Source organism: Castanea sativa, chromosome 3 (genome assembly GCF_040712315.1).
Source record: "Castanea sativa cultivar Marrone di Chiusa Pesio chromosome 3, ASM4071231v1".
NCBI lineage: Eukaryota > Viridiplantae > Streptophyta > Magnoliopsida > Fagales > Fagaceae > Castanea > Castanea sativa.
Genome location: NC_134015.1, coordinates 6594910 through 6666998, shown reverse-complemented (window position 1 = coordinate 6666998; position 72089 = coordinate 6594910). Strand labels below are relative to the sequence as shown.

Here is a 72089-nt window from a genome sequence, read left to right as displayed (position 1 = left end):
CCTTAAGCCGTCAAACCATCTCATGGCTACGGGCCCTAGGCTAGAAGGAAAAATCTTGCATAACAAAGTTTCATTCTGGAATGCCTTCGCCATTCTACGGCTGAAGTGGCTTACGTGCTCTACGGGATCCGTCCGACCATTGTAAAGAGTGAAGGCCGGTTGTGTGAAGCGCCGAGGCAACCTTCCTTCTTCCAATCTGCGCGCGAAGGGTGACTGGAGATTTGGTGCAATGCTCTTCCCATTGCGTCATTTCCTAAGCCCCTAGGGGGGTAGTCTCTGCCACGTCTCCCATGCAGATTGTCTTCTTCGGAAGAGGCATATTCACCTGGGGGAGTTCTGGATCTTTGCCCGTAATTGTCATCCTCGGATCCTTCCGAAGAGGGGTCAGAGGTCGGAGGAGTTCTCCTTCGCCTCTCGTGGCGCAATCTCCTCTTTAGGCCGTCAATCTCCTTCTCGCAGGGCCCTGGCATTTCTTTCATAAGGAGCTCTGCTTCCTCCTTGCGAATGACTTGCACTTCTGATGGTATGTGTAGTATGTACACTTCCCTCTCGGTTCTCTCCGTGATCAGGATGCAAGGAGAGATCTTCACGCTGAGAGCCCACGGACTCCGCACTGCGTTGTGGTCCTGATCCTACCATGATGTCCTAAACTTCCTTAAAGACTAAATTCCCACAGACGGCGCCAATTGTAAGGACACAATTCAAGTTCCCAAACTACGACTGGGAGAAAAATGGGCTTGAAAGACCTTTCTTTACAATGAATTTGTAGAGGATGGGCTTGTAATTTAGATTTCAAGGATGGTTTAGACAATTACAAAAAGAACGGGCTTTGGGCCCAATAGAACAGAACAAAGAATCGTTTGCAAAGAGTAAGACTGAGAAATCGTCCTCGGATTGTGTCCGAGGATGGTTTCTAATGATATTTCTCAAGTTTTGATACAAGTGTTGATTATCATTTACTATTGGCTCTATCTCTTTTACTCAGAAAAGTCCCTCCCCTTCTTCGTATGCCTTTCCTCCTATTTATATCCTTTCCTTTCCCTTCATCACCTTCCACTTTTCTGGTTGCAATCCCCCTTTTTGGATACTTGTCCCATCCATTCTTCCCTAAAGCCCGCTGGGATTAGGGACCAAGTTCCAAGCTCGATGTTCAGGTCCCATCCTTCCATCTATACAGTCAGTGTATCAATTTACAGAGCTTTTAATGTATGGGCGGTGGTAGCAGCTTTATTTTTAGACATTCCACCGTTCTTTCTCTCGCCCTCCACGTATACCGTGCATCCCCATAATTGTAGGACTCATTATAATATAACCCAGGGATACCAAACTTCTCTTTCTATGTCCTCGGCCTTGAAATCCGAGGACAAATCTACTCCTCGGACGTGTTTGGATATGTAAATAGTCCACGACCATTTTGATGTCTTCGGATTTTGGGTTTCCAGCCCAAAATACTTCGTTGGGCCATCCTTCATATGCTATTGGGCCCAATACCCCTACACCTACTATCTTATGAAGCAATAATATCACCAAGTTATATATTCCACAGTGCACGCTATATGAATTTTTTTTAATAGTTTAAACAACATGTGAATATATATGTATAAAAGGAAAAATTATAGGTAATGTGTTTTATTTTTATTTTTATTGAGAATCAAGGTAATGTGTTAAAGGAACCTGTTGCATGATTGTATTATGCATGGCATGTTATATCACATTTAATGCGTTTAATATAACCCTTTCTTCCCAAGGTACTTGACAATTAAAATTGTACTCTCTATATCAATTAGGAATCTGCTCACTTATGATACATAGAAATAATTTCCCATCCCTCACATATATGATGTGCCAATAACTTAAAAGATAAGAATTAAAGGTGTGTATGCTAAGAGAGTGCCTTCATGTGCCTACATCGACTTCTGGCATGTATAAGGTGCACATACGTTTATCTCAACACCAAAACTTTGGTTTAGATTCATTTGAAAATGGGTAATCTTGAGAGTTAAGAAACTTCCAAGGAAAAGAAAACGGAAAATTTAAGAAGCAATCATATGCAAAAGAAATGCAGATTGCTACCTCTAATTTCCTGGATAGAGGGCTCCTAATAAATGATGAGTATTGATTTTAAATTTTAAAATATGTCACACCACTTATTTCTTTATGTCTTCAGTTTGAGATTATCTTTCTGTCAGTTTTATAAACAAATATAGCAGATTCATGGAGAGTACTAAAATGACGAAAATGTTAAGCAGGTATTATAATTTTATTATAAAAATATTGAAACATTAATTATAAAGATAATATAGTTAATTTTGTGATACCATACTCTTGTCTTGAAAAACATTATGGTTGGACTCCCTTATGCTTATAAATGAAGCAAGTCCATGATTATTTAGGGGAAATTGTATAGGAATTGGCTTTGTTTTGGCTCAAATTAATCTTACGAACGTTTCAAAAATTAAAATTAAAATCTTGTGAAAACTAAAAAGTGGGGTGGCCTTGTACATTTTTAATTATTGAATATATTACATGTCATTGTAGCTTCATTTTAGGCAAGATACAACTTACTGTATAATTACAAGCACATGATATTCATATAAATCCCCTTGAATCTAGCGAAAACCTTTGTGGTTAATAGTATTTCATAATCTCTTTCTTATAAGGAATGTTGAAAATGATAATTTAATGATAACGATATTCTTTGTAGTACTACATGCATATGGTTCGAATCGCACCTCATCCTTTTCCCTCACTATTTACCTATTCAAAAGGCATAAAATTTTGAAGTGGAAAAAACGCATATTCTTTTCCAACTTCTCTTGTAAAAATCAGATTTATATTGAAGAAATGTCATTTGACTAAACATCTTAAGAGATAAAAATAATGTCAGGATTATAAACCTTTGGAGCACATTTTCTATTTTTTCTATTCTTGTGTTTATAGGATTCTTCTTGGCGATTGTTTTCATTGGCTTCGTTTCAAGGCAACTGCTCTATTTTGTACGATATAATTCTTGATGCATTGGAGCCCAAAGGTGAAAGCCCAATATTTTTCATAATTATATTGTGAAGTGGGGATAATGGTCTAAATACAACATTGCAGGCCCAACGGTCCATGTCCATTTTCAGTGGAAAAACTAGGTCCATGCCTATTCTTTTAACTATAGTGTGAAAGTGATGGTAGTATGGATATAAAAATAAAAAAATAAAGCCCAAATAAAACTTCTTCTTTTTTATAATCAAGCCCAAATAAAACCTGGTTACTAGTTTGCAAGGTTTTCTATGTCCTTTTTTTTATAAAAAAAAAAAAAAAAATCTAGTCCTTTGGAGGATATACGACCTTGAGTATTTGATTCATGGCCAGCTATTGTAGACGAAGATATATATAGTTTTGGAACTCATTATTCTTGAATTTTTTGTGGAAAAAAAAAAAGTAATATCAAGAATCATCTTAAAGACAAATATCTCATTAAATACTATGGCTTGTTTGAATTAAGGGAGAGTAGAAAAGAGTTGACTGAAATTATCTTAATTTTCGGTCAACTCTAATCTACTTCTTCTCTTTTCCCTTCAATCCAAACAAACCATTAAGTTCCGGAATCAATATTTTCTCAAAAAAAAGTTCCCAAATCAATATGCTCTACTATTCCCAATAATATCTTAATAATGAAGGAAGGAAATATCTATATCTAGAGCATCTTGAATATACTTACTCATTTGCGTTACCTTAAAATAAAGAAAGACAACATTTTCCTCTATTTCAATGGTCTTTTTGTGTGCCTTATGACACTATTCATTGATAATTTGACACCAATCTTCATTTTCATTGACATGGTAATACGAGCCACTGCCTTCTGGTAGATGTTAGTATATTGATCCCCTCCCCCAAAATCTTAGCATTTATCTAGAGATGTTGTATTCAGGACAAGACATTAATTTAAGGAACATGTATCATAGAAAGAATATTTCATTGTGTTTGACATTGGTGTAACTCTCACTACAAAAAAATTGGACTATTGCAGTGGTTTTTTTGTTGCGGGTTCAAAAACCGTTGTTATATGTTGCATATTGCAGCGTTTTTTAGTACTGCCATTATAGGTATAATATTTTGCGGTGTCCTACAGCAGCGGGACATAAAACCACCACAATATATATGTTTTAGTGGTGGTAAATTAGATATAGTGGCACTCCAAAAACCCGGCACAATAAATATATCATTTTGCGCAGATGCTATAGCGGTAGTAGAGAAAAATACCGCAATACACAATCTGTAGCGCCGTTTGTATGACCGCCGCAATAGGGACTCCTTTTGCGGCGCTATAGACCTTCTAACTCCTTGTCTCTCCCCAAATCTTCCAACTATTTTTTTTGGCTTTTCATTTTTAGCGCCTTTTCATTTTTGCCAAAAACACTGTATCTCTCTATCTCATTTCACTCTATCTCTCTAACTCTTTAGTGTCCCAAAAATCCTATTCACTGTATCTCTCTCTAACTCTTTAGAGACCCAAACACCTAGCTCAAACACTATTTATCTTTTAAACTCTAGCTCTCTCTCTCTCTCTTTCTCTCACTCTCTCTCAATCTCTAAATCATAGACCCAAAATCCCACCACCGCCGCCGCCTTCACAACAACCCCACCACCACCACCAAACGACATCAACTTAGTGGCCACCTAGCAACCCCAATCCATCTCGTCGCCGCCACCTCATTTCACTTCCAAAAACCAAACGCTCTCTCTATAAGTTGTCTCGAACACTCTTTTTGTTTTTTTTTTTTTTAATTTTTTTTTATCTCTACGTTGGTTTGTGATTTTCAAATGTGCGTTGGTTTGTTAATGAAAATTTTACATTAGATTATGGGTATCGCTGTGATTAGGGTTTTTCTCCATTTTTGGTTTGAGTTGCTAGATGTGTCCAAATGCATTATTATTGTCTTGGTTTGTGTTTCATTGCTGACAATGTAGTGGAAAATAAAGGAAAATGGAGAGCTTGAAATTGATTTTTTTTTTTTTTTTTGGTCTTGGTTTGTGTTTGGTTCATGAGAAAATGGTAGAAAGGAAAGGAAAATTAGAGGGAAATTAGCTCAGTTCAAAAGTCTGATTTTCACCCTCATTTCTTTGCATTTCCTTTTCTTCACTTTCTTTAGCTTCAACCAGGCAACCAATTCCTCATAGTCCTTGAACTGTTTGTTTCACTATATATTTTCTTTACAAAAAAAATTTGGTGTTTGATAGTTTATTTAATTTTTATTAAATTCTATTGGATTTATCTTAAAGGACTAAAATGAGATTTGGGTTTTGAATTTGATTAGCTTGGTTGAAGGGATATTATACTAATCAGTCTGTTACCTAAATACTTTGTGAAAATAGTGGTTCAATGGTGGTTTTTTATAATTTATTTACATGTCTCAGAATAAAGATTATAAAGTTGATTGCTCCATAAACTGTTCTTCCAAAACCAAAACTACTATTTTCTTTATCAAAACTCTAACAGAAGAATGAATTATTAGTGGAGGGCTATTTTTGTTGTTGTTTCCCTCTTTCTTTTTCTTTTTTTTTTTTTCTTTTTCTTTTCTTGTTACAAGTATTGTTGTTGTTAATAATAATTAGTTACATGCAGCATTATATTTCATTCATATTACATCTTTCTACTTTTGTTTTTGTTTTTGTTTCTTTTTTGTTATGTTATGTAATGTGTCCAGCATTATGTTTCATTCATATCAACTTGTTTTGCACTTGTCGTTGTGCTTATATACTTGTTTTTATTTTACACTTTGACAGTTGAAATGGCAAGGTGAAAATCAAATTTACACACGTGTTCCAAGAGAACAAAGGGAAGGAGCTTCTACAGAACATGTGGATGAAGAAATGAACCAAGACATGCATGAAACTTCTACGCAAGGTATGGGCTTACAACTTGATATCAAATTTGCTATTAGTTTGCTTAAAAATTCTATTGAAAAATAAATAAATAAAGGAGCAACCTCTATGTCTCAACCCCTGCCCTATATGTCTCATGATGGTTGTTGTCTATTTTTATATATTTTTTTAATGTAACAGTTTTATTTGTTATGCCTGTATGCATGTCGAAACTCTCAAGTTCTATAGTTAGGTTCATGTTAATCATTTAATTTCTAATCAATACAATCATGCTCAAGTATGATATTCAAACAATAATAGTATCAATCATAGTTTCAAATTTAATAAGCAAAACACATATCCATGCCTTCTCTCTAATCCACCTAGATAGTTGAATTTTATTTAAAAATTCTTAAGTTTGTATTTAAACTGAAATTTCGATTCCACTTTATTTAAACTAATGCTAATTTCTTAAGTTGAATTTTCTAATAGTATGCCCCACCATCTACTAACTAGTAAACAAGAGGATAGAGAAACAAAAGACCTTTGTTTACAATTTGTTTTTTATTTTTGTTGGGTTCTCATTGTTTATCTTTGTATTTGTGTGTTTTTAGATATATTAGCCATCTTTAATGAGAAATTCTCTATATATAGCAAATATGAGGATCTTTCTGGGTTGGTTTGCTTTTACTTAATCTTTGTTGGGTTCTGATTGTTTAAAGAGATATTTATTCAACTGTAAGTTGGTATAAGGTATTGAGATTCCTTTATTTGTAATTGCTTGTTTTGATAATAGTGGATTCTCGAGAGTGGTGACCTTAAAATCACCCGTTGGGGTTTTTGCTTTTGGAGGTTTTTCCCATTCATAAATAAATCATTGTGTCAAATTTAATTTCCTTTGCATTTAGTTGTTTGGTGATTTGCTTGTGCAACCACGCGTTTGCATGTTAAATTGATTAATCAATTCAACTTGGCTAATTAATCAATTAATCCATCACAATGGGTCAACACGTTTTTAACCTATCAGGTGTAAATGGAGTTGTAGGTACCGTATTTTGTCCACCTTCTATTTTCGTGCCAGACCCCAAAAATTTCAAAAATATTAATTTTTCACTGGAGGACCGTGGGAACATATAGATTGATGTGGTTTAACACATTTGAGCATCACAGAACTTAAAATGTCTTTTTAGGTCAAATTGACCAAAATGCTCTTGATCAACCCTGCGTTAACCAAAAGTCAAAGATAGTCAATGCCCTCTCACCCATTGACTCATCCGCACAAAGAACCCTTCATCATCTCATAAGCCCCATAAACATTGATCCAATCTCATTTTCAAGATCACAAACACTACACTTAAAGTTTACATAATTCTGGCTTAGTAATACTTGTTTTGTCTTTTTCTTTACATTTTTGTCAAGTGGAGTGCGCGTACGTTTTTTTTTTTTTTTTTTTTTTTTTTTTTTTTTTCTTCTTGTTGTTGATGTTATTTAGTGATCGTTGCTCTTTGAAACAGGGTTCACATGAGGCTAATATTTAAACCCATCCCCAGCTATCAAAGGAGACATTTACGATAAAAATTCCTCCCATTTAACTATCAAATTATATAAAAATAAAAAATAAATATTCTCCAATTTTTCTAAAATCTAAACAGTAAACTTGATCCCCCAATAACACACAATTTCTCATCTCTGTGTTTATTGATAATTCTTTTTTTTTTTTTTTTTCTCTTTGTAACCAAGGAAAAGAAGAAACACAATGTTGACAACTAATGAAGAAATTGCCTGAAGACTTGGTGATACAAATTTTACTATGGCTGCCAGTGATGTCACTATTGCTATTCAAGTGTCTGTAAATCATGGCATGTTCTGATTAGTGGCCAAAACTTCATCACCAAACATCTTCTCCACAACCAGACCACCTCTAACAAGAATATTAATGTCGGTCTCCTTCTTCTCCGGCGTGAGAAAACTTCCCATAATTATGTTTTCTCCAAGCTTCCATAACCATATGAAACTCTTGCAATATCTTCGACAGAAGCTGTTCCTTCATCGTATTTTGGTATTGATAAGACGGAAACGTTTGACATCGTTGGCTCATCCAATGGTCTTGTTTGTTTGCGTGTTCATGGCTCCTTGAATATTATTCTGTGGTACCCAGCAACAAAAGAAACAAAAGTTGTTCCACAGTCCCAAATATCCTATCCACAAGGCAAAGTTGGGTTTGGTTTCGACATCAAATCTACTGACTACAAGGTGGTCATGATCTTAGAAAGCTATGACCATCTTGAATTAATAATAATAACAATAAAGAAGAAGAAGAAGCAGCAGCAGCAGCAGCAGCTTATTGATGATGGTGAGTGTGGCAGTAGAGATGGAGGCTAAAAACGAGAAAACAAAAGCACAGCCCAACAGAACTATTTTTCATCATTGGGCATGACCATCTTGAATTACCCTTTTATGAAAGAAAGAAAAAAAAAAAAAGTGTTGCTGAGGTATATTTTTTGAGTACTAATCAGTGACAGCTTCAGAAATTTTTTTGAGTGTGGTCATTAAAAAACTTAAATTATACCAAATTGAATAAAAAGAGAGTTTCATATATTGACAAAATAAAAAATAAATATACACACATACAAACACATAAAATCTTATAATTTTCTTCTACGGATTTTTTTATTTTGAAATTGTTACATGATAGTCTCATTATTAATGTTACAAGCTACATCTCTTCAAAAGTTTAGTTAAATAAAATTTTTCTTAGAATTTTTCTTTTTATTTGTAAGGATCTAATATATTGTTAAGGGAGCCAAAGTTTAAGGACAGAGTTTGGCAACAAACTTAATTGTAGCCTAAGGCTACAACTCTCACTGAACAAATTAACATCACTACATATTTTAAAAATCTAACTGTTAAATTGCATGTTTTCTATGTTTTTAAAACATATGCCAAATTTCATACCAATTGGATGTTATTTACTATTCGATTCATAAACTTTTTTTTTATGTATAATTTAGACTATAAAAACTCGAAATTTAAATATTTTATTGACAACATAGTTATTAATCTTTAATCTTTTTAAAATTTTGCATGTATGAAAAATATAAGAAGAAAACGTAATTAAATAGTGGATTTGTAAAAATTCACATCTAATAAAAAAATATTGAATAAAGTTGTCACCTTAGATTACAACAAAATTTATTGAGCCTAAAAAAATTTAGAGTGATCACAATTTTTTTTAAAGATAAAAAAAAAATCATAAATTTTAAAATTTATACAAAACAATTTTTTTTTTTCTTTTCTGGTCAGGGTGGTCCCGTGACCGCACCCTGGGTTCTATGTCATGGAGAAAGGTTCATGTATGCGTGCTGCCAGGTAATATTTTAAACTATCTTGTTAATAGGACATGCACGAAAGGGATGCTTTCATGGTGGGCACTTCATAGTGATAAATACAATCAGTGCATTTTATCATTTGATATGAGCAGTGAGTTATTTCTAACAACAACTCTACCAGATAATAGTGCTATTGGGTATCACCATTATAGTCAAAGAAGGTTTTTCTTGTTAAATGAATTTGTTTCTCTAGTTATTTTTATAGAAGATATAGAAGGGTCGGAGAGTTTTTTTCATATATGGTCGTTGCTAGAATTTGGTGTTAGGGAGTCATGGGAAATGAAAAACCATTAGGATTTTTGAAGAATGATAGCATGTTTTGGAAAATAATGATGGGAAATTACTCTTGTATAACCTCTCTACCCAAGAAATGACTAATCTTCAAATTGGTGAACCGAAATCGTTGTAAATGATTTCTGTCAAAGGAGAAAATGACTATGAGGACCAGGACAACTCATAAAAAAAGGTTCAAGACTCATCTATCATCACTCATCTTCCCTTAAAGTTAGTTTAGTTTCCATTGTAATATGCATAATCTGCCTACTCCAATCCCGTAGGCTTGTTGCCTCGTAGGTCAGATTATTGTTTTGTTTTTGTTCTTTAAAGAGGTTGCAATTATCTAAAATATGTGTCGGCTGTCGGCTACCATGCAGTGATTTTTTTTTTTACCATGTTTTCTGCTAAAATTTGAATGTTTCTTGATATTTTATATCCTTACTAGTTTGAGACGCACCTGCCATGCACGTGCTTGCCAATTTAAAAAATAGTGATTAAGTTCAATTTAGAATTTATTGATAATATTCAAAAGTGACTGAAAATTTTACTATTATTTAAAAAAAGAGACATTACTTTTGGTAAAATCCTCTCCTTGCTTTTTTAACTAAGGAGTATTAGGATGGTTTCTCACACAATGTAATAATTCTTTCAGCTTTCCAAGCACAAAAACAACGCAATATACACTCAGAATGAGGGGACAGCCAATATGTTAGATCATAAAATCTTGACAGCGTACAATCTTTTTTTTTTTCCTAATTATATTACTTGCTCAAGACGGATAACAAAGCACTTTAATTACAATTCTAAGATTATAAAAAATTCCACCTAAACATATATAATTTTTTTTTTTTGAATAGACCGAAACATATATAGTTTGAAGGAGACAGTCCCCTTATTTGTACAATTAGTCACTAACTTATACTATGCATGGGAAAGTTCAACAATTTTATTTTGATAATGTTCATCAATCCATGGTTGAATTTTGTAAGAATCCATATGATCTTTCCCATATATAAGATATAAAGATATGAGCATGAGGCTTGAAAATCATATGGTTCGCAATTTCAATTTTGCTACATCGGTATGTGAGTTGTGTACTAACTAGAAAAGAATTGCCTACCATAATATTGACTATTGCTAGAACGACTCCTTGCTACAATATACAACCTATATGTAAAGAAAGGATAATATAGATATATATCTATATATATATATATATATATATATATATATATAACTACGATATATCCATATGCTCTCCACCAATAAAAGTTCTGAGGTTGATTTTCAGGAACAACTCACTTTTCTTCATTCTTTGCTTCCTAGAGCCAAATTGGTGCATTCAATATATATTTGACTACATTTTTTTTTCTTTTTAATTTTTGGGTTTAATTAAGATATCTTAAAAGAAATATTTATCCAATTTTTTTTTTTTTAAATTCATGGGTTTACTAAAACTTCCTAACTAGTGTGGATATATTTTATTTTTTGTTTCTTGCTTTCTTTGTGTTTGTGAAATTGTTTCTAAAACTTGGTTAGTTTGCAAGGTCTTCTATGCCCATTTGATTAGCTTTATTTATTTATCTAATCCTTTAGAGGATATACAGCCCCTGAGTATCAATTCATGGCCAGCTATTGGAGATGATAGATACATGTAGTTTTGGTTTCGGACCTTTGGTCATTATTCTTGAAATTATTTGTGGACTAAAGAACAGTAATATCAGTAATGATCTTGAAGAATATACCTCCTTGAATAATAATGTGGGAAGGAAATATCTATATTCCAATAATATCTTAATAATAATGTGGGAAGGAAATATCTATATCCAGTGCATCTTGAAAATACTTATTTATGTTACCTTCAATAAAAGAAAAACATCTTCCTCTATCTCAATGGTCTGTTTGTGTGCCTAATCAATCTGCATTTTCTTTTTATTATATCCTATGAATAGATAATAAATTATCTTACATGGTACTATGAACCATTCAATGGAATTTTTGTAAATATTTAGAACTCTCTCTCTCTCTCTCTCACGTGGAACAACAACCTTCTCTCTCCTCTAAAAAATATTAATAAAATAATTGTAATGTTAGCAAGTTACCACTTAAAAAAAAAAAATACATACTTAAAAACTATTACCAAACACTCAATTATGTTTTTTCACATTTTAAAATATTTTGTTTGAAATATGGTACCAAACACATCTTTTTTCATTATGAATACTTTTTTTTTTGAAGTCTTATTATGAATACTTTAAATATGTATTTTCACAACACTTTTTAAACTATAGTTTTCAGATAGTTTTGAATAACAATACTTAAAAACTATTACCAAACAAGCTCTTAGTGTTTGAAACACACGCACTCCACCACCTTTTCCATTATTATAGATGGAGATTATGAAGTAATCTTCAAGTCTTTGATATGTGAAGATTCTTGTCTTGCTTCCTTTGGTCATCTCATCGACGAAATGAAACTGATGTGAAGATCCTTTGATAAAGTTATTTTTTCCCATACTAGGAGCCAAGTGAATTTTGTTGCTCACATAGTAATTATTTTTTGGTGAGGATGGAGAATGTTAAGTTCCACCACACATTCAAGCTATAATTTTAGTCGATTTTGCTAGCATACCTTAATAAAATTTGCAAGATTCTTCTATTTAAAAAAAAGCAAAAATATAAAACTAGCCCCTTAAGTTTCATAATTTTTCATTTCAATCCTCTAAATTTGCATTTGTTCATTTCAGTTTCTTACATTTCAAAACTCTTCAACTTAATACTCCGTTAGGGTGCCATTTACTACTACCATTATGTCCCTAAAACCATGTTGTTTCTACCTGATTTAAATATTTAATATTTACCACCGCTTCCTCTTGGTACGGTGGTTACTCTACAAATATAAATGCTTGTGGAGTGTGGGGGGCAAGGGCCGAGGTTCAAGTCTCTAGGAAGAAGCTTCATACACATATACACTTAGATTATGCTAGAGTAAAAATTCTAGCTTGTATAAAAAAAAATATTTAATATTTATTTATTTCTTAATTAAAGAAACGTAAATTGAAGAAAAAAAAAAAAAAAACCCAAACTTGTGCCATGTGACCCTCGTCTAATGAACAAAAAAAAAAAAAAAAACCCCACACACCAAAATCCCTAACTCATATATCAACATCAAATCCACTTCAATCACAGACTTCTCACACAAAATCTCTTGGTTCTTACCCATATCAACATCAATTCAGATGCACTGCAAATAGATTACAGGGCCTTCAACTTGAACACGATCTTGATCATAATTTCATCACTATAAGGAATAACTTGAAGGCAACCTTGGTGCTATTTAGAAGCACGTCGTAAAGTTCTAAACTTTTTGTTTGGAGAGACTGCATAGTATCGTTCTCCTCCAGTAAAAATCCAATCCTAAAGTTTGGGTCTGTTGATCTCACTCTAAGTTGCTTACTGTGTGCAGTGTAGGGTACTTAGTACTTTATCTTTCTACTAATATCTTGGTCTACTCTTTGATTGAACTGGTGCCACCTAGTATTAGCCGAAACACCACCTTTCTCTCCTGATCTTTCGCTCATTTTCTCTGATCTCTCAATCTCTTTCTCTTTCTTTGATCTTAGTTATCGAGTAAGAGATTTTGGTGGGTTGGGTTTGTTTTTTGTTCCTAAAATAAGGGTCAAGTCATGCGTTGGATTTTTTTATTAAAAAAAAAATTTGGTTTTTTTTTTTTTTCAATTAACATTTTGAAATAAAAAATTAAATATTAACATCTGAGGGACTTAACTGATAGGACCAATGAACCTTCTTGCTCAGACGATCACATCAGATACCTTCGTACATCTGGCCACGTCGTAGACGAAGGAAGACAGGCCATTAATAGAGGATTCAATACCTCGGATGGTTACCAACTAGCTATCAAACTGTTGGAGGCTCATGAAGACCCACATTTATGAACCTAGAGGTGTTACAAAAGAAGCACTAAAGCCACAATAAAGGCTACAACGGCTAGAAGCAATGGAGCCATATATAAACACCCCTCAAAACTAGACAAGGTACATACACATACCCTAAATATACTAATACATCGTAGCCCTGATATTCTAAAACTCTCATACTTTCTTAAAAACTTCTATACGCTGACTTTATTATCTGAGACTCTGTGGCAGGTATCACACTGGTGACCACCTAAGAAGGGCTTTTCACGACAATTGCAGGCACAGGGACGAGGTTGCTACCTCATCTAGACGAACCTACTTGACTGACGATTTCCACATCATCAGTTTGATGCTATCTGTAGGAATAACATTTTCGTATTTAGATTTTAAAGCATAGTTCCATTCAACTCACGAGTCCAAGTGGAGTTTAACCCTTCCCAAGATTCGCAGCATTAGCTCTGAAAATCCAGAAACTCACAACTAGTGTGGAAGAGCTTACCAGATAGAACCAAGAGATGAGGCTACGACTGCAGCAAGAGGAAAATCGATCTGGGACCAACCAAGATGATGATGGAGATAGTTAAAGAAGGAATGACCGTCGAAGGCCCACCACTCCAGAAGGACTAAGCTCAGACCTTCTCAAGGAAATGAGAAAGGAGATTGATGAGCTGAGGAGCACAATTAAGGAAAAAAATAGACTGGAGCCTAGATAGGATGGTCAGGAGGACGAATTCACCCTTCATGATGGTGGTCCTAGAATGCCCAATGCCGTCAAAGTTTCGCCTACCTCAGCTCGAGCTTTTTGATGGACTGAAAGACCTTCTGGATCACCTCAACACTTTCAAGACAGCTCTAGGTCTTCAACAGTCCCCTGACGAAATACTGTGCCATTTTTTCCCTACCACCCTCAAAGAAGTTATGAGGGAGTGGTTCACGAAGTTACCAACGTCGTCCATCGACAACTTTGATCAGTTAGGCAATTCCTTCTTGTACCACTTCGTCAGGGGATAACACCCGAGAAGACGAGTAGACCACTTGCTTACTATTAGACAAGGAGATAAGGAGACCCTAAGGTCATACGTGAAGCATTTCACTTGAGAAAATCTAGAGGTGGACAAGCGGATGACAAAGTATAGCTAACAACCTTTAAGGCTGGTTTGAAGTCCAGGGAGTTTATGGTCTCACTCATGAAGAATCCCTCTACGACGATGGCAGAGATGCTCTTGAAGGCGTAGAAGTACATGAACTCCAAAGATGCCCTCGCAGCAATAGAAGATGTAGAGAAGTCCAATAAGAGGATAAGAAAGGATGACAATCGGAAAGGATGAAAAAGGGAGGGACAGATCGTTAGAATAATGACAGGAACAAATGGAAAGATGATAAAAACCCTTGTACAGTAAAATTCACTCCTTTAGTTATGTAGTAAAATTACCTCAAATGGCCAAGGCCATTGCACTTATCACTCAATGTTCGTGACAAGAATAAATATTGCTATATCCACAAGGATCTTGGCCACTACACAGAAGATTGCAGAGACTTGAAGGAGCAAATAGAGGAACTCATCCAGAAAGGGAAGTTGCAGATTTATGTCAAGAAAGGAGATTTATGTCTAGAGATAATAACAAGGACAAGCATGAAGCCTCTTCGAAGGACGAGGACCACACGTCCCATCGTCCACAGAGTGTGATCTAGGAGAAAAAGACAATCACAAGAGTGCCATCCACAGGAGGGTTGTTCAAATCCCTTAAGAAATCACAACAGAGGCAATTGAACTGCATCCATAGGATATCACCCCTTAAGCAGAGATGAACGGATAGGGATATCCTTTTCTTGAAAGAAGACGCCAGAGGAGTGAAGCAGTTGCATGACGACCCCTTGGTTATAATACTTATGACAGAAGGGTTTAACACCAAGAGAATCCTTATGGACAGTGGTAGCTCTGCAGATATCATCTACCTTTCTGCTTTTCAACAGTTGAAGTTGGATCCAGGTAGACTAAGACCCTTCGAGTTCCCTCTTATCAGTTCAGTGGGGATAGAGTGTATCCCAAAGGCATGGTGATACTGATGGTCATAGTGGGGTTTTACCCTCGACAACTGACTCGTCGGCTAGACTTCTTGGTGGTAGACTGTCCTTCTTTATACAACGTGATCATTGGGACGCCTACACTCAATTGTTGGAAGGCGGTCATGTCCACCTATTGCCTGAAGGTAAAATTTCCAACAGAAAATGGTGTTAGCGAGGTAAAAGGAGACCAGGTGTTAGCTAGGGAATGCTACCAAGCAGTGTTAGCTGCAAAGGAAATCCATACGTGGATGATAGAGGAGAAAGAGGAAGAGAAGGTGGAAGCCCTAGAATTGTGGAGCTAGTAAGCAAAGAGCCAAAGAAGACTACAAGGGTAAGGATGACCTTGAGTATAGAGATGAAGAAGAAATTAGTCCATTTTCTCAAGGAGAACCTGGACGTCTTCACATGGAGCCACGAGGATATGCCAGACATATCCACAAAGACCATCCAACACAAGCTAAATGTTGATCTCGAGAAAAAGCTTGTCCAGTAGAGACAACGGGTGTTTGCTCTAGAAATGAACTAGGTAATCATGGACGAAGTGAATAAACTGCTAGCGGCGGACTTCATTTGCAAAGTCTATCACCTGGACTGGTTGGTCAACGTTGTCCTTGTAAAAAAGGCAAATGGAAAATAGAGGATGTATGTAGAATTTTCGAACCTAAACAAGGCCTACCCAAATGACAGATTCCCCTTGCCAAGGATTGATCAACTGGTGGATTCTACAGAAGGACATAAACTCCTTACATTCATGGACGCATTCTCGGAATACAATTAGATAAAGATGGCAGAAGAGGACCAAGAGAAGATTGCCTTCATTACAAGCCAAAGGCTCTACTACTACAACGTAATGCCCTTCGGACTAAACAACGTAAGAGCAATCTACCAGAGGTTAGTAAAAAAGATGTTCAGCAAACAGATCGAAAGAAACATGGAAATGTCTGTGGATGACATGCTCGTCAAGAGCAAGGAAGAGTCTACTCACTTGGACAACCTCCAAGAGACGTTCACTACTCTCAAGCAGTATTAGATAAGGTTAAACCCCATCAAGTGTGCCTTTGGGGTAGCATTAGGGAAGTTCTTAGGGTTCATGTTGTCCCAAAGAGAGATAGAAGCAAACCCAGAGAAGGTACGAGTCATCCTAGAGATGACGTCACCCAAGACTATGAAGGAAGTCCAGAAGCTCATAGGAAGAATGGTAGCACTCAACAGGTTTGGCTCTAATGCAACGGACAAGTGCCTGCCCTTATTGAAGACATGAAGCAAGCTTTCACCTGGACAGAAGAGTGCAAAAAATCCTTCTAGCAGCTCAAACACTATCTGAGCAACTCACCCCTTTTGAGCCCATCTAAAGAGGGAGAAGATTTGTATTTATGCTTAGCAGTGTCAGCTACAGCCGTGAGTGCAGTCTTGATTCGGGAGGAAGATGGAATGCAACTCCCAGTCTACTATGTCAGTTGAGCCTTCCAAAGAGCTGAAGCAAAATACCCACGGATCGAAAAGATAACAGTCACCTTGATTGTAGCCTCACGAAAGCTGCACCCATAATTCCAAGTGAATCCCATCCTAGTGATAACAGACCAACCCATAAAGAAGTCAATGAACAAACCTGAGGCTGTAGAAAGGATGATTCAGTGAGCAATCGAGCTTCGTCAGGTCAACATTGGGTACCACCTCGAAACAGCTATCAAGGAGCAGGCACTAGCAGACTTCATCACCAAGTTTACAGTCCTGGACGAGGACTGGGCATTGGACGATGCAGAAAGATGGACAGTTCAGACTGACGGGTTGTCAACCCGAAAGAGGGGGGGAGTAAGGGTTATTATCATCACCTCAGAATGAGAGACACTCAAGTACGGAGTTCAAATGATGTTCCCTACCACCAACAACGAAGCTGAATACGAGGCAATATTGATGAGACTAATGGTTGGAAAGGCGTTGGGCGCCAAAAACCTATTTCTCTAGAGCAATTCAAAGCTGGTTGTGGGACAAATAAATGAGGAATATAAAGCAAAGGAGGAAAGGATGCAAAAGTACCTGAGACTGACGAGGTATTTGGTCCAAGAATTTGATCAGGTAAAGGTCATGCAAGTCCTTAGAAGCCAGAATATAGGGGCAGACGAGATAGCAAAACATGCGTTGTTAGGAGCAGGAACGACGAGCATGGATTTAAATATGGAAGTCCAGAAGCGTCCTAGCATTGAAGAAATCCTCGCCTTTGCATCCAGAGTTAAAACAGCTGGATAACCTTAATTCTATCCTTCCTCCAAGATGGACGACTTCCACAAGACGTCGAGGAAGCTAGGAAAGTCAAGAATAGGGCAACCAGGTTCACTATCATAAACGACTCCCTATAAAAAAAAGAGGCTTTTCCATGCCCTACCCAAAGTGTGTCGACGAAAACGAGACCAAATACATCTTGGAAGAAGTCCATGAAAGAATCTGCGGAGATCATGCAAGCCCGAGGTCCCTGGTAAGTAAAATCATCAAAGCAGGTTACTTTTAGTCTACTATGCAGAAGGATGCAAGAGAGTTCATCAAGAGATGCAATAAATATCAAAGATTTGGAAATGTTCAAAGCATCCCAGCAGAGAGATTGATGCCAACAACCTCCCTGGGGCCATTTGCCCAATGGGGAATTGACATTGTAGGCCCACTACCTCAAGGTAAGAGACATGTAAAGTTCTTACTAGTCGCTATTGACTATTTTACAAAATGGGTTGAAGTAGAAGAACTAGCAACCATCAAAGAGGCAAAGATCTAGAACTTTGTGTGGAAAAACATAGTTTATAGATTCTAGAAACCACGGACAATCATATCGAACAACGGGCGGCAATTTGACAGTCAAAGCTTCAAAGACTTTTGCTTAGGACTGGGGATTAAGAACCAATTTTCGTCTCCAGGTCACCCCTAGGCCAACAGATAGATGGAAGTGACAAACCGGATGCTACTTAAGATCATCAAAGCTTGGGTGGAGGAAGCAAAGGGCGCTTGGCCAGAAGAGTTGCCTAACGTCTTGTGGGCATACAGGACTATAGCAAGAACCTTGACAGGTGAAACTCCCTTTAGGCTTTCCTATGGCATTGAGGCAGTAATTCCAATCAAAATGGGAATCACTTGCACGAGAAGAGAAGTCTTTAGTGAAGGCAGCAATGATGATCAGCTGAGAGTCAACTTGGATAGCCTGGATGAAGTAAGAGACGGAGCATCCCAGAAGATGACAATATACTAGCAGAAGATGGCCAAGTACTACAACAAAAGAGTGAAAATCAAGCAACTAAACATAGGGGACCTCGTTTTACATAAAGTCATACCTACTTCTAAGGATCCAACCCAGGGGAAGCTTGGTCCAACCTGGGAAGGACCCTACAAGGTCATCCATTACTCAAGATAAGGCAGCTATCATCTAGAAACGATGGACGGGAAGAAACTATCACGACCATGCAATATTGAGCATTTGAAGAAGTACCACTAATAAATGTAACAGAAGATTGTATTCATATTTGAAAGAAAGCGATAAAAGTAATTTTTAGCCAACATCTCAATGTATTGTATGCAAGCCCAGAAGTATATAAAAAAAAAGGCTAAGTAATAAGATTCCGCTTATTATTGACGAAGCCAAATGACAAGATCCCTTAAATAGGTGTAAGTCACCTAAGAATTGGCTAAATAATAAGATTCCGCCTAGACGGATGTAAATTACTGATGAAGCCAAATGACAAGATCCCTTAAATGGGTGTAAGTCACCTAAATATCGGTAAGTGATAATATTCTGCCTAGATGGATGTAAATTATTGACGAAGCCAAATGACAAGCCCTTAAATGGGTATAAGTCACCTAAAAATTGCCTAAGTAATAAGATACCACCTAGATGGATGTAAATTATTGACGAAGGCAAATGGCAAAATCCCTTAAATGGGTGTGAGTCACCTAAAAATTGGCTAAGTGATAAAAGTCTACCTAGACGGATATAACCCACTGACGAAGCCTAATCAGCCAGACTCCTAGTTTAGAATTGACCAAGCCCCCACAAATGAGGGCAAACAAAAGAGGATTCTAATGAAAGCACAAGTTATAGGCAGACAAAATGAAGATCAAATCAATGAAGGCATAAAAATAAACAATAAGCATAAATACATTCTACCTGAAGCAGAAGCCAAAAACACTAGGCAAGAAACATTATTCTGGAATTAGAATAAAAATATTGTTTTGAAAGTGGAATAAAAATCCCAAAAACATACTGAGCACCCAAAAAAAAAAAAAAAAAGGAGAGGAAAGCAGGAAAATGAAAAAGACTTGCAAAAGGATGACGCACCTAGACTCGGGGCTCCCCAACGATGAAGCAACCTAGAAACTTCACCCCTGAGCTCATCAGAATAAGTCTCCCACTCGTCCCTGGACTCAAAAAAGAACCTCGACTTCCAATAATAGAAGGACGATGGTAGATCTGTGATGATCCTAGCCTTCCTGACCCAAGGCACCAGTTCATAGTACTCCCTCTCTTTTGACTCCTTCAGATGGTACAAATATGTAAGCTCATCCATCCTAATCATGTCCCCTTTAGTGACAGCCATCCAAATCTCCGTACAACTAATCACGATCCTCCACGAGTTTGGCATAAGTTGCCGAGAAGCAATGTTGAAATGGTTCAGGAGCTCCATAATGAATGGATGGATGGGAAACTTGAGACCACACAAGAAGGTGGCCTTATAGAAACACACCTCCCTAGGTGAAAAATGACATGTCCATTCCTCTTCATGAGGAAGACGAACCCTAACCCTATCCCTAAACTTGGAGAGTGTCTCAGCGTCCAAGCCACATGCCTCCCCGAGGGCATGAAAAACCCTAATCTCCCTCGGGCTAGAAGCTGCATTATCCTCCTTCACATCCACAAGGTCGCCGCTAGACGACAACCTCGTCTCGAGCTTACTCGAGCTTACTAAGTCCTCAATCCAATCAACTGACTGACGAAGTAAGGGAAGCAGATCAGCCAGCATTATGCTTAAGCTACTACCCTCAAATACAAAACCTTCAACTACAAGGAAAATAGCACGGGAAACACCTAGAGAAGCCCCCAAACGTGCAAAGAGGAATGAAATAGAGGGGCAAAGTATCCTAACTTCAGAGCTACCAACCATGGAACCCCAGAAACGAAAAAAGAGGGACAAAATTTTAAAAGCCCAAAACAAAAAAGAAAAATAAAAAACCCTTACAAATTACTGATACTACAAAGATTAAAGAAGGTGAGAAAAAGCTGTACCTCAAGAAAGCAACCACAGGAAGAGAAAATGCAAGAAATTGCAGGGGAGAATAGCTCGGAGAAGAAGAAGTACAAAGCAGCAATGACAAAAGAAAGGGCAAAGTGAAGAAGAAAGAGAAAAGAAAGGAATTTTAAAAACTTAGCACAAAAAATTGAAAACCAACGGGAAATCCAAGATTCACACGAGTGGGGCATGAACTCCACCAGTCATAACATGCCACATGGTCATAATGTGTATGGCGTTGCCACTAGGCATTAAATGCAGAATGAAACTCCAAGAGTCATGTTTGAGCAAGGAACCTTACACCTTCTGGTGGTCGTTGCTAATGTGTGTTAATCTATCAAGATTATCCCTCTCTCAACAGACAAATTAAATGCTATAAAAAACCCATACCAACCAAAGGCAAATAGTACATGACTCTCATCAACTGAGGACTTTTGGAATAATCAAAAAGTAATGAAACATAGATGATAAATTTTGCATTTTGACCCACACACACACAAAAAAAAAAAAAAAAAAAAAAATTTCCAACAACAAACTAAGCTCGTGCCTGGCATGGAGCCACCAATACTAGCATTCTTATATTTTATTGGAGTGGCATTTAATGTCGTGGCATGCTGTTTCCTTTGTTGCCCGTGACTGTGAATTCAAAACTTGCATGCAGTGCAAAGCGAAGAAGCGTGATAAGACAAAAAATTGAAGTGAGGGAAATTAAATGCCTAGCCAAAAGTTAAAATAAATGGGTGCGTGCAAGAGTGCACCGCCGAGTTTATTTGTTGCCTTCTTCGGCAAAACCAGCCAGGCCTTCCAACATTCCACCACTCCAAAAAATTCTATCATCCTTTTTTGGTTTTCACTTCAAGAACTCAAAGAATCCTCTTATACTTTCTCATTTTAAGACCACAAAGGCTCTCTCACCCATTGACTCATGCGCACAAAGAACCCTCCATCATCTCATAACTCCATAAACACTGATCCAAGCTCATTTTCAGGATCACAAACACTACACTCTACATCATTTTGGCTTAGGTAATACTTGTTTTGCCTTTTCCATTACATTTTTGATATTTAAATAGAAAAACTATGATAAAGGCAAACTAGGAAAGAAATCAATTTGAAATTTAAATGGAAAACTAGGAAGAAATATAAGATTAGCATATATCAAGTAGGAAAGAAATCAATTTGAAATTTAAATAGAAAACTAGGAAGAAATATAAGATTAGCATATATCAAGGAACATAAAAAATCATTAGAATATTTTTTCTTCCTGGTGTTTTTGTCACCCCCCCCCCCCCCTTTTTTTTCTTTAAACTTTGATACATGACATAGATTTTTGAATTTTTTGGATATGTATGCGTTACGTACCCATTATTTCAAAAAAAGAAAAGAAAAAAAAAAAAAGGAGCTTTGTTTTTGCCACTTGTTATACAAATAAATACAACAAAAAATAACATATAGATCTCAATTTCAATTTTGTTACATAGGTGTGTGAGTTGTGTACTTACTAGAAAAGAATTATCAACCATGATATTAATTATTGCCAGAACTTACATGACTCACATACAACTTAAGAACTTATTTGTAAAGAAAAGATAATTATACCATATCACCATAATATGTTTTAATTTTATTCCTTTATGGCCAAAAATTTGGTTACTCAATTGGTTGGTACCTTCTATTTTTTTTCAAATGAGACATCCAATATTCAAATTCCCTCACCCTTATCTATCAAATTATAAAAATTAAAAAAAAAAAAAAAAATTCTGCAATTTTTGCAATCTATATACAAAAAAACTCAATACCCCAAGAACACACAATTTCTCATCTTTGTGTTTATTAATCATTCATTTTTCTCTTTGTAACCAACGAAACAAAGGTACACAATGCTGACAACTAATGAAGAATTGCCTGAAGACTTGGTGATACAAATTTTGCTATGGCTGCCAGTGATTTCACTATTGCGATTCAAGTGTGTCTGTAAATCTTGGTGTGTTCTCATTAGTAGCCAAAACTTCATCACTAGACATCTTCTCCACAATCAGACCACCTCTAACAAGAATAAGAATGGCAGTTTGCTTCTTCTCCAGAAAACTTCCCATTATAATGTTTTCGCCAAGCTTCCTTATGAAACTCTTGAAATATCTTCAACACAAGTTCTTCCGTCACTGTATTTTGGTTTTGATATGAAGGTAGGAGTTGAAATCATTGGCTCATCCAATGGTCTTGTTTGTTTGCATGTTGAGTGGGGTAATATTATTCTGTGGAACCCTGCAACAAAAGAAACAAAAGTTGTTCCCAAGTCCCGCATATCCTATCCACAAAGCAAATCCGGGCTTCGTGATCTTGGGTTTGGTTTCGACATTAAAACTAATGACTACAAGGTGGTCATGATCTTAAATGCCGTTGACTACTCTAATCCTGAATTAACCTTTTTAGAAAGAAAAAAATTTAATATAGCTGAGGTATATTGTTTAAGTACTAATTCATGGAAAAAAGTTCATTCTTGGGTGCCGGATAAATTTGTAAGCGATAATCGTCATAGGACGTACACAAAAGGGATGTTTTCTTGGTGCGGGTATTATAGTGATGATTATCTTCCGTGCATTTTATCATTTGATATGAGCAATGAGTTATTTCTAAGAACAACTATACCAGATGATAGTGCTGTTGGGTATTGCAATTATGATTGGAGAAGTTTTTTTGTGCTTAATGAATTGGTTTCTCTAGTTATTTTGATTGAAGATATGGAACGGTCGGAGAGTTGTATTCATATTTGGTCGTTGCTTGAATTTGGTGTTAGGGACTCTTGGACTAAGCTATTCACAATTGGACCTCTTATGAGAATTGACAGATCATTTGGATTTTTGAAGAATAACAGCATGCTCTTGAAAAATAATGAAGGGCAATTGCTCTTGTATAACCTCTTTACCCAAGAAATGACTGATCTTCGATTTGGTGGAGTATCATCAAAATGGTTGCAAGTAATTCCTTACATGGAGAGTCTAATTTCTGTCAAAGGAGAAAATGACCTTGAAGACCAGGATAGCTCGTAAAAAAGGTTCAAGACTCATCTATATCATGACTCATCTTCTCTTAAAGTTAGTTTAGTTTCCATTGTAATATGTATAATCTGCCTACTCCTATCCTCAAGGCTTGTAGCCTAGTAGTTCAGATTATTGTTTTGTTTTTTGTTCTTTAAAAAAGTTTCAATTACAGAAAATACGTGTCGAGTACCATGCAAAGATTTTTTACCATATTTTCTACTAAAATTTGAATGTTGCTTGATATTTTAAATCCTTAATTGTAGTATGTATAAGGCACGAGCTTGCCATTATAAAGAAATAGTGATTAAGGTCACTTTAAAATTTATTGATAAAATTTAAAAATGCTTAAAAAGTTTACCATTAATATATATATATATATATATATATATATATATATATATATATAAAAGAGGCGTTAATTTTGGTAAATTCGTCTCCTTTCTTTTTTAACTAAGCAGTATTAAGAGCATCTCCAATAGGCTCTCTAAAGCCTAATTTGGAGAGCAACCACACAAAAAAACCCCTCCAACAGCCTCTTCATCTCCAAATTTTTTTAGATTTGCTGCAATAGCTCTCTTAATATGGAGAGCACTGTGGCAAATACTATAGTAGTTCCAAACATTTTCCTCAATTAAAATAATCACCAGTTGAATAAAAGATTATTATTTGTCCTTTTTCCTCCCTTTCTCTTTCATTCTTTAGTCTCTCTTCTCATTAGAAAACAAAGAGGATGCAATTCTTTCTCACAAAATCAACACAACTTTCTCTCACAAAAACGATCCAGCAAATCCTTCAACCCCAAAAAAAAATTAGAAAAAAAAAGATATATATATATATATATATAGAGAGAGAGAGAGAGAGAGAGAGAGAGAGAGAGAGAGAGAGAGAGAAGCTGACCTAACCTAATCCGGTGATCTGTGTAGAACGCCGATCTCCACTTCTCTACCGGTGATCTATGTGTGTATGAGAGAGATTTTGTTTGTGTGAGATAGATGGAGAGAAATCTTTGTGTGCGTGTAAGAGAAAGAGAAATAAAGAGAGGGAGAACTGGAGATATGTTCTAAAGGAGTCTGGAGACCAAAGAACTAGAAAAACACAAAGTCAAAAAAAAAGAGTGAAGATAGATATAGGGGTTGGTGTACATGTGTGGAGGAGAAAAAAACAAGAGGAAAAAAAAAACATATGGATGAAAAAAAAAAAAAAAAAGAAAGAAAGGAAAAATAATATAAGAAATAAGAAATCAAAATTGAGTAACATTACTACGATATTTTTACAATACTTTCATAATAAATTTTTAGTGACAAATTGTTATTAGTTGATATATTGGTGAGTAAAAAAATAATTTAAATGGTGGGTTCAAATTAGAACTAGTAACAACTTACCATATAAGATTTTGTTGTGAAAGAATTGCGAAAAAATGTCATAGACGCAACATTTCTCATTAAAAAAAATATAATTGTTAATGTTGTTTGGAATTTGAAAAATATAGATGAATTAAGAAATATTGAAAAAAAGAATAAAAAATAATGAAGAAATAATATTTTATTGAAATAGAGAAAATGATAGAGAGTCTATTAGAAAGTGTATTTGAAAAAGTGAGCAGGTAAAAGAAAAAAGTCATTATTCATTCTCCAAACAATACAAAAATTTAGAGAGAGTGTTGGAGATGCCCTAATGTATTAGGATGGTTTCTCATACAGTGTAGTGTAATAATTCTTTTAGCTTTCCAAGGGAAGAAACAACACAATATACACTCAGAATGAGGGGATATCCCATATATTAGATCATACAATCTAGACAATGTACAACCTTTTTTATTTTCATTTTCCAATCATATTACTTGCACAAAACAGATAAAGAACACTTTAATTAGAATTCTAAGATTATAGAAAATTCCACCTAAAAATAGTTGGAAGGAAATCATGAAATTTAAGGGGTAATTGCACTCTCCACTTTTGAGATACGAGGGGATGACACTCCACCTTAAACTTGAAGAGGAAAAAAAAAAAACACTTTTGAGTGCTTGATAAATTTGTATTTTTATTTTAAATTTATCAATTATGGTTTTATTAACCAAGGATAAATGTTAGTAAAGAAATTCTTATAAAATTTAAAATATTTCATTACTAATGTAAACACAATGGGAGTATGTTAATTTTTTTAAACCTCAAAGGTAATAAGTATTTTTTTCCTTCAAATTTTGAGTGAAGTCAACATTTTATGTCTATGTCTAAATTATCCGAAGTCATGCCCAAGCCCATTTGGTTACCTCATATATTTTATTTTATTTTTAAGAAACCCAATATAAAAAAAAAAAAAAAAAAGTTAAGAGAGATATTTCCCATGAATTAAAAAAAAAAAAAAACCAAAAAAAAAAAAGCTTGAACAAAGGCCGCCATTAAATTTTCTTGTAAGACCCAATAAAAAGGTTAAGAGCTCTGACTCATTGGGCCACTCCCCATGAAATTGTATATAAAAATAAAAATTAAAAAAAAACAAAACAAAAGCTAGAGCGCCTAGAAGAGAGGAATATTCGTTTTCCGCCCCATTTAAAAACAAAGCCGAAAAATATATGTTGTGGTTGACTGTTAGGCATAGAGCAAACTTGGGGGCAAAAAGCCCAAAATGCATAATAAACAAGGGAGAGAGTGAGAAGAATATATATATATATATATATATATATATATATATATATATATATATATATATATATATAGAGAGAGAGAGAGAGAGAGAGAGAGAGAGAGAGAGAGAGAATCACGCCATTGTGCCATTGTTATAGTGGCAAAGCCATATTGAGACCGAAGGAGACCTTGCCCCCCTCCCCCCCCCCCCCAAATTTGAAAAAAAAATTGTGTGTGTATATATATTAGAGTTATTTTAATAAAGAAATGATACGTGCACAATATTTTTACAACAAATTTTAACTGGCAGGTTATTATTGGTTGTTATGAGTGCGCAAAAAAAATTATATAAGTTGATAATTAAAATTAGAACTAGTAACAACTTACTACTTAGGATTCATTGTGAAATTGTTGTAAAAATTATTGTGGATGTAACATTTCTTAAGTAATTATCCTCCTCCACTAGATAACCACACGTGTGGTTAAAATCCTTTCTACAAAAGCAAGTGTGTCGCTATGCAGGCAACTCCCACTTTACCACGTACTTTTATTTTATTTTTCATTTTGTTTGATTTGACTTTTATCATATGTTTTATTTTTCATATAATATTAAAATAATCAACATTATAAATGTATATGATTAAAATATATTATTTTTTTCATTTAATTTATATATAAAATAATATAACATGTATTTGGTTGTAGTTATAGATTTATATATATATATATATATATATATTGAAATTTGAATAATTATTTGTCTTTTATTTAAAAATCTTTAAATTATTAGTATTTTTTAAATTTTAGTCATTATATTTAATGGGTGATAATTTAATTTGAAAAACCTAGGTTCATGGACAAGTTTAGGAGATGGTAATTCAGAAATAATACACTTTTGGGTTTTGATTATTAAATTGTATGTGCATTACTATGAGTATGGATATAATTAATATATACACAGAGAAAATAATTAATTGTCTAATTTTATGTTTGGCCCCCTCAAATATAAATTTTTGGCTCTGCCACTGTGTTGTTGAAACTTCAACGGTGTTAAGGTGCTCTAAGCATGTAAATACCTATAAATATATATATATATATATATATATATATATATATATATATATATATATATATGTGTTAGGTTCTAAGTACTTAAGAACTAATGTATTAAAACTCTAATATGTATTATTGACAAACCATGATTAAAAACAGGTGTCTAGTAGTGTTTTAGACTTGCTCAAAGTATGTGATTTATGTAAAGTTGGAATCGAGTTAACTGCAGAAGTTACTGTGCATTTCTGCCTGACTCGATCGATTGAGAATTAGACTCGATCGATCGAAAGTTGTGCAGATTATTTCTTCTACAGATTTTCCAACTCAGCCCTAAACCCATATAACGTGTAAGGTTTTATGTTTTTCCCTAGGTATAAAAGGCAAACCCTAGCCACGTTTTTGATGTTGCTCATATTGCTGTTTGTGTGAGTCTCTTGTCAGATCAGAGAGGTGCTTGCCTTCACACAAGTTTAGGATTATCAAGAAGGAGATTGCTTTAAGAACTTGATGATCGTTCAGTTGCTGCCATAAGAGCTTAAAAATACACAAGCAGGAGTGCTTGTACTTGTTGGAGAATCCAAGAAAGAAGGAGTCCATGGTCTTGGAGTTTGCACGTGGTCATGTTAGTAAGTTCTACTGTTGGGTAGCAATAGGATGTTAGTGGTCTAAGTCGTTATTGTACAACTTCGATTCTTTCATAGTGGATTTAGGTTTACCTTGAGGATAGTGAGGATAGCTAGGTTAAATCCTCCCCAAGTTTTTTACCGGTTTGGTTTTCCTAGGTCATCATATCTTTGTATTTTTATATTCCGCACTTTACATTGATATGATTATATGATTGTGATAACCTAGATCTAGAATTTGGACTAAGTAATAACTTGGCTTGTTAACTAGGTTAATCCAATTATGGTTTAACGGGTCTAAACAAACTCTACAATATATATATATATATATATATATATATATATATATATATATATATATATATATATATATATAACAACTTTGACCTAAATCGTGAAAACCAACCATGGTTTTCAAACACTTGTTGTTCAACTACGGTTCAAACGGGTCCTTGCCTTTTTCTTTTCTCTCTTTCTCTTTTTTTTTTTTTTTTTTTTTTTTTTTTTTTGGTATAGAACAATTCTTAGGGTTAAAAGAACAGTATTAATGAGAGATTCTGAATTAACCAAGTCAAACCATACAGTCTAGTCCAAGTCCAAAAACCATGTATACTGATTAATTACATCATACATATGGACATGATTTTTATTAGGGAAGTTGGGTTAAAGAGATTTTTCAACCCAATCCAAGCTCTTTAGGTTGAAAAAATCACAATCTAGCCCAATTCATGACATGTTTAGAAATCAATCTAACCTCAACTACATGGGTTTGGTTGGTTTCATGAGTTGATCTATGGGATAGACTTACATGTTTCATGCATTACAAAAAAATTAGACTTTTATTAATCATTTAATTATTTTTTTAATATTGCCCAAATCCTCTGCAATTCAACAATGCCAAGAAATTGCCCACGAGTCTAGACCTAATATTCTTTTCTTAATGGAGACTCGGCTTGTGAAGGACAGAGACAAGAAGATCTGGGAAAAATGTGGCTTCTCTGAGGGATAGGAATTACCTAGGACCGGTTTAAGTGGTGGACTGCTACTTGCTTGGATGTCAAAAAAATGCCTCAATATCAAATATGAGTCAAATCACCTTGTCCGCATTGATCTCCTTGACAATAAAGGCAACCCACTCTCTATTACTTTTGTTTATGGTAAGCCTGTTCAATTTCAAAGATATGAAGTGTGGAATAAAATTAGAAGTTCTAAATCTACCTCTCACCCAAATTGGTTATGCATTGGTGATTTCAACCAAATATTAAGCTAAGAGGATAAATTTTCCTTCCATTTGAACCCAATCATAAGGGCAGAATCCTTCCAAGTTTACATAATTTTGGCTTAGTAATACTTGTTTTGTCTATTTCTTTACATTTTTGTCAAGTGGAGTGTGTGTACGTTTTTTTTTTTTCTCTCTCTCTCTCTCTTGTGGTTGATTTTCTTTAGTGATCGTTGCTCTTTGAAACAGGGTTCACATGAGGCTAATATTTAAACCCATCCCCAACTATCAAGGAGACATTTACGATAAAAATTCCTCCCCCTTTAACAATCAAATTATAAAAAAATAAAAAATAAAAAAATAAATATTCTCCAATTTTCCTAAAATCTAAACAATAAAACTTGATCCCCCAATAACACACAATTTCTCATCTCTGTGTTTATTGATCATTCATTTTTTTTTTTTTTTTTTCTCTTCGTAACCAAGGAAAAGAAGAAACACAATATTGACAACTAATGAAGAAATCGCCTGAAGACTTGGTGATACAAATTTTGCTATGGCTGCCAGTGATGTCACTATTGCTATTCAAGTGTGTCTGTAAATCATGTTATGTTCTGATTAGTGGCCAAAACTTCATCACTAAACATCTTCTCCACAACCAGACCACCACTAACAAGAATATTAATGTCGGTTTCCTTCTTCTCCGGCGTGAGAAAACTTCCCATAATTATGTTTTCTCCAAGCTTCCATAACCATATGAAACTCTTGCAATATCTTCGACAGAAGCTATTCCTTCATCGTATTTTGGTATTGATAAGACGGAAACGTTCGTTGGCTCATCCAATGGTCTTGTTTATTTGCGTGCTCATGGCTCCTTGAATATTATTCTGTGGAACCCAGCAACAAAAGAAACAAAAGTTGTTCCACAGTCCCAAATATCCTATCCACAAGGCAAAGTTGGGTTTGGTTTCGACATCAAATCTACTGACTACAAGGTGGTCATGATCTTAGAAAGCTATGACCATCTTGAATTAATAATAATAACAATAAAGAAGAAGAAGAAGCAGCAGCAGCAGCTTGTTGATGATGGTGAGTGTGGCAGTAGAGATGGAGGCTAAAAACGAGAAAACAAAAGCACAGCCCAACAGAATTATTTTTCATCATTGGGCATGACCATCTTGAATTACCCTTCTACGAAAGAAAACAAAAATTAGTGTTGCTGAGGTATATTTTTTGAGTACAAGTCAGTGATAGCTTCAGAAATTTTTTTTGAGTGTGGTCATTATAAAACTTAAATTATACAAAATCGAATAAAAAGAGAGTTTCATATATTGATCTTATAATTTTATAAATATACACACATGCAAACACATAATATATATATATATATATATATATATATACACACACACACATACAAACACATAAAATCTTATAATTTCCTTTTACGAATTTTTTTTATTTTGAAATTGTTACATGATAGTCTAATTATCAATGTTATAAGCTACATCTCTTCAAAAGTTTAGTTAAATAAAATTTTTCTTAAAATTTTTCTTTTTATTTGTAAGGATCTAATATATTGTTAAGGGAGCCAAAGTTTAAGGATAAATTTTGGCAACAAACTTAATTGTAGCCTAAGGCTACAACTCTCACTGAACAAATTAACATTACTACATATTTTAAAAATTTAACTATTAAATTGCATGTTCTCTATGTTTTTAAAACATATGCCAAATTTCATACCAATCGGATGTTATTTACTATTCGATTCATAAACTTTTTTTTTAATGTATAATTTAGACTATAAAAACTCGAAATTTAAATATTTTATTGACAACATAGTTATTGATCTTTAATCTTTCTAAAATTTTGCAAGTATGAAAAAATATAAGAAGAAAACATAATTAAATAGTGGATTTGTTAAAATTCACATTTAATAAAAAAATATTAAATAAAGTTGTAACCTTAGTTTACAATCAAATTTATTGGGCCTAAAAAAATTTAGAGTGATCACAATTTTTTTAAAAGATAAAAAAAAAAATCATAAATTTTAAAATTTATACATAATAATTTTTTTTTTCTTTTCTGGTCAGGGTGGTCCCGTGACCGCACCTTGGATTCTATGTCATGGAGAAAGGTTCATTTATGCGTGCTGCCGGGTAATATTTTAAACTATCTTGTTAATAGGACATGCACGAAAGGGATGCTTTCATGGTGGGCACTTCATAGTGATAAATACAATCAGTGCATTTTATCATTTGATTTGAGCAGTGAGTTATTTCTAATAACAACTCTACCATATAATAGTGCCATTGGGTATCTCCATTATAGTCAAAGAAGGTTTTTCTTGTTAAATGAATTGGTTTCTCAAGTTATTTTTATAGAAGATATAATATGGTCGGAGAGTGTTTTTCATATATGGTCGTTGCTAGAATTTGGTGTTAGGGAGTCATGTACTAAGCTATTCATTGTTGGACCTCTTATGGGAAATGAAAAACCATTAGGATTTTTGAAGAATGATAGCATGTTTTTGGAAAATAATGATGGGAAATTACTCTTGTATAACCTCTCTACCCAAGAAATGACTAATCTTCAAATTGGTGAACTGAAATCGTTGCAAATGATTTCTGTCAAAGGAGAAAATGACTATGAGGACCAGGACAACTCATAAAAAAAGGTTCAAGACTCGTCTATTATCACTCATCTTCTCTTAAAGTTAGTTTAGTTTCCATTGTAATATGCATAATCTGCCTACTCCAATCCCGTAGGCTTGTTGCCTCGTAGGTCAGATTATTGTTCTGTTTTTATTCTTTAGAGAGGTTGCAATTATCTAAAATATGTGTCGACTGTCGACTACCATGCAATGATTTTTTTTTCCCAAATTTTCTGCTAAAATTTGAAGGTTTCTTGATATTTTGTATCCTTACTAGTTTGAGACGCACCTGCGCATGCCAATTTTAAAAATAGTGATTAAGTTCAATTTAGAATTTATTGATAACATTCAAAAGTGCCTAAAATTTTTACTATTATTTTAAAAAAGAGACATTAATTTTGGTAAAATCCTCTCCTTTCTTTTTTAACTAAGGAGTATTAGGATGGTTTCTTACACAATGTAATAATTCTTTCTGCTTTCCAAGCACAAAAACAACGCAATATACACTCAGAATGAGGGAACGGCCAATATGTTAGATCATAAAATCTTGACAGTGTACAATCTTTTTTTTTTTTCCTAATCATATTACTTGCTCAAGACGGATAACAAAACACTTTAATTACAATTTTAAGATTATAAAAATTCCACCTAAACATATATAGTTTGAAAGAGACAGTCCCCTTATCTGTATAATTAGTCGCTAATGTATACTATGCATGGGAAAGTTCAACAATTTTATTTTGATAATGTTCATCAATCCATGGTTGAATTTTGTAAGAATCCACATAATCTTTCCCATATATAAGATATAAAGATATGAGCATGTGGCTTGAAAATCAACACATAAGAATTGAAATGCTCTTTTTCAAAAATAATTTTTTGAGTATGAACTTAAGAACTCTGCGTCATAATTACCAAAAAAATAATAAAATCACAACAAAACATAAATTAAAATTTTTTACTATAAACGTTCCTATATAAACTAGGACTGTGTAGTGTTTTGAAACTTAAACCGAGCCAAAAGATCCAACTGGGTTAATTGGGAACCGGCCCTTGGGCTGGTTTTATATTTCATGGTTCAATCATTTTAGTATTTTGGTAAAATTTAATGAAAATATGCTACTGGCAAGACTAGGACCTACTCTAACTAGGTAAGATAACATCTTAGCACACAAACCATTGGGCCACATGCATCTTGATGGTCAAGAATGAAACATAATTAATTATAAAAACAGTTTATATACCAAATATATTAATAAATTATATGATACTATGCATTACTTCAAAAAAATAATAAGCTTATGTTTTTTTTATTATTATAAATTGTTTTATTTATATAAATACAATAATATATAACATATGGTTCGCAATTTCAATTTTGCTACATTGGTATGTGAGTTGTGTACTAACTAGAAAAGAATTGCCTACCATAATATATATTGACTATTGCCAGAACGACTCCTTGCTACAATATACAACCTATATGTAAAGAAAGGATAATGTATAACTATGATATATCGATATGCTCTCCACCGATAAAAGTTCTGAGGTTGATTTTCAGGAACAACTCACTTTTCTTCATTCTCTGCTTCCTAGAGCCAAATTGGTGCGTTCAATATATATTTGACTACATTTGTTTTTCTTTTTAATTTTTGGGTTTAATTAAGATATCTTAAAAAAAAATTATTGGGTTATTAATTAATAACCCAATAAATTTTTTTTATTATAAATTCATGGGTTTACTAAAACTTCCTAACTAGTGTTGATATATTTATTTTTTATTTCTTGCTTTCTTTGTGTTTGTGAAATTGTTTCTAAAACTTGGTTAGTTTGCAAGGTCTTCTATGCCCATTTGATTAGCTTTATTTATTTATTTATTTATCTAATCCTTTAGAGGATATACAGCCCCTGAGTTTCAATTCATGGCCAGCTATTGGAGATGATAGATACATGTAGTTTTGGTTTCGGACCTTTGGTCATTATTCTTGAAATTATTTGTGGACTAAAGAACAGTGATATCAGTAATGATCTTGAAGAATTAATATACCTCCTTGAATAATAATGTGGGAAGGAAATATCTTAATAATATCCAGTGCATAATGTGGGAAGGAAATATCTATATTCCAATAATTTCTTAATAATAATGTGGGAAGGAAATATCTATATCCAGTGCATCTTAAAAATACTTATTTAAGTTACCTTCAAATCTTCCTCTATTTTTTTTTTTTTTTTGAGAAACAAGACATTGAATTTTATTAAATAGTAGGCAAATTTGCCTGATAAGTAGCAATGGTGTACGATGGGACATCTTCCATCCACACTTGAAAACCAGTGACATGTCGTGCATGTCGAGCTAGGTTGTGAACTATACTATTTCCTTCTCTACGAACATGTGAAAACCTAATACAATGAAATAAACTTGCAAAACATTTAACATCTCGACTAAGTAAACCAAACTATTCCAAAGAGTGCAAATCTGCATTCAAAGCGTTTATAGCAATCTCTGAATCTCCTTTTGGGATGACATCTTTCAAACTCAGATCAGCATCAAACTGTAAAGCCTTTGATGTAGCCAAAGTTTCAAGCTCCATGATAGTTAGGGGGAGAGGGATGATTCCGACCATGTGTGCCAAGCCCTTTCCTTGGCAATCTCGGATGATCACTCCAATCCCTACCCTATCTTCTTCTTGAAACAATGTATCGATATAATTTGTGCCCCTTAACACATTTTTTAGCCTAGCTTTATCTGCCCATGTTTCGGCGAAAAACACAACAGGAGGATCCTTTGCCCGCACCAAATCTGCAAGCTCATTCTCTGTACATGGGTTCCCAAGCCCACAATAGTTCCTCACTAGGCAACTCATGGCGATTGGCGAGGCTGATGCACAGCCTCCACCATTAAATTTGATTAGCTTTCAGCTTCTTTTGAAACCATTCTTCGCTTTTCCGGTAACTCCAAATGATCAATACAACCTCTCTTCACACCCAAGAGTTTACTCACAATCTTACTACCCTTACCTCTAGTTCGTGTTTGTTTTTTCCGATTTCTTTTGATGCTCATGAGAGTTGGGTTGCGTGTGTATTGTGAAGTTGAAATTTTCAGGGCTGTGTGAATAAATTCCATGATGGTTGACTCAGCTGGCTTGCACGTGCTCCTGGTATTATGATGAGCATTCTGTTTTTGGGCTGAATCAAAATACTCATTAAGACCATTAGTTGTATTTCCTTTCATAGACGGAAGCTCATTAAATCGGTTGAGGTCAGCATCAATTTCATTTATTTGAATATCAAATAAATTTTCCGTTGGTACCTGAATAGGAAATAAATCCTCCACCAAATCCGTTACACCCTTATAAATACACGGTTTCCTTGAATTATGGGACTCAACTGGAGGCAGCTGGCTCGGCAAAGAATTCTGATTCGAATGAATGACTTGAACCGTGTGTAACGCCTCTCTCAATTCACTAACTGCTATAATGTGCCCAATGGTTACATTAATTGCTCGGTCTCTTTCAGTTTCCCTGCTCGCCTGAACCTTCTCCGGTCCACCGTCCACTGCTTCTTCGCCCGTCACATCCGAGGCCATTCTTGCCGTGTGAAACGCTTTCCTTGTCCAATGATGCTTATTCTCATAGAAACCTGGCACATAAATAACCGTTTTTTCATGCGCCGGGGCTGGAATTACCTTTAATGAGGAGTTGAATTGCTGGTGTTCCGGAGTCAGAGTGCCTTTGCTCTGTATCCATAGCTTGTAGATGTCCGCCTGAAACTCTGCTACCTGACCGACCTCCATACCTGGTTCCCTTGCTGCCGATTTCCACCTTGCATCACGAAAGGCTTTCCGTGTGAGTGGAAAATTCCTTTCGTAAAAACCTGGCACAATAATCTCAGGCGTAAAAACCGTATCCAATCGCATGGTTGAATTCCTCCATATTAGTCGACGTAGAAAATGTAGTAGACTCCTCACAAAAGGAACAATGTTTCCCCTGCCCCACAACAAGTAAATCCCACAAGCTCCACGGATACACTTGATATTCATAGAGAGACAAAAGGATAAACAAGACAAATCCAAAAAAGAACTCTCCTTCGTGTAGAAGGGACAACCAACTTCTACTGTTGAAGAGGAGGAAAATCTCACTTCTCTAAACAACAGAGAGACCAATGAGTTGTCATCTTCCTCTAATTTCAATGGTATTTTTGTGTGCCTAATCAATCTGCATTTTTCCTTTTATTATATCCTATGAATAGATAACAAATTATCTTACATGGTACTATGAACCATTCAATGGAATTTTTGTAAATATTTAGAACTCTCTCTCTCTCTCACACACACACGTGGACCAACAACCTTCTCTCTCCTCTAAGAAATATTAATAAAATAATTGTAATGTTAGCAAGTTACTACTTTTGAAAAAAAAAATACATACACATACCAAACACTCAATTATGTTTTTTCACATTTTAAAATATTTTGTTTGAAATATGGTACCAAACACATTTTTTTCATGATGAATACTTTAAATATGTATTTTCACAACACTTTTTAAACTATAGTTTTCACATAATTTTGAATAACAATACTTAAAAACTATTACCAAACAGGCTCTTAGTGTTTGAAACACACCCACTCCACCACCTTTTTCATTATTGTAGAAGGAGATTATGAAGTAATCTTCAAGTCTTTGGTATGTGAAGATACTTGTCTTGCTTCCTTTGGTCATCTCATTGACGAAACGAAACTGATGTCAAGATCCTTTGATAAAGTTATTTTTTCCCATACTAGGAGCCAAGTGAATTTTGTTGCTCACATATTAATTATTTTTTGGTGAGGATGGAGAATGTTAAGCTGCACCACACATTCAAGCTATAATTTTAGTCGATTTGGCTAGTATACCTTAATAAAATTTGCAAGATTCTTCTATTAAAAAATATATATATATATATATATATATATATATATATATATATAAAACTAACCCTTTAAGTTTCATAATTTTTCATTTCAATCCTCTAAATTGCATTTGTTCATTTCAGTCTCCTACGTTTCAAAACTCTTCAACTTAATACTCCATTAGGGTGCCATTTACTGCTACCATTAAGTCCCCAAAACCATGTTGTTTCTGCCTAATTTAAATATTTAATATTTATTTATTTCTTAATTAAAGAAACGAAAATTGAAGGGAAAAAAAAAAAAAAAAAACCCCAAACTTGTGCCCTGTGACCCTCGTCTAATGAACAAAAAAACAAACCCCACACACCAAAACCCCTAACCCATATATCAACATCAAATCCACTTCAATCTCAAACTTCTCACACAAAATCTCTTGGTTCTTATCCATATCAACATCAATTCAGATGCACTGCAAATAGATTACAGGGCCTTCAACTTGAACACGATCTCACTACAAAAAAAGGGTCTATAGCCGCGTTTTAAAAACGCGGCTATAGACCCCGAAAACGTAGCTATAGGCTATAGCCGCGTTTACAACCCAGGCCTAAGCGGCGCAGCAACAGCCCCTGCGGGTCTATAGCCGCGTTTTTATAACCGCGGCTAAAAGTCAAGTCTAAAGCCGCGTTTTTAAAAAACGTGGCTATAGACCCACTTTGAGCTGCGTTTATAACCGCGGCTATAGGTTTTATTAAAAAAAAAAAATTTTGGGTTTTTTTTTCCCCAAAAAATTCAAAATTAAGGTTTTTTTTAAAACAAAAAAACAAATTCTGGGTTTTTTTTCCTCCAAAAAATTCAAAATCAAACACAAACCCAAAAAATTTAAAATCAAACACAACATATTCACAATACAAACACGCCCAAAAAATTCAAAATCAAACACAACATACTATCAATACAAATACAACGTGCTCTAAAATATAACAATACAAACCCATGAATCTCCTCTCATTCAACAAAACCAACCCAAATTTAACACTAAATCCATTCAAAGAACACAAAAGCACAAGCTCAGAAACACAAGAACAAGCTCAAGAACACAAACCCATTTAAACATAAACACAATATCAGCAACAAAATAGCAAAAATAACCTCTAGCAAAAGTATAATACCCATAAAAAGATTAGAAAATTTTTACCTTGAATAGTAGAGATGAGTGAGCCTTTAGTTTTTCTTATGAAGTTTCCCGGTGACCCTTGCCTGAAAAATGAAGTACATGGTGGTGTGGAGTGTACCGGTGAGACACTGAGGGAGAGGAGTGTGTGCGTTGTGTTGAAAGAAAAAAAAAAGAAGGAAAGAAAGAAAAATAGAAAAGAAGAAGTAGCAGCAGCAAAGAAACAAAGGAAAAAAAAAAAAAAGTGTTGTGCTAAAGTGAAGAAGGAAGAAAGAAAAAGGAAAAAAAAGAAGAAGAAAGAAGACCTTGGCATGATTTGCAGAGAAGAAAGAGAGAAACCCAGGAAATTAAGAAGCCCAGGAAAGAAAGCACGCGTGCTGAAGAAGGACCAAAGAAAGAAAAGATAAGAGTAGGGGTAGGTGGGAAAGTGGGGTTCTTTTCTTTCTTTTTTATTGGTATTACCTATAGCCGCGTTTTTCAAAACGCGGCTATAGCCCCTCCCTTATATAAAAAAATAAATTATTAGGATGCACAGACCATCTTTTTAAAAAGTACATATTATTTGGCTAAACCTATAGCCGCATTTTTGAAAACACGGCTATAGGCCCTCTGTAGGGGAATTTTTTTTAAAAAAAAAAAATGCACAGGCCATCTTTTTAAAAATATATATATTATTTGGCTGGACCTATAACTGCGTTTTCAAAATGCGGCTATAGGCCAGACGTAGAAACGCAGCTAAAGGCACTTACAAACGCGGCTTAGACCTAACCTATGGCTGTGTTTTAAAAAACGCAACTATAGCCCCGCCTTTATAAAAAATATATTTGTTCGACTGTACATGCTAGCTTGTTAAAAAAATATTATTTGGTTGGACCTATAGCCACGTTTTTGAAAACGCGGCTATAGGCCTAACATAAAATGCAGCTCAAGTAACTTACAAATGCGGCTTTAGACCTACCCTATGGCCGCGTTTAAAAAACGCGACTATAGGTTAGGTCTATTGCCGCATTTCCTAGAAACGCGGCTATAGGTTTGGTCTATAGCCGCGTTTCTTTTAAACGCAACTATAGGTCAGGTATAGTCGCATTTTTTTGTAAACGCGGCTATAGCCCGCGTTTTTTGTAGTGTCTTGATCATAATTTCATCACTATAAAGAATAACTTGAAGGCAACCTTGGTGCTATTTAGAAGCACGTCGTAAAGTTCTAAACTTTTTGTTTTGAGAGATTGCATAGTAACATTCTCCTTCAGTAAAAATCCAATCCTAAAGTTTGGGTCTATTGATCTCACTATGAGTTGCTTGTTGTGGGCAGTGTAGGGTACTTAGTACTTTATTTTTCTGCTAATATCTTAGTCTACTCTTTGATTGAACTGGAGCCACCGAGTATTAGCCGAAACACCACCTCTCTCTCATGATCTCTCGCTCACTTTCTTTGATCTCTCAATCACTTTCTCTTTCTTTGATCTTAGCTATTGAGTAAGAGATTTTGGCGGGTTGGGTTTGTTTTTTGTTCCTAAGATAAGGGTCAAGTCACGCGTTGGATTTTTTTTATTAAAAAAAAAAAAGGTTTTTTTTTTTTTTTTTTTCAATTAACGTTTTGAAATAAAATTTAAATATTAAAATCTGGGGAACTTAACTAATAGGACCAATGAACCTTCTTGCCCAAACGATCTTATCAGATACCTCCGTCCATCTGGCCACGTCATGGACGTAGGAAGACAAGCCATTAATAGAGGATTCAATACCTCGGATAGTTACCAACTAGCTATCAAACTGTTGGAGGCTCATCAAGAGGCGTTACAAAAGAAGCACTAAAGCCACAATAAAGAGTACAACGACTAGAAGCAATGGAGCAATATATAAACACCCTTCAAAACCAGACAAGGTACATACACATACCCTAAATATACAAATACATAGTAGCTCTAATATTCTAAAGCTCTCATACTTTCTTAAAAACTTCTATACATTGACTTTATCATCGGAGACTCTGTGGCAGGTACCACACTAGTGACCACCTAAGAAGGGTTTTTCACGACAATTGCAGGTATAGGGACAAGGTTGCTGCCTCATCTGGACGAACCTACTTGATTGACGACTTCCACATCATCAGTTTGGTGCCGTTTGTAGGCACAACATTTTCGTACTTAGATTTTAAAGCGTAGTTCCATTCAACTCACGAGTCCAGATGGAGTCTAACCCTTCCCAAGATTCGCAGCATTAGCTCTGCAAATCCAAAAACTCATAGCCAGTGTGGAGGAGCTTACCAGACAGAACCAAGAGATGAGGCTACGACTGCAGCAAGAGGAAAATCGGTTTGGGACCAACCAAGATGACGATGGAGATAGTCAAAGAAGGAATGACCGTCAAAGGACCAAGCTCAAACCTTCTCAAGGAAATGAGAAAGGAGATTGATGAATTAAGGAGCACAATTAAGGAAAAAAATAGATTGGAACCTAGATAGGATGGTTAGGAGGGCGAATTCACCCTTCAATATGGTTGTCTTGAAATGCCCAATGCCGTTGAAGTTTTGCCTACCTCAGCTCGAGCCATTCGACGAACTGAAAGACCGCCTAGATCACCTCAACACTTTCAAGACAGCTTTAGGTCTTCAACGGCCCCCTGACGAAACATTGTGCTGTTCTTTCCCCACCACCCTCAAAGGAGCTACGAGGGAGTGGTTCACGAAGTTACCAACGTCGTCCATCGACAACTTTGAACAATTGGGAAATTCCTTCTTGTGCCACTTCGTTGGGGGACAACACCCGAGAAGGTGAGCAGACCATCTGCTTACCATTAGACAAGGAGATAAGGAGACCCTAAGGTCATACATGAAGCGTTTCACTGGAGAAACTTTAGAGGTGGACAAAGCGGATGGCAAAGTACAGCTAACAACCTTTAAGGCTAGTTTGAAGTCCAGGGAGTTTGTGATCTCACTCATGAAGAATCCCCCTACAACGATGGCAGAGATGCTCCTGAAGGTGTAGAAGTACATGAACACCAAAGATGCCCTCGTAGCAATAGAAGATGTAGAGAAGTCCAATAAGAGAGAAAGAAAGGATGACGACTGGAAAGGATGAAAAAGGGAGGGACAGATCGTCAAAATAATGATGGGAACAAATGGAAATATGATAAAACCCCTTAGACGATAAAATTCACTCCTTTAGTTATGCCTGTTGATAAAATTTTGGCGCAGATCAAAGATGAGCATTACCTCAAATGGCTAAGGCCATTGCACTCGTCACCCAATGTTCGTGACAAGAAGAAATATTGCTGTTTCCACAAGAATCCCGACTACTACACAGAAGATTGCAGAGACCTGAAGGATGAAATAGAGGAACTCATCTGGAAAAGGAAGTTGCAGAAATATGTCAAGAAAGGAGATTCCAACAGATCTAAAGATAATAAGAAGGACAAGCATGGAGCCTCTTCGAAGGATGAGGACCACACGTCTCATCGTCCACAAAGTGCAATCTGGGAGATAAAGACAATCACAGGAGGGTCATCCACAGGAGGGTTATTTAAATCCCTCAAGAAATCACAACAGAGGCAGGTGAACAGCATCCACAGGATATCACCCCTGAAGTAGAGACGAACGGACATGGATATCCTTTTCTCGGAAGAAGACGCCAGAGGAGTGAAGTAGTCGCATGACGACCCCTTGGTTATAATGCTTATGATAGAAGGGTTCAACACTAGGAGAATCCTTGTGGACAATGGTAGCTCTGCATATATCATCTACCTCTCTGCTTTTCAACAGTTGAAGTTGGATCTAGGCAGACTGCGACCCTTCGAGTCCCCTCTTGTCAAATTCAGTGGGGATAGAGTGTATCTCAAAGGCATAGTGACATTGACATTCATAGTGGGATTTTACCTGCGACAACTGACTCGTCGGCTAGACTTCCTAGTGATAGACTGTCCTTCTTCATACAACGTGATCATTGGGAGGCCTACACTCAATTGTTGGAAGGCGGCCATATCCACTTATTGCCTGAAGGTAAAATTCCCAATAGAAAATGGTGTAAGCGAGGTAAAAGGAGACCAAGTATTAGCTAGGGAATGCTACCAAGCCGTGTTAGATACAAAGGAAAACCATACGTGGATGATAGAGGAGAAAGAGGAAGAGAAGGTGGAAGCCCTGGAATTATGGAGTTGGTAAGCGAAGAGCCAAAGAAGACTACAAGGGTAGGGACGACCCTGAGTATAGAGATGAAGAAGAAATTAATCCATTTCCTCAAGGAGAACCTAGACATCTTCACATGGAGCTACGAGGATATGCCAAACATATCCACAGAGACCATCCAACACAAGCTAAATGTTGATCCCAAGAAAAAGCCTGTCCAGTAGAGACAATGGGTCTTTGCTCCAAAATAGAACTAGGTAATCATGGACGAAGTGAATAAACTGCTTGCGGCGGACTTTATTCGTGAAGTCTATCACCCGGACTGGCTGGTCAACGTCGTCCTTGTAAAGAAGGCAAACGGAAAATGGAGGATGTGTGTAGACTTCATGAACCTAAATAAGGCCTACCCAAATGGTAGCTTCCCTTTGCCGAGGATAGATCAGCTAGTGGATTCCACAGCAGGACACAAACTCCTTAGATTCATGGACGCATTCTCGGGATACAATCAGATAAAGATGGCAAAAGAAGACCAAGAGAACACTGGCTTTATTACAATCCAAGGGCTCTACTGCTACAACGTAATGCCCTTCGGACTAAACAATGTAAGAGCAACCTACTAGAGGTTAGTAAAAAAGATGTTCAGCAAATTCGGAAGAAACATAGAAGTATACATGGATGACATGCTCGTCAAGAGCAAGGAAGAGTCTACTCACCTAGACGACCTCCAGGAGACATTCACTACTCTTAGGTAGTATTAGATAAGGTCGAACCCCATCAAGTGTGCCTTTGGGGTAGCGTTAGGGAAGTTCTTAGGGTTCATGGTGTCTCAGAGAAAGATAGAAGTAAACCCAGAGAAGGTGCGAGCCATCCTAGAGATGACGTCACCCAAGACTGTGAAGGAAGTCTAGAAGCTCATAAGAAGAATAGTATCACTTAACAAGTTTGTCTCTAAAGCAATGGATAACTGTCTGCCCTTCTTGAAGACGCTGAAGCAAGCTTGCACCTGGACGGAAGAGTGCAAAAAAGCCTTCTAGACTCCTAGTCTAAAATTGACCAAGCCCCCACAAACGAGGGCAAATGGAAGAGGATTCTGATGAAAGCACAAGTTACAGGCAGACAAAATGAAGAACGAATCAGTGAAGGCAAATAAATAAATGAGCATAAATACATTCTGCTTGAAGCAAAAGCCCAAAAACACTAGGCAAGAAACATTGTTCTGGAATTAGAATAAAAATATTGTTATGAAATTGGAATAAAAATCCCAAAAACATATTGAGCACCCAAAAAAAGAAAAAGGGAGAGGAAAGCAGGAAAAAGAAAAAGACTTGCAAAAGGATGACGCACCTAGACCCAGGGCTCCCCAACGACGAAGCAACCTAGGAACTTCACCCCAGAACTCATCAGAAGAAGTCTCCCACTCGTCCTCAGACACAAAAAAGAACCTTGACTTCCATTAACGAAAGGACGATGGTAGATCCGTGATGATCCTAGCCTTCCTGACCAAGGGCACCAGTTCATAGTACCCCTTCTCTTTTGACTCCTTCAGACGGTATAAATATGTAAGCTCGTCCATCCTAATCTTGTCCCCTTCAGTGACAGCCATCCAAATCTCCATACAACTAATCATGATCCTCCACGAGTTTGGCATAAGTTGCCTAGGAGCAATGTTGAAATGGTTTAGGAGCTCCATAATGAATGGATGGACGGGATACTTGAGACCACATAGGAAGGTGGCCTTATAGAAACACACCTCCCTAGGCGAAAAATGACATGCCCATTCCTCTTCACGAGGAAGACGAACCCTAACCCTATCCCTAAACTTGGAGAGTGTCTCAACATCCAAGCCACGTGCCTCCCGGAGGGCACGAAAAGCCCTAATCTCCCTCGAGCTAGAAGCCGCACTATCCTCCTCCACCTCCACAGGGTCGTCACTAGACGACAACCCCGTCTCGAGCTTACTGGATCTCACCTTCGACATCACTCTTCCCTCACCTACTAAGTCCTCAAACCAATCAACTAACTGACAGAGTAAGGGAGCAGATCAGCTAGCATTATGCTTAAGCTACTACCCTTAAATACAAAACCTTCAACTAAAGGGAAAATAGCACGGGAAACACCTAGAAAAGCCCCAAAACGTGCAAAGAGGAACAAAATAGAGGGGCAAAGTATCCTAACTTAAGAGCTACGAACCATGGAACCCCAAAAACAAAAAAAGAGGGACAAAATCCTAAAAGCCCAACAACAGAAAAGAAAAATCAGAAACCCTTACAAATTACCTATACTACGAAGAGTAAAGAAGGTGAGAAAAAGCCGTACCTCAAGAAAGCAACCACAGGAAGGAAAAACGCAAGAAATTGCAAGGGAGAATAGCTCAGAGAAGAAGAAGCACAGAGCAGTAATGGCAAAAGAAAGGGAAAAGTGAAGAAGAAAGAGAAAATAAAGGAACTTTAAAAACTTAGCACAAAAAACTGAAAACTAGCAAGAAATCCAAGATTCACACGAGTGGAACATTAACTCCACTAGTCAGAACGTGCCACGTGGCCATAATGTGTACGGTGTTGCCACTAGGCATTAAATGTGGAACAGAACTCCAAGAGTCATGTCTAAGCAAGGAACCTTTCACCTTCTGGTAGTCGTCATGACATGCAATGACGACCACAGAACCTGGGGGGGCAGCTGATGGGACCAATAAACCTTCTTGCCCAGATGATCTCATTAGATACCTTCGTCCATCTGGCCATATCATGAACGAAGGAAGGCAAGCCATTAATAGATGATTCAATACCTCAGAAAGTTACCAACTAGTTGTCAGACCGTTGGAGGCTCATCAAGACCAACATTAATGAACCCAGAGGCCTTACAAAAGAAGCACTAAAGCCACAATAAAGGCTACAACGACTAGAAGCAATGGAGCCATATATAAACACCCCTCAAAACCAGACAAGGTACATACATACACCCTAAATATAGAAATATGCCACAGCTTTGATATTCTAAAGCTCTCATACTTTCTTATACGCTTCTATACACTAACTTTATCATCAGAGACTCTGTGGCAGACACCATACTAGTGACCACCTAAGAAGGGCTTTTCATGGCAATTACAGGCATAAGGACAAGGTTGCTGCCTCATCTGGATGAACCTACTAGACTGACGATTTCCACATCATCATTAACGGTAGTAGTAAACAACACTCTAAATGACTGAATTGAGAAGTTTCAAAACTAAGAGGACTGACATGAACAAATGCAAACTAAGAGGACCGAAATGTAAAGTGAAGAGAAAAATGACCCTCGTCTGTCAGGCCAGCATCATTCATGTGATGAACAACTACAACATACAATAAATGAGTTTTTCATAAATGACATGAGTAATGGTTAATGCCCCAGATGAGCAAAACCGTAACAGAAGGACCGACGGGCAAAAGAATATTGAAGTTTATAATGCCTCTATATTCATTGCTGATGAGTGTTAATCTATCAAGATCATCCATCTCTCAACAGACAAATTAAATGCTATAAAAAACCCACACCAACCAAAGGCCAAGAGTACACGACTCTCATCCCAAAAACTACTCCCAAATCGAATTCTTTTGCAATATCCTTCAATTTAACTCTAATCTAACTTAATCATCGGAGGCCTTTTGGCACACATCACACCGGTGTATGTCTTTTTCTCTATTTGATATCTTATTACAGGTTCATCTTTGGACGAATCCAACGCCTTCGTCCATCTATAGTGATGAGAAGTTCAACTGAGGACTTTTGACATCATCAAAAAGTAATGAAACATAGATGATAAATTTTGCATTTTGACCCACAAAAAATTAAATAAATAAAAAAATCCAACAACAAACTAAGCACGTGCCTTGCATGGAGCCACCAATACTAGTATTCTTATATTTTATTGGAGTGGCATTTAATGTCGTGGCATGCTGTTTCCTTTGTTGCCCGTGACTGTGAATTCAAAACTTGCATGCAGTGCAAAGCGAAGAAGCGTGATAAGACAAAAAATTGAAGTGAGGGAAATTAAATGCCTAGCCAAAAGTTACAATAAATAGGTGCGTGCAAGAGTGCACCGCCGAGTTTATTTGTTGCCTTCTTCGGCAAAACCAGCCAGGCCTTCCAACATTCCACCACTCCAAAAAACTCTATCATCCCTTTTTGGTTTTCACTTCAAGAACTCAAAGAATCCTCTTATACTTCCTCATTTTAAGACCACAAAGGCTCTCTCACCCGTTGACTCATCCGCACAAAGAACCCTCCATCATCTCATAATTCCATAAACACTGATCCAAGCTCATTTTCAAGATCACAAACACTACACTCTACATCATTGTGGCTTAGGTAATACTTGTTTTGCCTTTTCCTTTACATTTTTTATATTTAAATAGAAAAACTATGATAAAGACAAACTAGGAAAGAAATCAATTTGAAATTTAAATAGAAAACGAGGAAGAAATATAAGATTAGCATATATCAAGGAACATAAAAAATCATTAGAATATTTTTTCTTCCTGGTATTTTTGTCACCCCCACCCCCCCCCCCCCCTCCTTTTTTTCTTTAAACTTTGATACACGAGATAGATTTTTGAATTTTTTGGATATGTATGCGTTACGTACCCATTATTTCAAAAAAAGAAAAGAAAAAAAAAAAAGAGCTTTGTTTTTGCCACTTGTTATACAAATAAATACAACAAAAAGTAACATATAGATCTCAATTTCAATTTTTTTACATAGGTGTGTGAGTTGTGTACTTACTAGAAAAGAATTATCAACCATGATATTAATTATTGCCAGAACTTACATGACTCACAATCAACTTAAGAACTTATTTGTAAAGAAAAGATAATTATACCATATCACCATAATATGTTTTAATTTTATTCTTTTATTGCCAAAAATTTTGTTACTCAATTGGTTGGCACCTTCTATTTTTTTTCAAATGAGACATCCAATATTCAAATTCCCTCACCCTTATCTATCAAATTATAAAAATTAAATAAAAAAAATTCTGCAATTTTTGTAATATATATACAAAAAAACTCAATCCCCCAAGAACACACAATTTCTCATCTTTGTGTTTTTTAATCATTCATTTTTCTCTTTGTAACCAAGGAAACAAAGGTACACAATGCTGACAACTAATGAAGAATTGCCTGAAGACTTGGTGATACAAATTTTGCTATGGCTGCCAGTGATTTCACTATTGCGATTCAAGTGTGTCTGTAAATCTTGGCGTGTTCTCGTTAGTAGCCAAAACTTCATCACTAGACATGTTCTCCACAATCAGACCATCTCTAACAAGAATAAGAATGGCAGTTTGCTTCTTCTCCAGAATACTTCCCATAATTATGTTTTCGCCAAGCTTCCTTATGAAACTCTTGAAATATCTTCAACACAAGTTCTTCCGTCACTGTATTTTGGTTTTGATATGAAGGTAAGAGTTGACATCATTGGCTCATCCAATGGTCTTGTTTGTTTGCATGTTGAGTGGGGTAATATTATTCTGTGGAACCCTGCAACAAAAGAAACAAAAGTTGTTCCCAAGTCCCGCATATCCTATCCACAAAGCAAATCCAGCCTTCTTGATCTTGGGTTTGGTTTCGATCGACATTAAAACTAATGACTACAAGGTGGTCATGATCTTAAATGCCGATTACTACTCTAATCCTGAATTAACCTTTTTAGAAAGAAAAAATTTTAATATAGCTGAGGTATATTGTTTAAGTACTAATTCATGGAAAAAAGTTCATGCTTGGGTGCCGGATAAATTTGTAAGCGATAATCGTCATAGGACGTACACAAAAGGGATGTTTTCTTGGTGCGGGTATTATAGTGATGATTGGCTTCCGTGCATTTTATCATTTGATATGAGCAATGAGTTATTTCTAAGAACAACTATACCAGATGATAGTGCTGTTGGGTATTGCAATTATAGACGTTGGAGAAGGCTTTTTGTGCTTAATGAATTGGTTTCTCTAGTTATTTTTATTGAAGATATAGAACGGTCGGAGAGTTGTATTCATATTTGGTCGTTGCTTGAATTTGGTGTTAGGGACTCTTGGACTAAGCTATTCACAATTGGACCTCTTATGAGAATTGACAGACCATTTGGATTTTTGAAGAATAACAGCATGCTCTTGAAAAATAATGAAGGGCAATTGCTCTTGTATAACCTCTTTACCCAAGAAATGACTGATCTTCGAATTGGTGGAGTATCAAAATGGTTGCAAGTAATTGCTTACATGGAGAGTCTAATTTCTGTCAAAGGAGATAATGACCTTGAAGACCAGGATAGCTCGTAAAAAAGGTTCAAGACTCATCTATATCATGACTCATCTTCTCTTAAAGTTAGTTCAGTTTCCATTGTAATATGCATAATCTGCCTACTCCTATCCTCAAAGCTTGTAGCGTTGTAGGTCAGATTATGGTTTTGTTTTTTGTTCTTTAAAAAAGTTCCAAACTTCCAATTACAGAAAATTACTTGTCGAGTAACATGCAAAGATTTTTTTACAATATTTTCTACTAAAATTTGAATGTTGCTTGATATTTTATATTGTATTTTTACTAGTTTGGGCAGTACGTGCAAGGCACGAGCTTGCTATTATAAAGAAATTGTGATTAAGGTTAATTTTAAAATTTATTGATAAGATTTAAAAGTGCTTATAAAGTTTACTTTTAATATACTAAAAAAAATAGACATTAATTTTGGTAAAGTCCTTTCCTTTCTTTTTTAACTAGGCAGTATTAATATATTAGGATGGTTTCTCATAGAGTGTAGTGTAATAATTCTTTTAGCTTTCTAACGGAAGAAACAACACAATATACACTCAGAATGAGGGGATATCCCATATATTGGATCATACAATCTAGACAGTATACAATTGTTTTTTATTTTCATTTTCCAATCATATTGCTTGCACAAAACAAATAAAGAACACTTTAATTAAAATTCTAAGATTATAGAAAATTTTACCTAAAAATATTTGGAAGGAAACCATGAAATTTAAGGAGTAATTGCACTCTCCTCTTTTGAGATTTGAGGGGATGACACTCCACCTTAAACTTGAAGAGAAAAAAAAAAAAAAAAAACGCTTTTAGTGCTTGATAAACTTTGTATTTTTATTTTAAATTTATCAATTATGTTTTTACTAACCATAGATAGATGTTAGTAAAGAAATTCTTATAAAATTTAGAATATTTCGTTACTAATGTAAACAGAATGGGAGGGTGTTAATTTTTTTAAACCTCAAAGGTGATAAGTATTTTTCCCCTTCAAGTTTCGGATGAAGTCAAATTCCCCCAATATATAATACTTAACATTTTTGTTAGAGCTAAATAGTCTTTATTTTTTTAATATAAAATTTATGCATGTCTATGTCTAAATTATTTGAAGTCATGCCCAAGCCTATTTGATTACCCAATATATTTTATAAAAAAAAAAAGTTAAGAGAAATATTTCCTATGAATTAAAAATAAATAAATAAAAGCTTGAACAAAAGCCGCCATTGAATTTTGTTGTAAGACCCAATAAAAAGGTTAAGAGCTTAGACCAATGTAGTCAATACCGTACCGGCCTATATGTAACGTACCAGTACGTATACCTATATCAAAACGTCAACGTTTCGTACCGGTTTAAATACCAGCTGTACCAGTTATGTACCGGCTATACCAGCCAATTTCGAGCAATGCTGGCTAGTACAGAAATATATATATATTTTTTTGTAATTTTTAAATATTTTTAAGGGCAGGATGATAACTTATTTGCATTAACTTATTAGTATTATTTGTTTTCTTAGTATGCAATGATAAATTAAGCTTTCTATTTTTTATATTGTGTTTTTTTTCTTTTAATTAATACTAAAATCTAAAACCATGAACAATTTGCTCTGAATTGAGGTAATGTTTTCATGGTAAAATTTTATATTTATTATAATACACACACACACACACACACACACACACACACACACATATATTTATTTATTTATTTATAAATATAAAAAATAACGGTAAGCCCAAAACGAGACATTGGTATTGACCGGTATTGAAATATATCGTTACACTGGTCAAACAGGTACAACCTCCGGTACGAAATTGATTCCTTTGGCTCAGACTCATTCAGCCACTCCCTATGAAATTTTATTGAAAAAAAAAAAAACAAACAAACAAACAAACAAAGCCAAAACAAAAGCTAGAAGGGCCTAGAAGAGTGGAACATTATTTTGTTGACTGTTAGTAGCCTTGAGGGCAAAAAGCCAAAAACAGAGAGAGAGAGAGAGAGAGAGAGAGAGAGAGAGAGAGAGAGAGAGAGAGAGAGAGAGAGAGAGAGAGAGAGAGAGAGAGAGAGAGAGAGAGACCATAACGCCATTGTGTTGTTGTTGTAGTGGCGGAGCCACATTGAGACCAAAGGGGGTCTTAGGCCCCCCCCCCCCCCCAAAAAAATTTGAAAAACAATTAGTATATGTATATATTTTTACAATAAATCTTAAGTGACAGGTTATTATTAGTTGTTACGAGTGCACAAAAAAATTATTTAAGTTGTGGATTAAAATTAGAACTAGTAACAACTTAATAGTTAGGATTGATTGTGAAATTGTTGTAAAACTATTGTGGACATAACACTTCTTAAACAATTATCCTCCTTCACTAGATAACCATGTGTGTAATTAAAATCCTTTCGACAAAAGCAAGTATGTAGCTATGCAGACTACTCTCACATTATAAATATTCATCCAAATGAGTTATTAAATACAAAAACTAAAGAGTTTAGAATAAATGAATCATTAAAAAAAAAATGTGTTTCACAATAATTTTAAAAAATAAAACATGGACAATTTTCATTTTATACCTAATAATATCCTTATAAATAAAGAGCTTTTTCAACCCAATCCAAGCTCTTCAGGTTGAAAAAATCACAATCCAGCCCAATTCATGACATGCGTAGAAATCAACCTAACCTCAGCTACATGGGTTTGGTTGGTTTCATGAGTTGAGCCATGGGTTGGACTTATATGTTTCATGCATTATAAAAAAATTAGACTTTTATTAATCATTTAATTATTTTTTAATAAATTAATATAATTCACATAATATATCTTAATTATATTACAAATTTCGAAATTCATTAAATTAATTCATAAAATACCAAAATAAATGAAACCAAAAATAAAATAAAATAAGGATAATTAAATAAACTTTATATATTATAAATTAGTATTGGATTAAATGGGTTGAAAAAAATCATCAATCTGAACTCCATTCAATTCAAGAATCAAAATAAAATTTCAATCCACCAACTTGAGGCATTAGTAGACATGGCAAAACGGGTAGGTCGGGTCAATCGGGTTACGAGTCAAATAGGTTTAAGTCAATCGGGTTGCGGGTCAGGTCAGGTTGACCCGTATTTTTCACATGATTTTTTTTTTTATAAAGAAAACAAAATGTATTTGCCATTTGGAAAGTCATGCAACAAATTACTTGATGTATGTTTGGAATGCTATAAGCATATAGATAATAATTGTTGTATTGAGATTTAGTTAATTAGTTAGTTAGTTACAATTTCAAGCATGTTAATCACATTTAACATATGTTGAAATTATTGATACACATGAGGAATAATAGAACCAATGTTAATCACATTTAGCACATGTTGGGATTATTAATATACATGGAGAATAATAGTTACATTAGGATAAGGCTATGTGGGCTAATGAGATTGGAGCTAGTCTCCTATAAATACATGATTGTAATCCAATATGAGATATCAAATGAAGAATAAACCAATTTCTTAGTGCATTAGTGCATCTCTCTCTTTCTCTCTTAATCTCTCTCTTTCTCTATGGAGGGTGACTACCTCAAATTAAGTCAATGTCCCTACAATTCCCATCAATCCCCTTACAATTCATACCCATCCCCATTAGGAGGTTCCTAACAGTGTAAAATGCATTACTGTGAACTTACCACTTATATCAAGAATGAACTCAATTAAACTTATTAATACTTATTCAATAATTTTAAAGTTATACAAATCCTAACATTGCTATCTAAAACAAAATAACACAAAGATAAGTAAAACAAATACACAAATTTTATTTCTACACAATATCAACATCCTAAAATATAAAACAAAATTACAAATTACTTATTGGATAACTTATTTAACAAAGAATAAAAAACATATAAGAAATTTACAATCATGAAAGTTAATTTTATAATCTGTTATCAATTGTGGTTGGCACTCTATTTCAATTTGAGATATACATTAAAGTTTTATTATTTACTTATTTATACGTGGTCTCTTTTATGAATATCATATAATTATTAAATAACACATACTCTAGGAAATATCATAATTTATTTTGAAAAGCCGTTTATTTTTAACAGAAATTGTTAAAAAATAGGTTTAAGCATTCATAATTTATACTAATTTGATAATATGGCTTCACTATTTTCACATTTGTGAATGTTTCTCACACATGTCTATAATTTTAAATCTGTGTTTTTAACTCTACTGTAACCAGATTATCTTTGCATGTACTTTACTATTTGATATCTAAAAATCTTTACTCATTACAGAATACTCAACTATTCATCTTTCAATTAATTTGCTTGCAGTTATGTACATTTCTCAATTGATTCCTTAAAGTTCACAACAAAAAATTAAACCAATATTGTCTAATTTTATTTTTACCAAAAAAAAAAGTTTTAAAAAATGGTTCGGGTTCGAATCGAGTTGCGAGTCGAGTCACAGGTCAACCTGTTTTTGCTTCGAGTAAAAAAAAATTAGGTTCGGGTCATATACTTTTTGGGTTGGGTCAAAAAATTTTGACCCATTTTGCCATATCTAGGCATCGAATTGGTTGGGTTGGAGTGGACTGATTTCGTTAGATTGATGGATTGGATGCACACCTTTATGACTTTATTTCTATCTCAACTACAAGTTATGCCATGATTCTTGTTTAACAACGTGCAAAAATGGAGATAACCAAATTGCCATTATTAGGTGTTGAGGGGCATTTTCTCACATTTTACACCTAGCCATGTGTCTTACATCTATTAGACATTTTTTAGTGTAGGTTTTTCTAAAAATGAAGTCAGGCCTAAGGGTCCCATTTTTTTGTCGTTGTCAATCTATGCATAAACATTTAGTCCAGTCCAAGGAGTGCTACTGTGAAATGAGCTTATTCTACCATCATTGAAGGGGTTGTTCTCCACTTTACGTAGAAGGAACATTATTCAGCTATTTAATGAGATTTACTCCATAGAATGGATTGTTCTCCATTTTTTGCAGATTGATCATTAATCCACTTCCTCTACTATTATAAGTCTTGCACAAAAAATACTAAATCTCAAAGAAAGTATTCATCAAGAAAATATTATTTTACAACATGTTAGCATATATATTCTCAAATATATCTATATATACACACCTTAATACATATATGTATAAAATACATTTTGCAGAAACAAAAAAAAAAAAAAAAAAGATTTCAACTCCAACTCACATTGTCTTATTGCCTAGAGTTGGAACAATGCCATGAGGTTTGGAATGTGAGTCAAATTGGGCATATTAAGATGAATATTGAGAAACTTAAGAGAGACATGTCTCATGGGAGAGAGGAAGTTTCCTAGTAGTACATGTCAATACTACTATTCTGCGGTAATCTCTCTCACTAGATATATTCTACGGAAAGGTACAAGAACACTATTGGGTGCGAATTCTCAACCTTTTCTCTTATTTATTATATTATCTCATTCTTTTTCCCCCTATTTGTTGACTCTTTTCTCTCTTTTTTTCCTCTCTTTTGGATTACAATGAAAGAATTCTTTGGGGTTTTTTTGGTGGGTTTACGGTTTGTTTCTATTTAGCATAAATGGTGGAAGACCATTAATGCTATTTGGCTTGGCATGAACCAACCCTATGACATGCATCTAGTGATAATTCGCAACTTTTTCCTTTTTTTGGTATGAGTGTTTTTCCTAGCAAAAGCAACCTCTAAAGAGTTGCGGTAGATCACCACAACTAGGATCTTCTTCTCCTCCGCCAAACCACACCTCCCTAAATCTCAGTAATGACAAGTTAAACCTTCTCTGTTTGTCTAGGATACAGATTGGGTGAACCCATTCGCCTACCATGCTTTATCCATTAGATCTCATTCTGCAGCTTGAAACCTGGGAATTACCTCATTTTGTACTGATTTACTGGTTGGATATTCTTCAACCTTTAATATCTAAGAATTTTCTCCTTTCACGGCATGTTTTCCTCCTTTATTCTTTTTCTTCTAACTCCTTTATACAAATGGGTTGGGCATTTTGAGCCCATTTCATATCATTCCCTTATGCAAGGATCTTGGGTCACTTATGGGCCCATGTATTCTCATACGCAATGTTATTTTGCAGAAGACTTTTTGTGGGCTTTTTCTATTTTCTGCAATATATTTGGGCCATCCTTGGGCCTAGGTGCTAACTCTCTCTTTTTTTTTCTCTCAAACCTATAGGCTTCATTCACTAATCCTGAAGGCAAAAAGTGTGAAAATTTGGGTATCAACATTAGGTTTTTCAAATTTACGGACACAGCGAAGATGTGATGGATGAGATATATGTGCTATATATCTTATTACATGCATATTGAACGTATTCTTAATCGATATAGAGAGCATACAATTTTATGAAACTGCATTGGTATAAAACAGTTTTACCAACAAGATATTCTGAATATTTAGGTAGATAATTTGGATATGGATGACGCTCTATTGGTTGATGCCCGTGCTGCTCATTGCTCAGCTGGCTTGTCGTTGTATGAAAGTCGAATAAATAAGGTTTTGGTTTGAATAGCTGAACTCAAATGTCATTGATCCTGTGACATGCTCTTCCTCCCCTTCCCACTAGTTAATCCTGCACATTATTGAAGAAATCTTGTCCATCTTGAAGTCTTTTTAATTTTTTGGGGGCTAATCATGTTTTGAGAGCCTTAAATACTCTTAAGTCTTGGATTTCCCTTTTCAACGTGGCTTTCTTTTTGTAACCACAGAGGAAAGATCCCCATCTCCTCTCGTTTGTGCCTAGCTTTGTGTTAAGGGCCATACAAGGAGAAAAATGATTTTTCTTCTCTTTCTATTTATTATATCACTACTCTAATTGATTAAAAAAATCATTTAAAACATAATTGGTTACTAAAAGAACACTTTTAATGTAATCTATATTATCTATAACATGATTCTTTTCTTTGGATAGAACTTTTATGTGGTTCGGAATTATCTCTAGATCCTAGATTTAGCAGGGACAAAATTTGGAAACAAGCTGGTAAAAATATATCTCAAACTCTACTTAAATGCTTATAAAATAGGACACTATCCTACTAATTCATGTGTACGTTTTTAGACCCCTTAAATACAAGTTGTTTAACTTAGTTATTTAGCCAAGTAATTAACGTCGATATATTATTCAGATCTAGGTTAAAATAATAACAATCATATAATGTAAAGCAGTGTGGTGAAAATAAAGAACACACGATATGATAACCCAAGAAAACTAAACCGGTAAAAAACCTGGAGAGGATTTAACCTAGCTATCCCTAAGGTAAAACAAGATCTACGATGAAAGAATTGAAGTTTTAAAATAGCGACTTAGACCACTAACATCCTATTGCTACCTCAAGTAGAAAACTTACCATCACGATCATGTGACATCTCTGAGTCCACAGACTACTTCTTTCTCAGATCCACAACATCCACAAGTATACCACTTGTATTTCTTGAATTTCTTTATATGCCAACTGAAACGATTATCAAGCTCTCGACATCAATCTCGATCTTGATAACCCTAAGTATGTATAAAGGCAAACACATTTAGATCTCACAAGAGATTCACACATACAGCATAAACAACAATAACATAAAAACGTGACTAGAGTTTTTCCTTTTATATTTAAGGCAAAACATAAAACCCTACACGTTAAACGGGCTTGAACTGAGTTGGAAAAAATCTACAGAAAAACAATTTGCACGAGCTTCGATCGATCAAGTCCAATTTTTGATCGATCGAGCCTTGCAGAAAGTGAATAGTAATTTTCTGCAATTACTTGATTCCAACTTTACATTAAACATACTTTGAGCAGCCTAAATCTAGACTCTAAGTTTTTATCATGGTTTGCCAACATTACACATTAAAATTCTAATACATTTAGATCCAAAATCCTTAGAACCTAACATCATGTGTTCATAATAAACTTATCCCAAAAAAAAAAAAAAAAAAAAACTTCTCAATCCACTTTGTATATTTCCTTCAAGACCACGTTCCAGCTTTTTTTTTTTTTTTTACTTTATCAAGATTCACTGTTTTCTTTTATTTAATTTTTGGGTTGTGTCATAATTTAAAAGTTGAGATGAATAGAAAATTATGACATTATACCAAAAACAAAGTCTCACTGCACACGCAAAGTGCGTGTGATGAGGCCAGAATAACATAACATGTTATCCATACTACAAGAAATTATTCCCAACACCTTGGCTGAGTCTTTTTTTTTTTTTTTTTTTGCTAAATTGGCTGAGTCATATACAACTCACATCTCACAACCATACAATTCCTCTTGCAGCCTAGAAGCTCAGAAGTCAAGGCGGAAAACGAAGAATAAAGTTTAACACCCAAAAACAACACCCTATCGCCCAAGCTGTTCAACTTAATCCATTTATCATCTTTGTCCAACACTCGAAGACCTCAAAAATCAAAATCATCAATATACAAACCCCTATAAGCCCTCATTGGCTCATTGCTAATGTATCACTCAGCATTAGGAAATGAAAAATATGCTTTAGCCGACATTAATTCTCCACCTGATTCATTCAACCAAGTGCTTCAAGTACTCACCAGACTTCAAATTGGAGACCACTTTTGTATCTGAAAAGGGTCATACAGTAATAGTTTTTCTTTAAGTTATCAACAATCAACAGAGTATAACTTGCTGCGATGCATGTTGATGTGGCAGGGTGGGACCCAATAGTACATGACTCTTATTTATGTGAGATGAGGATATATTTATGGTGTTGTGAAAATCTCACACCTCATCAAAACCGAGTACCTTGCACCATACAATTGTGTTGGTGTAAGATATTAAAAGTGATTTTTTTAAAAAAAATTTAAGCTATTGATTTATTATTGTAGGTGCAATGTGACAAAGAAGCAATGGTACACAAGGAATGGTATAATACATGTTAAGTCTATGTTAACGTGACATTACCAGTACTGTTATATTTGTATGGAAAATAACACAAGCAAATTGAAGCATTTGCGTTTTATTAATAAAATACGAGTATTGCTTTCTCAAAAAAAAAAAGAAAAAGAAAAAGAAAAAAAAAAGACCGTGACATATCCAAATATAATTACGTGGACTAAATCTTAACTTCTATAGGAACATTGCTGTGCTGTTGACTGATAATAGGTCCTGGGAAATACGATTGGTTCTCGATTACAGGCAGCACTGTAAGTACAATTCTGAAATTGTGTTCCAGTTTTGTCCACACAAAATGTTATTTCGTATAGTTGTACGGTTCCATATTGGTCCTCATTGCAATGAATCCTTGGCTTCAAGTTGAACGTCATTTCAATTTCGTTCTTGATTTCACTGGTATAAGTTTGCATGCCAGGCTGAATTCCTGTTTAAGAAAAGCACAAGAAATTATTAAGGGAAAAATAGTTAGGGCTATTTGGTAAGTATACTCAAACTCACATTTTTACATTTTAAACAACATTATACATATTTTGATACATTTTTTTACTCACACGTATTTTAAAAATTACAAAAATCCTATCTCACATTACTTTATTAAACACTCCCTTAATGTTTAATTTTTTAACACAATTCAACATTATAATAAATATGCAAACCTGCTTTAGACAATATATAGTATGGGTCAAGATATTCTGCTTTAGAAATAGCCTTTTCAAAGTACTCAGATTGAGTGAAGGAAGTGCATGTGCCATGCTTTTTCCATTCGGTTTTCCAAAAAGGTCTATTGCTTCTTTTGTGTGCTGCATTAAAACTTGGCCACCAACGGTCCATTCTACGTAGGAGGTCATTCGAACCTCTTTGCACCTGCAGGTTATGTGAAGGATGAAAAATACCTAAACCAAATAAAATTAATAATGGTTACTAGTACTAAAACAATTATTTTTAGACAAAAATATAGTATTTGATACCTCAATGAAATGAAAGTCAGTACTTCCTAGACATTAGACCCCCTAACCATTCTTTTGAGGCCACATCCCATGAAGGGTGAATCGATGATCCCGGGGTGAATCATAGCATGTTACTTTGCCTGTGTTGCAGTAGGATTCCGGCCACTGCAACACAAGGTAAAAATAATCATAATCTACCTCACCATCAATAACCCCAATCACAAAAACCAACCACAAAGACCAATGCAATTTCATTTTGCTCCCTTACATGCACCACACAATCTTACAAAGCTATAACAATAATACATAAAGGGTTGGGATTATATAGCATCTTCTACCACTCTAATGCATTAAATGTTTGTAATATTTTTACAATTGAAATTTTTTACTAAATACGGCAAATGAACATATGCATGAAAAAAATGCTGATAATATTGTATATAATTAATGAGACCATGCAATAATCCTTATTACTATACTCTACTACTAATAAGGTTCCAAATCCCTACTATTTTATGAAGCAATAATATCACCAAGTTATATATTCCATAGTGCACGCTATATGAATTTTTTTTAATAGTTTAAACAACATGTGAATATAGATGTATAAAAGGAAAAATTATAGGTAATGTGTTTTTTTTATTTTTATTGAGAATCAAGGTAATGTGTTAAAGGAACTTGTTGCATGATTGTATTATGCATGGCATGTTATATCACATTTAATGCGTTTAATATAACCCTTTCTTCCCAAGGTACTTGACAATTAAAATTGTACTCTCTATATCAATTAGGAATCTGCTCACTTGTGATACATAGAAATAATTTCCCATCCCTCACATATATGATGTGCCAATAACTTAAAAGATAAGAATTAAAGGTGTGTATGCTAAGAGAGTGCCTTCATGTGCCTACATGGACTTCTGGCATGTATAAGGTGCACACACGTTTATCTCAACACCAAAACTTTGGTTTAGATTCATTTGAAAATGGGTAATCTTGAGAGTTAAGAAACTTCCAAGGAAAAGAAAACGGAAATTTTAAGAAGCAATCATATGCAAAAGAAATGCAGATTGCTACCTCTAATTTCCTGGATAGAGGGCTCATAATAAAGGATGAGTATTGATTTTAAATTTTAAAATATGTCACACCACTTATTTCTTTATGTCTTCAGTTTGAGATTATCTTTCTGTCAGTTTTATAAACAAATATAGCAGATTCATGGCGAGTACTAAAATGACGAAAATGTTAAGCAGGTATTATAATTTTATTATAAAAATATTGAAACATTAATTATAAAGATAATATAGTTAATTTTGTGATACCATACTCTTGTCTTGAAAAACATTATGGTTGGACTCCCTTATGCTTATAAATGAAGCAAGTCCATGATTATTTAGGAAAAATTGTATAGGAATTGGCTTTGCTTTGGCTCAAATTATTCTTACGAACATTTCAAAGATTAAAATTAAAATCTTGTGAAAACTAAAAAGTGGGGTGGCCTGGTACATTTTTAATTATTGAATATATTGCATGTCATTGTAGCTCCATTTTAGGCAAGATACAACTTACTGTATAATTACAAGCACAAGATGTCCATGCAAATCTCCTTGAATCTTGCGAAAACCTTCGTGGTTAATGGTATTTCCTAATCTCTTTCTTATAAGGAATGTTGAAAATGATAATTTAATGATAACAATATTCTTTGTAGTATCATATGCATATGGTTCGAATTGCACCTCCTCCTTTTCCCTCACTATTTATCTATTCAAAAAGTATAAAATTTTGAAGTGGAAAAAACGCATATTCTTTTCCAACTTCTCTTGTAAAAATCATATTTATATTGAAGAAATGTCATTTGACTAAACATCTTAAGAGATAAAAATAATGTCAGGATTATAAACCTTTGGAGCACATTTTCTATTTTTTCTATTCTTGTGTTTATAGGATTCTTCTTGGCGATTGTTTTCATTGACTTCGTTTCAAGGCAACTGCTCTATTTTGTACGATATAATTCTTGATGCATTGGAGCCCAAAGGTGAAAGCCCAATATTTTTCATAATTATATTGTGAAGTGGGGATAATGGTCTAAATACAACATTGCAGGCCCAACGGTCCATGTCCATTTTCAGTGGAAAAATTAGGTCCATGCCTATTCTTTTAACTATAGTGTGAAAGTGATGGTAGTATGGACATAAAAATAAAAAAATAAAGCCCAAATAAAACTTCTTCTTTTTTATAATCAAGCCCAAATAAAACCTGGTTACTAGTTTGCAAGGTTTTCTATGACCTTTTTTTTTTTTTTTTTTTATAATCTAATCCTTTGGAGGATATACGACCTTGAGTCTTCGATTCACGGCCAGCTATTGTAGATGAAGATATATATAGTTTTGGAACTCATTATTCTTGAAATTTTTTGTGGAAAAAAAAAAGTAATATCAAGAGTGATCTTAAAGACAAATATCTTATTAAATACTATGACTTGTTTTGATTAAGAGAGAGTAGAAAAGAGTTGGCTAAAATTATCTTAATTTTCGGTCAACTCTAATTTACTTCTTCTCTTTTCCCCTTCAATCCAAACAAACCATTAAGTTCCAGAATCAATATTTTCTCAAAAAAAAGTTCCCAAATCAATATGGTCTACTATTCCCAATAATCTATATATATATATATATATATATATATATATATATATATATATAATAGACGAAGCTGAGAGAAAGTTGATTCCTACATTTAAGGAGGTGTTGACAAATAAGATAACTGCCTATTTAAATTTCAGACACGTGTACAATTTTTTTTTAAAAAGCCGTACGGTACAATGGTTGGATTTTTAACCCTGCCACGTCTGACAATTAAAAACCAAGAAGGGTTACATTAAAAATAAAGTCCGTTTAAAAAAAAAAAAGAAAAAAACCATTTCAGTTAAAAAAACCCTAGCCGTCTGTTTTCATCAGATAACGTTTAATATCTTCTCTCTCTAAAATAAATCACCTACCGATACTGCGACATAGAGAAAGGGAAGAAGGGGAAAAAGAAATTGGGATCCAGTGGACGTTCGTACGGCTGGCCATCACGATTTGATCTTCTGCTCTGTTTCATCTCTTCTCTGCAACAAAATTTTCCTAAAGGTCAGCATCTTCCTTTTCTGTATATCTGTTTTTCAAAAAAAAATTCCTGCCGAATTTTCTAGGGTTCTTCTTTGACTCCTTTTGAAAAATAGATGGGTTTGTTTCTTTTTCTATGCAAAAATTATAATTTCGGGTTTATACTACATAAATAAGCATCTTAGTTTTCTATATATCTGTTTTTCAAAAAAAAATTCCTGCCGAATTTTCTAGGGTTATTCTTTTGACTCCTTTTGAAAAATAGATGGGTTTGTTCCTTTTTCTATGCATAAAATATAATTTCGGTTTTATGTCCTGGTAACATAAGGGATTTTGCCCTTGATTTTGCCATTGTCAAACCCATTCCCAGTTTCTGTTTTATGGTTTTTAACTTTTATTTTTATTTTTTAATTTTTTTTTTAATTTGAGGTCATATCTGATTTAGATTGGGTTATTCTTTTTTAATATTTGTGCTTCTGAACGTTTGTTTATTTAATTAATAACTTTTCAATCTCTTTGAATTGCCGCTTCTCCTCTCTCCTTACTGTTTGTGCTAAAAAATCATGTTCCCTGTTTTATTGTGAATGTATATTTGTTTTAAAGAATTAGTGAATTTTTTTTGACAGTATATTATGTTTTTATTTTTCCCTTATTGTATTTGATTAAATAGGCAATATATTGCTTAAAATTATGTCGTTAAATATTTAGGGATTAATTCTTAAATACTGTTGTGCGGTGTACACATTAATATTTCAATTAGTTTGTTTATATTTAGAATAAAACTTTTTATTCTTCTGTTTCGAACAGAATTTCAGTAACTGATACATAGTAGAGCAGAATGCCAATCTAGACTCAATTCTTATCCTTGAGCATAATCTCTTGCTAACAGAACTTTGTGATTTTTTTAAGGTTCCACCTTATTATGGCTCTCCATATATTCATCGAGAATGAACAATCACAAAACAAGTGATACCTACTTTCAATTATCTTTTTACAAAGAACACACTGAGTATCAAGATTAGTACCCCATCACTGTAGACTTAATCTATTGTGGATATTTTTTCTTCCTAATACAGTTTGATGCACCAGCACAAAAATGTCATTGTTTTCTCAGTAATCCAAATTAGCATATTTTCCCGTCGATATTAGTTTGTAGTTTATATACTGTAGCTGTAGAAATATGTGTAAGTTAGAATTTAGTTGGCTCAACCTATATCATCCTTTTCTGACTTATAAATAACTCTCTCTCTTTCTCCACAAATTTATTGGTTTTTTCCCTTTCTCCCATTAATTTGAGATCGATATACAACTAAATCAATGCAGTTGTTCTAATAGAATTCATCTTTTGAAAATAACTTTCAAATATTTACGACTGAAGAGTTTCTGTTTGATGTTAATTTTGCCAAATTTTTTGCCATCATCATGTAGGAAATATCCAATAGATTGTTAAGAACTAAAACAATCTTTCATATTTTTTGCAACTTAAACCATATTACAATGTTTACTTCCGCTTCTTTTGTATTCTCGCTGTCATCTTTCTTTGCTGCAGTTTTAAAAAACTTCTTACCCTTTCATTTTGTTGAATGCTGAGTTTTTTGCCAGGTACAACACGGTTATTTTGCAAGAAGAGTTTCTGCATCAAACTAAGAGGTTTCGATAGCCTGATTTTCCCTCTATTTATATCATAATTTGAATTAAATTTTCTCCGTTGATCTTTTTAGTTTTGATTAGGCTCTGACTTGCATATTTTACTCTACTTTTTCCTTCAATTTTTATTAATTCAATGTATTCTTATTTTGTATTTTACTGAATTGTTAGACTGTCATTACTTTTATTTATTTATTTATTTTGCTATGCTTTTAATGGCCTGCATTTGGTACCTCCACCATGTTCACGTATTGAATTGACTTGATTTGTCACATTCTTAAACAAACGGCACCTTTGTCAATAAAAAATTGACATCCAGTCTGTTTTGCTTCTTTTTTGTCAGCACCTGTACCCAAGGTCAGCATTTTGTTACTTGATGTGTTATATTCTTTACTTTGATGCTTTCTTTTTGAGTTATTATAACCCAACTTTTTTGTGAGTGGCGTAATGGGGTTTACCCGTTGAATATATGTAAGGAAAAACATGTTTGGCATTTAATAATGGTTGAATATTGATTTGTTATGAATATTAATGTTTATGGGATGGACAAGAATAGTAGAACCATCTATAAATCAGATTGACCTCTATATATGCTGAATTTTGAAAAAACAGGCTGAACTTTTCATTTAAAAGGAACATTGGCAAGTTAATTGAAAATTAAAACCATTTTACAGTTTAGTACAGTTTGTTTAAATGCTGATTTCCTTTTTACTTATCTCATATTTAGAATTACATTTTATTCATTTACTGTAATCCTGTTTTAATTGGCTTTGATATACATGTTTTACCTAACTTCTGTCTTTACAAATTCATTTCTTCAGCCAATTCTCCCTTTTACTTATTTCACATCCTCACCACTATTTTTTATTATTTGAATTTGAATTAAAATCCGGATGTTTATTATCTCTCTTTCAATGCTTTGGCCTGAGATTTACTGTGTTTTTTCAGATTGAACTGCATTTTCTCTAATTGCCTTTGTTGTTTTTCTTCTTGATAATTAATTTTACTATTATTTCATTATTGATGTATGCCTCTAATTTACTAGAATGCTTATTAAACTTTTTTTTTTTTTTAAGCTTTGTACTTCTGCTTATTAAACTTTGTTTCTTTTAATTTTTGTACTGCTCAGGCTATTGGGCACAGTTTATTGGCAGGCTTTTATAAATGTTGATGTTGTTAGTTTTGTTTATTTTGTTTATTCATTTTATTTTTATTGTGTTTACAATAGTGTTTTGGATTGAATGCTTATAGATGCTTCTATTTTATTTATTTATTTTATAACACACTTTCACATATGTATAAGATCTCAGTTTATAGCAGCTCATTTATGAGGTTTTGAAAAAGAAATGGAAAATGCAAGACAAGCACGATTAAAAAGACAGATGCTAATGTTTGAAAGACGATCTAGCAGAAAATGGCATGAAAGGAAAAATAGTTTACAAAATAAGCTTATCCAGGCTAGGAAATCCAGGGGAATGGTCATTGCTGAAAAGAGGAAAAAAAAACAAGAGAGATAGAACAGCATTAACGCATGACTGCTCTATGGTCCATTCACCTGGTACAAATATAGATTTTTATGGGTCAAGAGGTACGTTTCTGTTTTTGCCACTTTACTCTTATAAATTTTTTAAACATTTCTTCATGAAAAATCGAAAATAAAACTTTCAATTCACATTGGTTATTAGATATTGATGTTGGCATGGATCATTCCTATGAAGAAACTAGATTGAACATAAGTACGGATGATACTTTGGTAGAAGATGGATTCAATAATTGTGATATATCTCAACAAATCCAACAATCAGAAAGTCAGAGTGGTTGCGAAGAATTTCCAAGTAAATGACTTGACTTAAATTTACAAAGGAAAAAAAAATTATATTCTTTTTTGTTTATATCATTATTGTTGTTCTCATATTTTAAAATTCATATAGGAAAATATACTGAACCTTGGAATTTTGGCTCGCCTTCTTATATATGCATGCATTGCGGTTCAATTTTATGGTATGAAGAGAGAACAGTTAAATCTAAGAGGCCTAGGAACCCAAAATTCTCTCTCTGTTGTATGGAGGGTAAGGTTAAGTTACCTTTGCTTAAGAAATTACCTCCTCTTATTGATGAGCTTTTAGATCCTCTTGGTAGTCAAGGATCTAAAACGTTCAGAACTCAAATAAGAACTTATAATGCAATGTTCGCAATGACATCTATGGGTGGCAAAGTAGATAGTAGAATTAACGATGGAAGACACCCTTACATTTTCAAACTTAATGGCCAAAACCATCATAGAATTGGAACTCTTCTTCCTAATGATGGCCAAGATCCACAATTTGCACAATTATATTTCTACGATACTGAAAATGAAGTTGAAAATAGAATGAATATCTTTAGTAATGGTGAAATTGATAGTGACCTTGATCCATCTATTGTTGATGCATTGGTCCAAATGTTTGATAAAACAAACACTTAAGTGAAGATATTTCGGATGTCTAGAGACCGTTTCTTTGATACTGATGTTCACCATTTAAGATTGCGCCTTATTGGCTCACAAACTACAGATGGAAGAGAATATAACCTGCCTACATGTTCAGAAATTGCAGCAACTATCATTGGTGATATTGGTGCTGAGAATGCACATCGTGATATTATTGTTGAGTTAAAAGGAGGGTTACAACGTATTAATGTGCTGCATCCTTCATACATGGCATTACAGTATCCCTTTTTATTCCCATATGGTGAAGATGGTTTTAGGCTCGGCATTTTGTATAGTAATGTAGATGGAATCAGATCTGATACAACTGATTCTATCACTATGAGAGAATATTATGCATAGCGCTTGCAAGAACGTGAACATGAAGGACATACTTTGGTAAATGGTGGTAGATTGTTTCAACAATTTGTTGTAGATGCCTACACATGTATTGAAGAAATCCAGCTTATGTGGGTAAAAGAGAACCAAGACAAATTAAGGATAGAATTGTATAAAGAACTAAAAGATGCAGTTATGAGAGGAGATACCACCCCTGCATCTTCAGGCAAGAGATTTGTTCTACCTTCAAGTTTCACTGGAAGTCCAAGGTATATGATTGAAAACTATCAAGATGCAATGGCAATCTGTAGATGGGCAGGTTATCCGGACCTATTTATTACCTTCACTTGCAACACGAAATGGCCAGAAATTGATCTTTTCCTATCTAAGAAACCTAGACAAAAAGTAGAAGATCGACCTGATGTGATTGCAAGAGTGTTCAAGATAAAGCTTGATCAACTCTTATATGATTTAAAGCATGGTCAACACTTTGGGAAAGTAATTGCAGGTATTCTAAACTTTATATTTTAAATATTTTTCCCTTCTTCTTTACTTGGTTTAATAGCAAATCTAAATAAATGTAACTAACTTACTGTTTTGGTGGCAGTTGTCTACACTGTTGAATATCAAAAGAGAGGGTTACCTCATGCACACATTTTACTTTTTGTACATCATGATGACAAGCATCCTACAGCAGCAGAAATTGATAGAATAATTTCAGCAGAAATTCCAGATTTGAATGAAGATTCTTTGGTTTATGAAGCTGTCAAACAATATATGGTTCATGGTCCTTGCGGCTCTATTAATTTAAAGGCAAGTTGTATGATTGAAAACAAATGTACAAAGCACTTCCCTAAAAAATTTTGTTCGCAAACCACTGTTGATGAAGATGGTTTCCCAATATATAGAAGAAGGAATAACGGAAGATTTGTTGAAAGAAATGAAGTCAAACTTGATAATCGATTCATAGTTCCATACAATATTGAGTTATTGGTGAAATTTCAAGCACACATAAATGTCGAGTGGTGTAATTGTTCAAGATCTATCAAGTACTTATTTAAATATATAACAAAAGGACCTGATCGTGCAACTTTGATTCTTGAAGAAAATTTACATATTGATTCTTCTACTGGAATGCAGCATATGACAGATACTGATGAAGTTAAGACATATTTAAATTGTAGATATGTATCTGCCATAGAGGCATGTTGGAGGATATTCGAATTTCCTATTCACCATCGAGAGCCTACTGTTCAAAGACTGAATTTTCACAATGAGGATGAGCAACCAGTTGTTTTTGAAGATACTGATTATTTAAATAGTGTTGTGAACAAGCCAGATATCAAAAAAACCAAATTTACAGAGTGGATGAAAGCGAATGCATTGTATGAAGAAGCAAGGGAATTGGGTTTGGCATAATAGAGACAAAGAATGGAAATTAAGAAAATTTGGAAGATGTATTGGGCGTATATATTATGCTCATCCTGCAAGTGGAGAACGGTTTTATTTGCAAATGCTACTCAATGTTATTAAAGGACCTAGATCATTTGAGGAAATACGAACTATAAATAATGTTGTGTATCCAACTTTCAGATCAACATGTTATGCACTTGGTTTGCTTGATGATGATAAAGAGTGGCACGAAGCTTTGAATCATGCATCGTGCTGGGCTTCAGGAAAACAGTTGCGAGAACTTTTTGTTACAATGTTGATTTTTTGTGACGTTGCAGACCCATATAAATTATGGATTTCAAATTGGCAGTTGTTATTTGAGGATATTCTGCATCGTCAAAGAACAGTTCTACGGTATGACAACCTACATCTTGATGACTTCCAATTACAAAACAATGCACTTTGTGAAATTGAACAGATTTTGATAAAGAGTGGCAGGTCTTTGCATGAATTTGAGGCAATACCATATCCAAATACATTACTTCTCAGACAAAGTAACAATAGAGTATTACAAGAAGAATTGGATTATGATAGAAACTCTTTGGCAGCAGAACATATGAAACTTCTTGCTGGTCTTAATATTGATCAAAGAAATATCTATGATGAAGTAATTAATTCTGTTTTAGAGAATAAAGGTGGTTTTTTTTTTTGTTTATGGGCATGGAGGAACTGGAAAGACTTATCTCTGGAAGACTATTATATGCCGATTGCGCTCAGAAGGTAAAATTGTCATTGGAATTGCTTCATCTGGCATTGCTGCATTATTGTTGCCTGGAGGGAGAACAACTCATTCAAGATTTCAAATACCAATAAATGTAACAGACAGTTCAAGTTGCGGTATTAAACAAGGTTCACAAATTGCAGAACTTATGTCAAAAGCAAGTCTTATAGTTTGGGATGAAGCTCCTATGGCACACCGAAATTGTTTTGAAGCTGTTGACCGGTCATTAAGAGATATATTGGCGTTTTTCGAACTCAAACAGTGCAGAGACACCTTTTGGAGGAAAAACTATTGTTCTTGGCGGTGATTTTAGACAAATATTACCAATGATATCTAAAGGACGAAGAGAACAAATAGTTGAAGCATCAATTAACAAGCCATCATTATGGAATAGTTGCAAAGTTTTCATTCTGACAATAAATATGAGGTTGACACAAAACCCAGGTGATATTGCAGCAAGGGAATTTGCTGAATGGATATTGAAAATTGGTGATGGTGAACTTAGTAATAGTGAAGATGAAACATTGATTGAAATACCGCATGATTTACTAATTCAAATGGTGCTCATCCTTTCAATGATATTGTAAAAGCTGCCTATCCTGACTTTGATACAAAATTCAACAACTCCAAGTATTTAGAGGAGAGAGCAATTTTAGCTCCAACAAATGAAGTAGTTGAAGACATAAATGGTTACATGATTGATCTTATTAATGCTGATGAAGAGACATATCTTAGTGCAGATTCATTATGTAAAGCTTCAAGCAACATTCTAGACCAAGATGTCATGTATCCAATAGAATTTCTCAATTCATTGAAGTTCCCTGGTATTCCAAATCATAAACTCAGATTGAAAGTAGGTCTGCCAATAATGTTACTTCGAAATTTAAACCAAAGTAATGGACTTTGTAATGGTACTAGACTTTTGGTCACTCAATTATCAAAATGGGTTTTAGAGGCTCAAATAATATCAGGAACTCATATTGGAGAAAAAGTGTTTATTCCAAGAATAGTCTTATCCCCTTCTGATTCCAAATGGCCTTTTGTACTAAAAAGAAGGCAGTTTCTAGTATCTGTTTGCTTTGCTATGACAATTAATAAGAGCCAAGGTCAATCTCTGCAGCGTGTTGGACTTTATTTAGATAGACCAGTTTTCAGTCATGGACAGTTATATGTTGTCGTATCAAGAGTTACAAGTAAAGATAGTCTCAAGATACTCATTGTAGAAAATGATGATACTGATCGCTTTCATACAAAAAATATTGTCTACAAAGAAATATTCGATAATTTGCCTAAAGGTAACACATACTGTTTATTAAATTTATTCCAAATTGTTGATAATGTAAACTAGATTGTCACTTATATTGTAAACAGTAGGTTTTTCTCCATTATTATATATAAATTTTACTAATGTTTAAAATGTTCTAATATTACAGTTTCATATCGCAATGAAGTAGAAAACTGTGAAGCAGATATCAGTGAATGTGAGATGGAGTTAACAGAGCAAACAACCATGATCTAACCAATATTGTTATGATTTCGGTTGATTAATAGGTAAGTTTTAACTTTTTTTTAAACAAAAGATAATAACTTATAGATGTTGATTTATCTCAGTCCTATAGATTGTCTTTGAATTCTGAGCTGTTCTGGACCATATATATGAACTGCTTTATGGAAAATCGATTGGTTTCTGGTTGGAGGATAAAAGAGTTTACATATATTACATCAGAAACAACTTTGCAACTTAAAGATTGCATTGCTCCTTTAAATTGGCCTGCCCCATGACAATATGACCTTAGAGACTTACAATTAACTGGTCTTCAACTAATTATGTTTAATTTTTCTGACAAATTAAATCAAACTTAGCTATGAGCTTTGTGCCTTGGTGATACTGTCCTGTCTTCCTGTTGGGTGAACCTGAATACATATCTCTCACCTCTCTCACTTGAAAAGAAAAAAAAAAAAACCGAACTTCATGTCTTCAACTTCCTAAACTATTAAATCATGGCTAGAGTTTGGGCTGTCATTTACTTCTTATCAATTATTATGTTGTCTGCCCCCATCCCTTCTCTTCAACGGTGTATTCTGAAGGTACGCACTGATTCGAATTTGAATTAAAACCTGGCTATTTATTCTATTTCTTTGGATGCTTTAATCTCCGATTATAATCTCTGTTTACATGTTTTAATAACTTTAGGAAAATTGCCCTTAATTAACGTTTTATGCTTTCAAATCTGAAAGTTTAGTGTACAATTATTGAAAGCTTAGTTATTTGGGTTATGTTACGTTTTAATTTGTTTTTTTAGTTTCTCTCAAAATTTGTCTTTCTCAATTTAATTTACAATAAGCCTATTAAATTATATTTGCTTTTGTTATGTTTTATAGATTGTTACAATTGAATTTTTTTTTTTTGGGGTTTTCACTGTAAAGAAACAGAATGCTTATTAGGTTTCAGGTTCATTAAAACACTGATTTCAAGTTTCTCAATATAAAAAAACTAATCGGTTCAGAATTCTGATGTGACTATTTTTATTCAGTATTTTCAGTAATGGGTTTGTGTTGAATTTATCTCTTTTGGATTAACATCATTCAATTTCTTTTTCAGCTGAGATGATGTGGAATCTTTCTACAATCTATAACCTTTAATTTCATCAAAACAGAAGTAGAGTTAAAGGTATTAATTTCTTTTCCTAATATTCTCTTCAATTATGGTTTGTTGTCCATTTAGGAATTTTGACTCACAACTCTTTTCCTCCCTATAAGTGGAAACACCCACCAAATGAGATCCTACATGAGTTTTAATGGTTAGTAATCCTTTAAAATCATTTCACTATAATTGTCAAATTTTGTTTTCCCTCTTACCTGTTCTATTATTTGTAAGGGGGATTGAAATTATTGGATTTTAAAATCTAAAATTATATTTCTTTCTCTGCAAAGATGAAGTGGAATCTTTCTTTAATCTGGAGTCTCTAATTACATCAAAGCAAAGGTTCCAATTTTTTTTCTTAATATTCTCCAACTTTACCTCTCTTACATGTTCTGTTATTTGCAAGGAGGATTGAAATTGTGGGATTTTGAAATCTGAAAAAATTTTGTTTATGCATTGAAGATTTTAGACGATATTTATTTAAAAGATACTTTTAAGTCATGATTTTGTTATTTTTGATGTTGGGTTTTTCTAGGTTTTGCATGTTTTAAATTCATAAATCTGAAAGAATGATGTTCTTTGTACAAAATTGATTACTTTGTATGTTATGGTAGAGAATAATTTTCTCAGAGATTTACTTATCAAAACAAGATAATTTTCTCAGAGATAGTATGATTTATGTTTGAGTATTTGGTTGGATTTAGTCATTTGGGTTAGATTTGGTTTTGATTCAGGTATTTAGGTTAGAAAATTAGAATTTGTTTAGTGAGTCTTTGTTTTTGTTTTGGATATTAGGAATTGAATTGGTTTTGGGGCTGTTCTGTAACTAAGTTTACAATCTGCAGAGACAGAGAGAGAAAGAGAGAGAGAGAGAGAGAGAGAGAGAGAGAGAGAGAGAGAGAGAATGAGTCTATTAGGCACAGAGAGTGGAGAGAGAGAAAAAAAATTGAGAAATCTGCCCCCAACTACATCAAGCAACAGTCCAGGTCTCTGCCATCGTCAAACCCATTCCCTCCACCAGTATAGTCTCTGTTTTTTGGTTTTTTACTTTTATTTTTATTTTTTAATTTGGGGTCAAATCTGATTTAGGCCGGGGTATTTTGATTGGATTGGATTGCATAGAGTTTTTTGGCTTAGATTTGGTTTTGAATAAGGAATTTGGATTAAGAATGGTTTTTAATTGCCATTATTTGTGTTGGATTTGGTTTTCCTTTTAGATAATTGGGTTCAATTTGTTCTGAGTATATCTCTACACTTTAAAGCTTTCATTTTATTTATTTTGTTTTAAATTTTTTGTTGAAACATTTTTTCCCTTTACAATTTCATTTCCCATGTTTCTTTTCTAGCATTGTTAT

General features: G+C 34.3%; 5 protein-coding genes and 3 pseudogenes across 5 annotated transcripts; 7 read left to right on the top strand and 1 right to left on the bottom strand.

Moving 5' to 3' along the window:
- Positions 1-7609: 7609 nt before the first annotated feature.
- LOC142628408 (F-box/kelch-repeat protein At3g23880-like) lies at positions 7610-8235 on the top strand (annotated as a pseudogene).
- Positions 8236-22666: 14431 nt separating this feature from the next.
- On the top strand, positions 22667-23836 carry LOC142627700 (F-box/kelch-repeat protein At3g06240-like). The gene has a single exon (XM_075801565.1). The coding sequence runs from the start codon at positions 22667-22669 to the stop codon at positions 23834-23836; it is 1170 nt and encodes a 389-aa protein (XP_075657680.1).
- A 3468-nt stretch (positions 23837-27304) lies between these two features.
- LOC142628407 (F-box/kelch-repeat protein At3g23880-like) lies at positions 27305-30464 on the top strand (annotated as a pseudogene).
- Positions 30465-40892: 10428 nt separating this feature from the next.
- LOC142628406 (uncharacterized) lies at positions 40893-42220 on the top strand. The gene is made up of 3 exons (XM_075802517.1): positions 40893-41042; positions 41258-41614; positions 41822-42220. Exons 1-3 carry the CDS (start codon positions 40893-40895, stop codon positions 42218-42220), a joined length of 906 nt encoding a protein of 301 aa, XP_075658632.1.
- Positions 42221-47318: 5098 nt separating this feature from the next.
- Positions 47319-48492, top strand: LOC142627694 (F-box/kelch-repeat protein At3g06240-like; annotated as a pseudogene).
- Positions 48493-57583: 9091 nt separating this feature from the next.
- LOC142628405 (extracellular ribonuclease LE-like) lies at positions 57584-58618 on the bottom strand. The gene is made up of 3 exons (XM_075802516.1): positions 58432-58618; positions 58073-58309; positions 57584-57840 (listed from the first exon to the last, which is right to left on the bottom strand). The coding sequence occupies exons 1-3, from the start codon at positions 58616-58618 to the stop codon at positions 57584-57586; spliced, it is 681 nt and encodes a 226-aa protein (XP_075658631.1).
- Positions 58619-65593: 6975 nt separating this feature from the next.
- On the top strand, positions 65594-67336 carry LOC142628404 (uncharacterized). The gene is made up of 3 exons (XM_075802515.1): positions 65594-65852; positions 66015-66425; positions 66525-67336. The coding sequence occupies exons 1-3, from the start codon at positions 65594-65596 to the stop codon at positions 67334-67336; spliced, it is 1482 nt and encodes a 493-aa protein (XP_075658630.1).
- Positions 67337-68512: 1176 nt separating this feature from the next.
- LOC142628403 (uncharacterized) lies at positions 68513-69609 on the top strand. Its single transcript, XM_075802514.1, has 3 exons — positions 68513-68585; positions 68681-69385; positions 69524-69609. Exons 1-3 carry the CDS (start codon positions 68513-68515, stop codon positions 69607-69609), a joined length of 864 nt encoding a protein of 287 aa, XP_075658629.1.
- The last annotated feature ends 2480 nt before the right edge of the window (positions 69610-72089 follow it).

Bases quoted from the DNA above. Each gene is read 5' to 3' on its own strand.
- LOC142628406 (XM_075802517.1), top strand. From the start codon at position 40,893: ATGAAGCGTTTCACTGGAGAAACTTTAGAGGTGGACAAAGCGGATGGC. The intron at 41,043-41,257 runs GTGTAGAAGTAC...ATTTTGGCGCAG, and splicing joins TGGCAGAGATGCTCCTGAAG to ATCAAAGATGAGCATTACCT. The intron at 41,615-41,821 runs GTGAACAGCATC...GCTTTTCAACAG, and splicing joins AGAAATCACAACAGAGGCAG to TTGAAGTTGGATCTAGGCAG.
- LOC142627700 (XM_075801565.1), top strand. From the start codon at position 22,667: ATGCTGACAACTAATGAAGAATTGCCTGAAGACTTGGTGATACAAATT.
- LOC142628405 (XM_075802516.1), bottom strand. From the start codon at position 58,618: ATGAAATTGCATTGGTCTTTGTGGTTGGTTTTTGTGATTGGGGTTATT. The intron at 58,310-58,431 runs GTTAGGGGGTCT...TATTTGGTTTAG, and splicing joins GATGTGGCCTCAAAAGAATG to GTATTTTTCATCCTTCACAT. The intron at 57,841-58,072 runs GTTTGCATATTT...TTTCTTAAACAG, and splicing joins CTATATATTGTCTAAAGCAG to GAATTCAGCCTGGCATGCAA.
- LOC142628404 (XM_075802515.1), top strand. From the start codon at position 65,594: ATGTCTAGAGACCGTTTCTTTGATACTGATGTTCACCATTTAAGATTG. The intron at 65,853-66,014 runs GTTTTAGGCTCG...AATTTGTTGTAG, and splicing joins ATTCCCATATGGTGAAGATG to ATGCCTACACATGTATTGAA. The intron at 66,426-66,524 runs GTATTCTAAACT...TTTTGGTGGCAG, and splicing joins CTTTGGGAAAGTAATTGCAG to TTGTCTACACTGTTGAATAT.
- LOC142628403 (XM_075802514.1), top strand. From the start codon at position 68,513: ATGAGGTTGACACAAAACCCAGGTGATATTGCAGCAAGGGAATTTGCT. The intron at 68,586-68,680 runs GTGAACTTAGTA...ATATTGTAAAAG, and splicing joins GATATTGAAAATTGGTGATG to CTGCCTATCCTGACTTTGAT. The intron at 69,386-69,523 runs GTAACACATACT...CTAATATTACAG, and splicing joins ATTCGATAATTTGCCTAAAG to TTTCATATCGCAATGAAGTA.